Source organism: Lissotriton helveticus, chromosome 5_1, assembly GCF_964261635.1.
Source record: "Lissotriton helveticus chromosome 5_1, aLisHel1.1, whole genome shotgun sequence".
Lineage (NCBI taxonomy): Eukaryota > Metazoa > Chordata > Amphibia > Caudata > Salamandridae > Lissotriton > Lissotriton helveticus.
The window spans coordinates 170,659,841-170,731,929 of record NC_136065.1 but is presented as its reverse complement, the minus strand read 5'-3'; the positions used below and the strand labels follow the sequence as shown (position 1 = coordinate 170,731,929).

General features: G+C 45.3%; 1 pseudogene across 1 annotated transcript; it reads left to right on the top strand.

Annotated features, from left to right (window-relative positions):
- Window positions 1-22,049: 22,049 nt before the first annotated feature.
- On the top strand, window positions 22,050-56,885 carry LOC144753038 (keratin, type I cytoskeletal 18-like; annotated as a pseudogene). The gene is made up of 8 exons (XR_013594179.1): window positions 22,050-22,472; window positions 25,323-25,405; window positions 31,301-31,457; window positions 35,976-36,140; window positions 39,970-40,095; window positions 45,306-45,532; window positions 49,854-49,876; window positions 55,550-56,885. The product of XR_013594179.1 is annotated as a keratin, type I cytoskeletal 18-like (transcript).
- The last annotated feature ends 15,204 nt before the right edge of the window (window positions 56,886-72,089 follow it).

The window sequence follows — 72,089 nt, the reverse complement described above, 5'->3', positions numbered from 1 at the left end:
TCCAACCTTGGGGTGAGGTTTCCACACTTGGGGTAGAATCTCAGCACTCGGGGTGGAGTAGCCAAACTCGGGGCAGTATCTCCACACTCAGGGGGGAGATTCCACCCTGAGTGCGGACGTAAAGATATTACTCGTAACTTACCTTTGTGAATACCGAAAAGAAGTAAAGTTAGACTTTTGATCTAAACTTAGACCAAAAGTCTGACTTTACCTTTGTGGATCAGGCCCAGAGTCTTCATCATTTGACCGAAAAACTTGGGATTTCTTTTAAAACTGTAAGTCTGTGCCATGCAAAATTAACTGTTATGTGTAAATCTATGTGATGTAATAAGCAATTATCATGCCTTGTGCTGTCCTAATTATACATTTAAAACACCCCCACTTGCTGATTCCATTGCACCTGTTTCTCTAAGTTCAGCTGCTCATCACACATTAAGCGCCAAGAAACCGCATGGTGTACGCTGCACTATATAAATACTTTAAATTCATACACACAGTACTGTTCTGCCCACAGCACATCATGTCTGGAATTTCTGCTACACCTGCAATATACTTTGTAAAGCGCTCTGCAGCTTCTAGGAGCTAAGATTGTGCTGTATTAAATGTCTACAATGCACGCATGCCAAGCAGCTTATTTGAGGATACTTGTACAGGGCCAGCTGCTCATCCATTCCTGCAGTCTTGATGGCAAGGTTGCTCAGTGGGTTTAGCTCACTCCTTACCTCAATTTTCGGCCTACAGGTCTCAAGTTATTTTAATATTTGACTCATTTTCTGATGGAGCTCCAGACCTCTTTGTCTCTTTCTTAGGGAAGTTTCTGCTCTTAGTAATTGAATCTGCAGCAGGTGGTTTGCCTCTCCTGTCCTTACGCCTTCTGAATTAGGCATGAAGTGTGAAAGGCAGTGATGTGTGAACACCCACACCTTGCTCAGATAGACATCAATCTGCTTGTTTTTAATAATAATTGTTCTGACACTCTATTTACCAACTGGGAAATGTTCATATTATTATACGCGCCTGGGCGCGGTTTACTCGACTGTTTGGCGCTATAAAAGAATATTCACATACTCTTGAAAACATGGATATTCAGGTCTAACATCGAGGACAGAAGTAAGACACAACTCCTCATCCGGAAATCTTTGTGAACCAGACCTTTTGTCCACATGCAGCGATATTGAGGGAGAGTTGTGGCACAGCGGTCAGCGCGGCTGCCTCTGGAGTACGTTTGTTCTCATGGTTCGACCCCCGGCGCTGGTGGTCGCCATGTAACTTGAGAACCTTAGGGGTGATTAGTTCGCGCTTTACAAATACCGGGTTTTATATGATGGCTTTGTTAGACCTCTTAAAATGAAAAGCTGTCAGCTCTCTCCCCTACACACCTCTCCATCTATGTGCCTTGACTGTTCTCTTACCCCAATCACCCTCCCTTTCTTCTTGTGTTTGAACATTTTGGGATTGAAGCACAAAGGTTTCTAATTCTAAATTCCAAGCTTACACCATTAGCAAATTCTAAAACTGCATGCAAAACTGACAGGTGAATCACAACGACTGGCATTGTCATACGGGTAGGAGAAGCGCCCAGAAGACTTGTTGTGAGCATTCTAGTAAATGTCAACAGCTGACAGGGTGGCACAAAACACATACAGGATAGGGAACTGCAACGTGGCTTTATATTCATCGAATTCACTCACAAACAGTACAAATCCTTTCCCACACTGTTCTTCGGTTGTTAACTTACACCTCCTTGGTACATGCATCGGGGCTGCAGCATTATTCTCTCTTTGTGCCAGCAGTGTGAGTAATGAGACGATGTTTCATGGAAACACGTTCTCGGTCCCTATGCAGGTAGATACTCGGTACGTTGTCGATGCACCCATGTAAGGTTAGGAAATACTGGAATATGCTAGAAAGTTGCCGAAAAGCATGCATTTAGGTATGTAAGCTACAAACCCGATTACGCGGCAGACACATACTCCTGAGAGCTCTATTTCTCGGGTATGCAGTTGTAAGTATCGTCAATGGAGAGTCACACGCCATCTGGAGACTTACAGCGTCTTTGAGAGTAGGGCCTATATGCCCTCCCTCACCACCTTAACACCACTCCCGGTATCAGGGACAAAGTATCTGATTTACTAGTATTCCAAAATGTAAGATTATTTTAGCCAGAGAAGCAATTTAGTGGGCAGGTGCTCTGTACAATACTCACAGAAGCTGCTGGGTCTCCAGCCTTCAACACTTAATGGTTCCTTTGGTCGCCCTGATCTATTCATAACGTGTTTATTGTTTTTTCTCCACTAACTATGCTTCCCTGGTGTGCCCTATATTCACTCCTCTGTCTCTGGGCGTGGTTGATTCTTCCTTTATTAGGCACTACAACTTCGAGTCACTTCGGAACACCTGAGTTAGAGGATGTTATCCAATGTTTTCCCTGCGTCCGTCTTCTCTTTCAGTATCACCTAGCCCTGAGGGTGGTAACGGAGTAGTGTCCCAATTGAGGTGCATCTTGTACGTGCCTGAGTTCTACGTTCACAGATGTATTTTGTGTAGCACAAAACACAAGCAAAGGATTGGGTGCCCTACACACGGACGCACTATGGTTTGGCTGCACCCTCCAATGCAACAAGGGCATAGGCTTCAGCAGCAACTTTTTGCGGCCAGCTTGGCACACACATAAGATCTCTGGGCAGGTGTATTACTTTTTATCTCAATGCAGTGCAGCAAGTAAACTTGTGCTGTGTTACACCAGGGGGCGACAGTATTGCAGAGGCACATTTCTTAAGATGTGGCACTGTTGACCTGTTCTGGCACACAAACAGGCTACCTGCCTAGGTACCATTGCTTAGAATACCTTGAAATACTTTTCATGCATTAAATGTGTGCCATGCAGTGCAGCACAAAAGGTAGAAGAAATCGAAACACTGGAATTTTCGTACATAGGGATTAGTGTCACAATGATGGGTGGAGAGTGGAAATGCCCATATATTACCAATGGTGCATCCCCTTATCACAAAGTAGTACGAAGCACTATTCACATTACTTTTAGAGCAAACTTCCAGGGCAAAAAAAGATGTGCGATGGAAAGTAAGTACTTTATCAAGATCTGTGAACCGATTTGTGTCACTTTGAGTGACTTTGCACTGGTGCAAAATCCTCCTAAATCTGCCAACTGGGTTGAGATATGAGCCAAACTGCACCAGAAATGTGGTGCGGAGAGGGAGGATACTTGTTCATAGCAAACGTAAGGAAGGGGCTTTTTACCCCTCTCTGCATGCCATCAACTGGCTTTTACAATGGAAATATAACCCTCCTTGTGTTCCCCTCACTGGTTTATCTTTCATGTTTTATTTGACTCCTCTTTACTGCTCTCCCTCCTTCTTTTGTTTTGCCTGTACCCTGCTTGTTGTGGTTTAAAGTGTGACTACCACCCCTGTGTCTCCCAACCTACCCCTTTTCGTCCGTTTTGTAAGCTCTTGCAAACCCTGCCTTATCAGGGGCGGCTAGGTATATATATTGGTGAGGCGGGCAATTGGGTGGTGGGTGATAGTGTGCATGCAGTCAAGGTGAGCAGCTACAAATAAAATAAAAAAGCCACTTATCTTGCTTGCTTGACATCCGACGTCCTCCTCACTCCGGTCCCTCGGCTCCGAGTGCTCCAGTCAATTCCATTAACCAATCGTGATGCTACTCTCATGCGGGTAACCAGCATGAGAGAAGTACCAGGATTGGATGGAGCAGGCTGGCTGGACGCTCCTTTGGGCCCTGTAGGCCTGCGCTTGGTCTCCACCCAGCTGTCTGATACAGCTGAGTGGAGAGCTTCAAAGTGCACATGTCACTTTGGGCGGCCCACGACTGCTGGTCAAAGTGACATGCGCACTTTGGAGCATCCAGCCAGCCACTGCTGCTGTCTTCTGCTGCCAATCGGCAGCAAAGGAGGATACACCCCACTTCTCCCGGCTGGGGGTAGGCTGGCAGCTTCAGCGTGCTGTATGAATAATAAAATGGCAATGAAATACTTTCATTGGTATTTTATTTTCCACGTTTAGCCCAGCTGCAGTAGGCGGGGAGCGATGTTCCCCCGCCCTCAAGCAGAAACCGCCGGTTTCTGCAGTGCTACTGTTTAATTTGCCAGTGAATGTTTGTGATCAAACGAGTTGGTAAAAGAGAGTGAGTAGGGTGCACAATCAGGATTACACCCCCTTGCCCTGCCAATGAACGCAGCACCATCTGCCTGTGAATTCCATGGCACGAGTTCAAATCAGGTCCTGGCCAACCACGCATGTAACCTCTCTGACTTTCTTGAGTCCCATTACATTGGGAAATAGCAATGCTTGATATTTATAGTGCTTTGAAATTGCAGAACTGAAACAGTAAGCGCTAAAATATGAACATGCTGTTAAAATCTTGGACCAATAGTAGTAAGGCAGCAGCACACTTCAATGTAAATGACGTGGGGGGAGTGAGTCTAGAAAATAGAGTATCCCTTGTAAACTAAATATAAAAAGCGTCTATGGTATGTGTGTTTAGTAGTCTTAATTTTATTGACATTACCTAAATTAGCAATGACAGCGCTCAAGTGTTCAGAATCAGAGGTTCCGCAGCACCCATTTGCCCCTCGTTCTTACTCCACTGTGCAGAGGTCAGTAGCAAGCACTTAACTCACTGAGTCACCTTGCTAGAGGCATGGCCTTACATGATGGTCCTTGCAGTAGCAAACTCCATCTATAGCTCTATGCATGCTCTATCATGCTGTGCTTGAGCTGCTATGAATATTGTAAAGTCTCTGTACTTTCACCTCTGCTAAATCTTCTAGCGATGTATTCATGCTGAGAATTTGTTTATTCCTGTGTCGCTGTGTAGAGTCTCTTAAGGCAAAATGATGGGGGTCTCCTGCAGAATATAGATGAGCGGGCCCCGAAGTCTCCCATATGTGACAGATAATTATTGGCATTGGGCTAAATGGGGGTGCTCTGAATGGTTGGGGCTTCTAAAGGCTTTGGGAGCCTGTGTGCCTCAGAGGCTGCAGGAGCCTGTGTTATGCCCATGTGGTGTGTGGCCCTAGATGGCTTTATGGGATGTGTCCAGCCATTGACATCCCGCCAATAAGATATGCTGCCACAGAGGGCTTTGGGAAGGTATACTACCACAGGAGGAATTGTGGAAGCTGTGTAGACATAGAGTGCTTTGGGGAAGGTGTCCCATAGTAGTTATCCCTTGGCTAAGGTGTGCTAATTCAGAGAGCTTTGGGGAAGGTGTATTTTAAAAGTAGGCTTTGTGGAAGGTGAGTAGGCATAGAGGGGCATATTTATGAAAATAGTGGCGCAGGGAGAAAGGGCAGGAAAAATGTAAATGTCGGAATTTGTGAAGCGCACAGCTACCTCTACCGGAGGTGTCCCGGCGCTGTCCGTATACCGCTTAGGAACCCTTGCTGGCTTCCCTGGGAAATGTCCACTCCTGGGCACCCCCCAGGTGCAGCCAGGCATCCCAGCGCTTTTGGGGCCATTGTGGAGATTAAGCAAGCTATTGCCCAGAGTTGCAGAGTGGGACCCATGATTAGAATAGGCACCGAGGCGAGAAATCAGGTCAGAGGAAATTGAGCCGAAGACCTGCCGAGACGGGAATTGAACCCTGGTCCCGGGCCAGATCTCTGCATCAGGGTCTGCCGCTCTAACCATTGAGCCACACTTCTCCACAGGGAGAAAGGGCAGGAATGCACTTTATTTATCTAATACGGTGCATCCCTGTCCTTCCCCTTGCGCTGGCACCATTTTGGCAGCCTAGCACCAACGCAGGCACCCTGGCACCATAGAGCAAGGGTGCCTCCTCTGCATGCAGGATTGTTTTTATGCAGGAATGGGCAACTTCCTGCACCAAAACAATGCTGAGGATTTTTCCTTGTTCTATGTGTGCTGTAATAATAATAATAAAATAATCCACATTTGTAAAGCGCACAATCACCCGTAAGGGTCTCTAGGCGCTGGGGGCCGTCGGGAAGATTAAGCAAGCGATTGCCCAGAGTCACATGGTGCTGGGCTAATCTGCCGCCGGAGCCGGGGATCGAACCGTGATCCCCAGATTCTGGAGTCAGTCGCCCTGGCCGCGGCGCCACACCTCTTCCACCTCTGTAGAATGCAGCACATGTAGAAAGAAGTAAAACCGAGGAGAAATAAAGATATTTCTCCTCTTTACAGCTCACCTGGGGAGGCGTATGATTCTAGAGCAGTCCCAGGTTTACAAGTCCTTGTAAATCTGAGAATGCATCAAAAACCATAGGAGTTGCGTGGGCACACCCACCACAACACCCAAGGAACGCCTCCATTGAGCAGAAAGAGGCAATACAGCAATTTTCACTGCGCTGCCTTACTCCAGATTTATGAAGCCACATAATGTGGCTTTGTGTGGCTTCAGAAATCTGACTTAGATGCTTGTGTCACACATGTGCTACTTTGCATAGTGCAAACATGATGCAAGCCTCACATAAATATGCCCCAGAGGGCTTTAGGGAAGGTGTCCCTCCATAGACAAACTGTGGAGAAGGCGTGCTACCACAGTGGCTTTTGTGGACGGTGTGTAGAAATAGAGGGCTTTGAGGAAGTCGTCCCCCCATAAACATCCTGCGGAGAAGGTGTGATGCAGCCACAGAGAGCTTTGGGGAAGGTGTCCAGCAATAGTCGGCTTTGAGGAAGATGTAGTAACATAGAGGGCTTTGGCATAGGTGTCCAGCCATACAGGATTTTAGCTATGGTGCCTTCCATAGAGGGTGTTGGTGAAAGTGTGCTACCACATAAGTCGTTGAAGAAGATGTGCTACCATAGAGGGCTTTCAGAAGATATGTTGCCACAAAGGGCTTTGCGTAAGCTGTGGTACACAATAAGACTTTCTGGAAGGTGTGCTACTGGATAAGTCTTACGGGAAGGTGTGCTACAAGGAGGGCTTTGGGAAAGGTATACTATCACATAAGGATTTGATGAAGGTGTACCGCCATAGAGTACAAAAGACGCCTTTCTGGAAGTTGTCCTACCATCGATGCCTTGAGGAAGATGTGCTACGAGAGAGGGCTTTGCTGGAGATGCAAGGCCACAGAGAATTTTCAGGAAGGCTTGACACCAATAAGGGATTTAAGGGAGGTGTGCAACAATAGAGGGCTTTAGAGAATGTGTGGTTCCATAGATCTGTATGTAAGGTGAGCTTCCATATTACGTAGAGGGCCATGCAATAGGTGGGATACTATTGAGCACTTTTGGGGAGCATGTGTAAGGTCCTCAGTATATATTTAAAGGTCACCAGGGCAACCTTTCTAGGAGCCTTCATCTCCCCACAAGTTTAGTGATTTTAGCCATGCACCGAGCTTCCAATGAAGTGCATACTCTCGGAGTCACATCTGAGAGCAAGGACAATCTGAGCTGGCTTAACTCATCATCCATACCGGGCCGGACTGAGAACCAAAACCGGCCCTGGCAAAGTGCTCGGCGGGCCCCCTGGGGTGCCGCCGAGCTCTTTGCCGGGGCCGGTTTTCGGCCGATTTTGTTACAGGGCCGATTTTGCAGCTATGCTGCAAAAACGGCCCTGTAACAAAAACGGCCCCCAGGGCCCCAAACCGGCTCCCACCCGTGCGGCGCACCGGGGGATTGCCCGGTGCCCGCAACGGCCAGTCCGGATGATACCTTGGAGCCTTCAAGGAGGCGGCCATATTGTGAGTGTGGACTCCTGGAGAAACATCTAGATGTCTCAATGCTTTATATACCCTAAAGACAGATTTGGCAGCATTTTTTGATGTGTAACACCTTTTCCTCACGCAAAAAATAAATGAGCCATGCATTTACTGTAATAAATAACCTTTAGTTCTGTTCAACCTTTGTTAGTGTGTTTTAAAAAAAAAAACTTATTTAAATAACCATTACCTATAACATTATGCTCTTTTGTAAGATGTCTTTTTAAATTATTGTTTTAATGCAGTCAAACCTGTGTAGCTATTCTTTTGTAAACTGCTTGATGCAGTAGTATAAGTTATGCTATGTTATGCTAGGTTAAATGCTTTGGGTTTCCCGGCGCTTTTAGAAAAAGATACATTTTCTCCCAGCTCAGCCATGTCTTTAGTTGTCTGTGAAAAAGTGGGCAGCGAAGTGTAAGATCTCAGGGGCCTCATTTATGAGAAATGACGCATCGCTGCGTGAAAGCAGCGATGTGTCACTTCTCAGTGCGCACTCCTTGCGACATACCTGATGCGTCATATTTAATGTATGACGCATCATGTCGCAAGGAGTTACAGATACGTCAGTATTTCTGACGTACCTGTAAGCGCAAAAGTGACGCATTGCTGGACTGTGTCCCAAAAGTGACGCAACTCCAGCAATGCGTCCTTTCATAAGGGGCAAGCCCCATGTGAAAGAACCTGCGTCAGTCTTACGCCTGCTGTGCAGGCGTAAGATTTTGATGCAACGGCGTCCTAGAAGTGATGCAGTGACATCCCATAGATTTCACTGTGTCACTTCTACGAAGCTTTTTGCGGTGGAACGCCCCCCCTGCATACATTATACCTGACGCAGGTATAATGTAGCGCAGGGGTTTACAAAGTGACGTATCTGCTTAGATGCGTCACTTTGTAAATAGTGCGCAACAGGAGGCATGTTTTACGCCGCCAATGCGTCACAAAAAGTAACGCATCAGAAGCGCAAAACTGACGCAAGGTCTCATAAATAAGGCCCCAGGTGTTCTGGCAGAGCGTTCCAAAGCTTAGGACAGAGGAACGTAAAAGAGCGACCTCCCATGCGAGTACGTTTAATCTCAGGGATAGTGCACAGGGAGAGTTTACTGGAACGCAGATAGTGAGCGGGCTGATGTGGTTTTATCAGATGATTGATATTGTGGGGAACGATCCCTGCCCTTGCTTTGAAGACATAACACAAAGCCTTAAATTGGAGATATGTTTATACCCCTAGCCAGTGAAGCTTGTGGCAGAGAGATGTAACTGAGGCACCACCTGCATGCTTCTAATGGAGGCTTTGTCTGCCCCCAGATCGAGGATGTTACCATAGTCCTAGAGAGATAGAATGAGAGCCTGGATGACAGTTCTTTGGGAAGATATGCGGAGAATCCAGATGAATTTCCGTAACCATTTCAAAGTGGCAAAGCAGATTCCTGATACTTTTGCCACTTGCGGCTTCCTGGAGAGCTTATTGTCTTCCGAGAAACCTACTCAGGGCTGCTGGCCATTGCTGTGGTCCCCAAAGGCACAGTTCTTGCCAAGAATCAACACTTCCATTTTTTCACCATTCAGTTTCAGTGAGTTGTTATTCATCGATGAGACTAATCAAGCCAGACGGGAGTTTAAAGACACAGAGCTGTGGTGATGAGCATATGATAATGAAAAGATGATTTGCGTATTATCAGCATAGGAAAAAAGGGTGAGTCCAAAGCACTCTACCAGTTCGGCCAGGGGGCGCACATAGATATTAAAAAGTGTTGGGCATAGAGCTGGTCCCTGAGGGACCCCAGAAGTCAAAGCATGACACATGGTTGAAGCGCTACTTGAGGAAACCTGAAAGGTACGACCCTTCAGGAAGGAGAATAGCCAAGCCAAAGCCTTTTCCTGGGTCCCCAATTGTGTCAGTCTCCCTATGAGCATGTCATGGGACACAGTATCAAAAGCAGCGCTGAGATCGAGTAGAATCAGCGCTGCTGTCTCCCCCTCATTTAGGATCTGTCTTAGGTGTTCTATGACTCCCAAGAGGGCGGACTCGGTACTGTGTCCTGCTCTGAACCCTGCCTGGGAGTCATGTACAAAAGTGATACTCTACAAAAGCAGAGAGTTGTCTACAGACATGCTTTTCAAGACAGAATAGGTAGCAAGGAAATGGTTCTATAATTATACCAATAGGCAGGATTGAAGTTGGGTTTCTTCACAAAAGGAAGAACCGTGGTGTGCTTCTATGCCTGAGGAACGGAGCCCTCCTGCAATGAACAATTAAGGAGTTTTACCAGAGGCAGCATGATGTTCAGATCTAGAAGACAGGGCTTATCGGGAGGAAGGGGATCCCTGTGAGAACCAGGGGGAATATTATCAAGGGGGTTTATCTCCGCTTTTTTGGCTTTAAAAGCCAAGAAAGCGGAGATAAAATTATCTCCCTATTACCTAGCTGACGCTAACACCAGTTAGCGACAGCTAGTAGGAGATAGCGACCATCTTGGGCCCCACTTTGCATGTCAGTGATATTTATCACTAATGACATGCAAAGTGGGTGTGCCAAGATGTTAGCGACTGGAAACAGTCGCTAACATCGCTATCTCCTATTACCAACTTTTGGAGATATTCGCGCTAAGCGCGAATATCTCCAAAAGCTAACACCTGCCATGAGCAGTTCTTAGCCATGTTATCCAATGGGAGGTGGATAACATGGCTAAGAGCATTAGCTCGGTAATGCATGAATATCGCTGACTTCTCAGCGATATTCATGCATTGCGGCCGTTTTTTATCGCATTTGCGATAAACCTTGATAATACCAAGGTTTATCTGCGATAAAAATCGTCGCAGCTCAGCGGTAAAATATTGTCTCTAACCAAGCAATAGCGATAATTATCGCTTTTGCTTGGTAATATGCCCCCAGATCTTATAGATTGTACCAAAGACACAAATGAAGACAGGTCCAGAGTATCCCACAAGTCCAATGTCTGGTGGATAGGAGGAGAGTTAACCGAAATGGAAGGATCAAAATCAGTGCGCAATGGAGCGATATCAGTCTGAGAAAAATCTCCTCTTCCTCTCAGCAAATTGCGGAATATCCTGCACTTTACTCATGAAGAAAAGCGTCAATTCCTCGCATTGAACCTGAGATAGTAGAGCTGCAGGAGCTGCTGGGGTCAGAGAGCTCACTGACTATTCCAAAAAGTTTTACAGTTCTTATGTAAAGCTCTCAGATCCCCTCTTGGGGTTTGTTCATGCTATATAAAACTTCAATAAATAAAGAAGTCCATGCGGTGATTTTACATCAATATGAATGTAATAAATTAGTAGATGTAAAGCGCGACACATAGCATAACATTAATAACTAATACAACAAATGCATAAATGACGGATGGATGGCTGGTGAGTGGACAGGTGGTGGATGAAGTTGGAAATGTGAATCATTGGGTGGCCTTGCAGTGGGAGCTTGGTCCACGAGAAGAAGGAACAGACAGATGAATGTATCAATGGATGGGTGAAAATATTGATGAACCAGGGAAAGATTTAACTAACTAGATAAGTAAAGTCTGAATCCGAGAAAGATTTAAGTATATAGGTAAGTAAAGCCTGAAATATTTGAGGAGTTTGAAAGTAGGATGCTCTTTTTCTAGCTTTAAGTAATAATGTACTGAGTCAAGTAAAGTCAGCAAACAGCCAGAAGACACATAATTTAGCGACAAGTTAGAATGAGAACATTCCATGGGAGATGCACCATTTGTCAGCTTCCAAGGAGTAGAGTATGTTTGGTTAGGGGGGGTATTTAGGGTCAAAGGATGGGTTGTGGGTGATTGAAAGGCTAGGCAATGTACAAAACACTTCTTTGTTCTTTGTGCAATAGAATTCGGTTATCTTGAGTGTGTAAACTTCCGGGTAGCATCCTCAGACAATCTAAAAGAAACCCTTCTTTGTTTTGTGCATTCTTTCCAAAAGGTGCTGCATTTCCCATTCCCTTGGGGTATTTTCTAATTCACAAGCCAAACATTTGTTTATCACTTTCAACAAATATGTGCTTGGCATCGCCCAAAACCCCTACGAAGTCACGTGCAGGTAACATTGTTTCCGGAAATCCCAAGAGTTGCCTCACAGTGAAACTTCGGGCCTGACTGAAATGTGTGTGCCTGTCCAAGTGAAAGACAAAAGCGAAGTTCTGTTAGCCCAATTTTCAAAGAGCGCCTGAGTATGTGTCGCTTATGGTGGGGTGGGAAACACCGAAACTCTAAGCACTTGCACCCTTGTGCAATTGGAGCTAGATAGTGGGCGATTCAAGTGCTTCTTTGTGTGGATCCTTAAGTAATCGTTCGTTTCGACACAATTAATTCAAACACTGTCTTCGGAAGTGGGCATAGCATAAGAAGGCTGACCGGTGAGCACAAGTGCCAAGCTCACCCGCCCTCCAACAAAAGCTGCTAGGCACGCGCACAATATCTCGTCATTCATTTGCTGCCATCACCCATGGGTCCCACGTGGGTGGGTGAAGATATTGCGGCCTGTTTACTGTAGCAGTCTCCTCAAGTCCAAGTGGTGATGTAAGTGTAGGTGTAGGGCTGATACGGGTCCCTAAAGTGCGCATCTCAAGCAGAGTATTTAAACCATAATAAAATGGTCGGGGGGCGGGGGGGTGGTTGATGGGGTGGGCTAGTGTAATAAAAAAAAAATATCCCCCATGACATCCTTGCGTATACCTAAAATGAGCAGTGCAAGACAGTTTTGTGTTATCCAAGAACTTTTTCCACTTTGAGATCGTCTGGGAAAAGAAGTACAGAAGTACCTCTTTTCCTGCGTCTATGTGTGTCACTCTGTGGGATTATTCATTTCTATGGACGTTATGCTTTCTGCTAAATTATGGATTGGCCACATTTGCCACATAATCCATCATCTACCGCATAATTTGCAGACTTCACAAAAAAAGTTTCTAGTTCAAATGGATAAAAAGTTGCTAAGCAAAAGGTGACATGCGCAGTTCCACACTGTCATATCGTTTGTGAATGTTAACACACCACATTTATTTTTTTTATTTTTTATTATTTCAAATGTTTTTATTAAAATATAAGTTTCATATCAGAAGTTACATACAGTACATTATAATAGAGAAAGAAAAAGAGGGGGTGGGGGTCTGTCGTTAAGCCCTTCGTGACTCCAGGTATGTGTCGAGGAGCTCCCACATTCCATCTTTGGCATTGTGCTCCTTTGTGAACTTGCTGGTGATGTTGTCTGCGCCTCTGAGGAAAGTGACCCAGTTTATCCATGTTTTGAAGTTTGCTTTGGCTGTGTTCTTCCAGTTTGTTAGGATAATTTTTAGTGCTGCCGTTAGTAGGATGTCTACCAGGTCTCTCTCTTCTTTGCTGTCCAGGTAGTCCGTCATGAAGCCTGTGGCAAGGCTCACGAAGGTTAGCTTTATATTCTTGTTGGTGATGTCATTGATAAAGTTGTTTACTTTCGCCCAGAACTTCTTGACTTTGTGCCATTCGAAGGTTAGGTGTTCCAGGGCCCCTTCCTCTTTATCACAGTTCCAGCAGATACTCATGTCTTTTATGCCTACTTTGTGGAGTCTTGCCGGGGTCCAGTATGATCTGTGGAGGAGACAGAACTTAGTTTGTGCCAGTTGTGGCGTGACCTTGTTTGTTGTTGCCGACCGCCACAGTTTGCCCTTTTCTTCCTCGTTTAGCTGCCTTCCAAGGAGTGATTCCCATGTGTTCATTACTTTCTTGTTTAGCGAGGATGTTTGAGGGTTAAGATGCTTGTATATTTTTGCTGTGTGGTGGCCAGTCGCGTTGAGGGCTTCCATGTATTTGATGATGGTTGGCGGGATTTTGCTTAGGTTTGCCTTTGTAATGGCCGTTTTCATTTTCAGGAATGTGTATAGTTCCTTTGCCGGGAGGTCATGTAGTTGTTGCAGGTTTTGAAATGTGGATCCATGGAGACTTCAACACCCAAGCGCAAGGGAGTACACCTTTTACTCACACCCACACAACTCCTACAGCAGAATAGACTATATACTGATGTCCAGCACACACACACACACCTTATAGACCACACTGAAATAGCGCCGATAACCATATCAGACGACGCACACATCACACTGTCACTGAGCGGAAGACACAATGAGAAACCAACGAGCAGATGGAGATTGAACAGCGACATCCTGCAGAATCCCAGCAACGTGAAAGAGATCGAAGACACCATACGAGAGTACCTGGACCACAACGACAATGACGAGGTGGAGAAGAGCACTATCTGGGACGCCCTAAAAGCGACATTGAGAGGGAAACTGATAAACATCAAGGCCAGAATGAACCGCGGTAGAAACAAGAAAATCAAGGACCTAGAAGAAGAGATTACCCTTCTGGAAAAGGGGCACTGCGCGAACCTGACAGACAGGAACACCCTAACAGCCCTAACCAAGGATAAATGAACTTTTTTCACCTATTTTATCTACAAATAATGTCTCCGCGTGAGCATCTATTTATTTTCCATTTGTGCCCAGTAGGTAACTAGTTAAGTACCCCAGTGTTTTATTTTAGAAATGCGCTTGGCAATAAGTAATCAGCTTTGATAAAGGTAATGATATAGCATAATGGGTTGATGAAGGTCTATAACAATGCATTACATAAGACGATCGGCCTTATCTTCCTGTTACTACCACTAGTATCTTAGTTGGGTCATGTCAAGTGCTGTAAAATTGTAGTGTGGTATATATTTTGTATAATGGTTATGGACTCTTTTCTGTTTCCAAAGAATATAGTTTTATGCAGATGGCTAGAGTGTAGGTCAAACTAATTTCCAATATGGGCAGTTCAGTCTGCCTAGTCTTTAACGTATTGGCCCTTCGAACAATAGAGAAAATTACAATAGTTGAATTCTGGTGTCCGAGATACATCATCTCATCAATGTTTGTGTATTATGGGTTTACAAAGTCCATTCTTAAGTTTTAGTCGAGTTTCTTTACATGTGACTTGAATTCTTTAGTGTGATACTTAAGAGCTCTGGTTTACAGACAGTACCTGATATCTGAAGCAGTGTATGAAGAATCGCATGGGTGGTCTTGCGATCTTACATATCAATATTTGTATAAGAAATCACTAGACCTAAGCTTACCACTATACCATACACCAACATAAGAATATATGAACAAAAGGCACACTATCATAGCATATTAAATGAGAAATACATTGTTATTAGTATCTTGCACAAACATTATTCAGAACAATCATTACACATTCAGGGGCCTTAGGCCACTTGTGTATGGTGGGCAAACATTGTGTAAACACACATCATGCTGTCACCTTCAACCAAACCTGGGATTTAGCCAAGAGCAGTCTTTATCCTGGGATTTATAGGTCCATGGTCCCACTGTACATATGACCCTACGTCATGGCATGCGGATTGCTGCTGGATAAACACTGGGCTAGTCGTAGACGACTTGATGTGACTCTGTTGGTAACTAATGTAAGCCCATAATGACACTCCCCCATTTCCAACATTTGATTCATTTACTGACACACATGTTGCCATCCAAGCATTCGCAATTCATTGTCTAACATCTCAGCTGAGGCTACAGGGCCGTGGAGGGATTCCAACAAGGCTCAGTACGAATATCCAAGCGGCTCCGGAAACGTGGCCAACACCGGCAAAAGCCGACGGACTCGCAGACGGTGGGTGGAGCGCAAAGCAGCACTGCAAGCGGTGAAGGAGGTCTCGGGCGTGGAGCCGCCACAGCGGGGAGAAGACTCGATCTCGGAGGACAAAAGAACGGGGTCGGAAACTGAACTGTCGGAGGTGGACAGCACAAGGGGCCCGACGGTAACGCCGCAAACAGCGGAGGAAGTCTTCGGCAGCTAAATCTCGAACCTGGGGGGGCTGGCGGCGACAGCCGGGCTGGAATGGCGTACCCAACCGCTGGGGCAAGCGGACGTCAGACTGGACAATCGTGAGTTTGGATGCATATTGAGGGGCGGGGGGGGAAAAGGGGGGCGAATTCCATCGAGGAAGCTAGTTCACGTGCCCGGAGGCCCCTAAGGCCGCCGCAGTACAGACTGCGGAGTAGACAGTTTTGAGAGCACCTTGCTCAATTGTTTGGACGGGGGTAACTCTTTTGTGGTTAGGTCCTGTTCTAGGGGGGAGGATGTCTAGAGATGTTGGGGTAACTCAGGACAGGGGTGGGGGAAGGGGGAGAGGGACTGCGCAAGGCGGGGTCAGAGGGCGATGGGGGAGGGTGACGGAACAGTTGGGGATGGGGAACGATGGGGTCTTTACTGGTGTCTGGCCGCTGTTGGACAGGGCTTTCAGCCGACAATGTCGAGATAATGGATAGCATGGGATCATTAAAATGTGTGTCCTGGAACGTGCGGGGTCTGAACTCAATGACTAAAAGGCACAAAGTTCATTCTTACCTGGTCCGCAGGGGGGTTCACATTGCCTTCCTGCAGGAGACTCATCTAACTAAAAAAGAAGGGGCCGCACTACAGAGGAGGTGGAGGGGACAACTGTACTACACCACATACTCAGCGTTTGCCAGGGGGGTACTGGTCTGGATTCGGGCTGGGGTCCCCTTCCAAGTCACTAAACATACTGTAGACCCGGAGGGGCGATTTGTAGCTGTTGAGGGATTACTCAGGGGCCGTGATATAGCACTCTGCGGCGTTTATGCACCGAACACTGAGCAAGCGGCTTACTTCACTAAATTATCCAAGCTCTTGGCTACCTACTTCGCTGGCACTATATTGATGGGGGGGGACTTCAACTCAATTGAGGACACCTCATTAGATAGATCACACCCGCCACTACACGCTTCCCCAGTACATAGATTGGCGAGGCATAGATTGCAATGGCAGGAGCAGTGGGACTTAACTGATGTGTGGCGCATACAACACCCTGCTGAGAGGGACTATTCCTTCTATTCCAGCATGCACGACCTCCATGTCCGTATAGACGCATTCCTAGGCTCCCGACAAGTATTACCGATGGTTGCCCGTACGGAATATTTAACACGCACGATATCAGATCATAATCCCCTACTACTCACACTAGCCTGGATGACTGGGACTGCACCGATCCCGACGTGGCGGCTCCGGCCAGACACGTTGGATGACCCACCATTCAGAACGGACTTAGAACTCAGAATCACCCAATACTTTACAGAGAACGAGGAGACTACCTCCTCTAGAGCCGCCGAATGGAACGCATTCAAGGTAGTGGTAAGGGGACACTGTATAGGGAAATTTGCGGGTGCACGCCGAACGTTGGTAGAGGACTTGGACAGGGCTGAACGAGCACTGCGGGATGCTGAGAAATTGCGACCCGGCAACCCCGACTTACAGGGTAGGGTTTGTGCAGCACGAGAGGCGGTAGCCGTTGAAGTGGAGCGCCTACGCAGCTATGATTACAAATCTTACTTGACTAAGGCTCTCGCCGAAGGGGACAAGATGGGGACACTCCTAGCCTGGCTGGCCAACCCCAATAGGGGTTCTACCCCGATACTATCCCTAACAGGGGAGGGCGGGGAAGTATATAACACCCAACCGGACATAGCGAGGTGCTTCCAAAACTATTACGGCAACTTATACAGGAGGGGCTTGGAGGCCCGACCCGAGGCGACGGAAGCGTTGTTAGCGGAGATCCAGCTGCCTCGGCTGGACCCAGAACACGCTAAAACAATCGGAGGCCCGGTCGACCTCGCCGAAATTAGGGGAGCCATAAAGAAAATGGCGCGTAACAAAACGCCGGGGATGGACGGGCTGCCTATTGAGTTCTACGCAAAGTATGTGGATTTACTAGCCCCAAGACTTAGAACGGTATATAATGAAGCCAAAATGAAGGGAGAGTTGCCCCAATCGATGCGCGAGGCGATCATGATCCCGCTGCTAAAACCACGTAGAGATAGCGCTGACCCAGCATCATACCGGCCGTTGTCAATGCTGACGACGGATTACAAAGTCTTAAGCACGATCCTAGCCGAGAGACTAGTAGCCCATATGAAGGGTGTGATTCATGGAGACCAATCGGGCTTCATCCCTACTAGAAACACATCCCACAACATTCGGCGATTGCTCAGACTAGTAGCGGACCCTCCACAGACCGCAAGGGCCCCTATGGTGTTATCAGTCGACATTGAAAAGGCGTTCGATAGCCTGGAATGGGACTACCTCTATGCGGTGATGCGGGGTTTCGGTCTAGAGGACGATTATATACAATGGACCAAAGTGCTTTATGCTCTGGCAGGCGCAAGGGTGAGAGTAGGAGCTTTAATATCGGATCGCTACGAGGTGAACAGGGGAACGAGACAGGGATGTGCGCTTTCTCCTCTGTTATTTGCTTTGGCCATGGAGCCGTTTGCAATGCTGGCTAGAAGAGGTGATGCGTACCGCGGTCTTGAAGCACGAGGGACCTACCACCATATATCGCTGTATGCAGGCGATCTCCTGCTATTCTTAGATAATGCCGAGGAGGCGGTTGAGGGTGCGGAGGATCTACTGCTGAGATTCGGGGCACTCTCAGGCCTGAAAGTGAATTGGGCGAAAACGTGCCTCTTTCCGCTCCAGAGGGAGGAGCAGTGTCCGACAACCAACATTACCATGCGCTGGGAGCCGGATTGCCTGCATTATCTCGGGGTTTACATCTACCACGATCCCGCCAACTTGTTGGACGGGAACGTCGGACGATGTATTCGAGCGTTGAAGGGCAACATGTCCTTCTGGGCTACCCTCCCCCTATCCATGACGGGACGAGTGTCCCTCCTTAAAATGATCGCCCTGCCACGATTGTTGTACTTTTTCAGGACCCTCCCTGTGTGGATACCGGGAGAAGTGTTCAGGCGCCTGAAATCTAGCATAGTATCCTTCTTATGGGGTGAAGGCAGGCGGCGAATCGCATTGGCGACTCTCATGCGCCCGAAGGATCAGGGCGGGCTAGCGGTCCCTGACTTCGAGCTCTATTACCTGGCTGCGCAACTGCAATTCTTTACACAGGAGGTGTCAAGAGTGCACGGGGTTCCTGACCAAGAGAGTGAAGCGGGCACCCCCCGCCATGTGCTAGCATATATAGCCCTACAGCAGAAATTAATACTCAGTGGGCTGACCCAAGAGGAAAGGACGCTGCGGCTGTGTTGGAATCGCATGCAAAAGCGTGCCGGTCCTGGTCACCCGTATGCGCCAGAGATACCATTGGGGATGATGACGGCGCTTCCACATGGAGGGGATTGGTCGAACCTCCAATTATGGGAAGAGGCGGGACTTCAGATGGTGGGTGACCTATATACCGACGGGGTGCTGTCGGCATTCCAGACTCTGCAGGAACAATACGATCTCCCACGAGGAGACTATTTACTGCATGCGGCAGTAGTGAGGGCTATTCAGACGCATTGGGGGGAGGGACTGATTGAACCTAAAACATCTCTGGCGTGCCAATACACGATGATGACAGCAGGAACGATCAAAGCGGTTACGTGTCTCTACTCCAGAATGAGCTCGGAAAACATACCACCGCTAACGCGCCTCAAAACACAATGGGAGACTGATCTACAAAAGGAAATCCCTGACACAACATGGTCCCAGCTCCTTCAGCGTACTAGGAACAGCACCAGACATGCCCGTTTCCAATTAATACATCTTTACATCCTTCACAGGGCCTACCTCACTCCGAATAAAATAGCACAATACTTTGGCGCAGTAGATGCAGCATGCCCCAGATGCGCGCTAGTAGGTGCTGATTTACTACACATGCTCAGGGACTGTCCACAATTACATGAGTACTGGATGGGGGTTGGGGACACCCTGAATGAGGTCACAGATAGAGTCCTGCACTATGACAGCGCGGTCGTCCTTCTACATTGGTTCCCTCACACGAGCAAAACCAAACTGTCGAGTAAATTTATAGACATGGGCCTCCTTATCGCAAAGAGGGAGCTCACCGGGGGTTGGAAATCTAAGACAGCACCGACACGTCAAAAATGGTTGAACGAATTTCTGAAATGGGCAGCGGCGGAGAGCACACTTAGGTACCAGCTGGCCAGGCGTAAAGCAGATGAGAGGGCGCAGGAAGCGGCGCTAGCGTGGGAGACCCTAGTCCAGGCGCTCAGGGACAGGGCAGAAACGAGAGATGAAGAGGAGGAAATAGAACACATGGAGGCCCCGGGGGAGGAGGTGTTAGACCCCACACTAATGCCGGACACACACACCTAATCATTGTTTTCACAATCCTAACACCACCGACTCACCCAAGTTTGCAACCATAACACGTAGGCTCAGACACCAGGGAGACGGGGAGGGAGGGGGGGAGAAAAAGTTAAACTAACTCAGACATTGAAGAGGGTTCATACACCACCACTGAATGAGGGGGTACAGAAGGCATTGAACAGTTAAAAGTGGAGAGTGATGACTCAATGAGTGTAATTGTACATGTGGACTGAAGCCACACGATACATGATTATACGCCACCCAACCTCCGGGATGTGGGTTATAAGGCTGTGTATATAATGACTGGATGTACAGTGACTGCTTACGACCCCGAGAACACATTGGCATGTATATTGTATAACTCGCATTACCTCTGCAATAAAAATTGTTTTACAAAAAAAAAAAAAAAAACATTCTCAGCTGAAAACATTTACTACCATTAAACTGCTGTTAGCTACCTGCATAACCTTTAAAATGGACATGGCTGCCTATGAAATGGAATCAGTATGCCATGTTTACATCCAGAAGGCATGCGTGGACAGCAGGGCAGCACTATTCTGCAGGGGGACAGGAAGTGACGACGAAAGACTGAGGGGATGTTGTGTGTCACTTCCGTGCCTCCCACTCCTTCTTGAAACTCTACTGCAACCCACTACCCTTTGGTAGCGCTACGCTGCCTCTCCTTGGTCCCCCAGTCACTCAGTGCCACTTCCCAGTAACTTTCCCTTGCAGCGAGTGTTTGATCCGAGCTGCGACTCAGACGCTACCCGCGGGGTTCCAGACCTCTTGGCTGGCTGCTCACACGTATTCATTACGTGATCAGCTCCCTCGATTATTCCGGTAGGCCTGTACCACATCACGCCTCGTTTCACCATGTCCCATGTCCCACATAATTATACTACGGACCCTGACCGTCTCTTTCGGTTTCAGGTCCCTCAGTCTACTGAATGTAATGGTCCACAAATTTTACCCGTCTTGACCGGTGTAGACGAAGAAGATTAAGGTACTTTTGTAAATACCCGCAGTATGGTTTGTTTAAATTCATAGCGGGATTTGTTTCTACATAAACCTTTTCTCTCTCGCTGTATTACATAGAAGCAAAGAATTCTCCTTGCCAGATCCTCGGATGAGGATTCCGAATTTTCCTGTCTACAGGTATCTCCGGTCTCCGGTATTCCATGTCCGTATATCACACGTGCATGGGTGGACACTTTTTTCGCCCCCTTGATGATTAATTGCCAGACCCATCAATTAGCTGGTTACTTGGCTTACAATTAAGGACGTAATCTATTCTACACCTGCCCTATTCTACACCGGTCCTCAATCATCATCACACCCCACTATAATTATGGCCTGACGTGCTGGATTCTCACTGGGGTCCCTCCTTGCCACCACTGCTCCCTTCCCTCTCCCCTCACCACTAGTAATGTAATTTGATTACCCATTACCCATTACCCTAGGACTATAATCCATGTCCTGTTTTCCCCACAGCACTCCAATTGTGACAACCCAGTCCTGATGATGGTCCGCATTTAACAAGGACCGAAACGTCGTCGACTTCACAGCGCAAATTATAGGCGCATTCTGTTGTGACTAAAAAATTGCGATGTGTATTATATAAAGTCGTTTTGAATACTTGTCACTTGTTGAGCTAGTCACTATATATATCACCCTGCTCACCTGCGCCGTTTACCGCTGTTCACTCACCTTCACTTGCGTTGCCACCTTTCACTTGTCCATATTGAGCACCAAGTTTTATTGGTTGTCATCTGATTTATCCATTTACGTGCTGTACATAATTCCTGTGGCATGAATTTATTTTCATAACTTTTGATTATAAAGAAACTAAAGATCATTTTTGGATTTAAAAACTTGTGAATAAGTGTCTCCTTTTTCTGACCTTTGTAATGCCCTGTGCATGCAATATAAATTGTCTTTTTTATTTATACCTGTTGGGATAATGTTTTTGCTTTGAATCTCCTTGGTAAAAGGCATAGCAAAAATTGTAGAAATCATTTTCTTCTGAAATAGCCCGCCTTTTAGAAATGCCAAAAGTAAAAAGTTATTTTTTTATATTCATCTATTTTAAAATGTTGTGTATGTTGTGCTGCATTAGACTGTGCGAATGTAAAAAAGATTAATATTGTACTCCAGCAGATATCATGGCAGCCACCCTATCCGTCAGAAGCCAGTCCTTTGGCCAGAGGCCAGTCTTTAGCAGTTACTCAGTTGGTGGTAGAGCCCTCCCGAAGTCCAGAGCCTCAGCGTCTACCATGAAACTGACTGCTACCTCCCCCCTCCCAAAGTCCAGAGCCTCAGTGTCTACCATGAAAATGACTACTACATCTCCCATCAAAAATGGCTTCAGCTCCGACCAGGTGATAAACGCGGCCATGCAGATGAACGACAAGGAGACAATGCAATGCCTGAATGACCGGCTGGCAAAGTACTTGGAGAAAGTGCGCTACCTGGAGAAGACAAACCAAGAGCTGGAGATAAAAATTCAAGAAAAGGTGATAGCAAACGCCCCAGTAGTCAGGGACCATGGACCGATGTTTGCCCAGGCAAACACTCTTGTGCAAGAGGTGAGACAAGTTCTGCTTACCCAGCTAATGGGTCATTTGTTCATATGGATTATAATCTTATTTTTGAAAGTTGTGTTAAATTGTGTTAACAATCTTTATGGGTTGTTTGTAACTCCAAGGGCATGCTGCAAAATTTTGTAGTTGCCCAAAAAGGGGCAAATTAGTTTACACCACTTTTGCTGCTTGCTCGAAGCCCCCCCCTCTTTTTTTTTTTTTTTACAAAGTAAAACAAAGCGAAAACTTTTGTCACACAAGTTTAGCTATGTTTACATAAAAAGAAAACACAATGCCTCTTCTTTTAAAGGGAAAGATAGGACCATATATTAGCCAAACTCGGTGGTCTCCGTTTTAATAAATAAATAGTAAAAATTAGTAACAACATCTGTTTGCATAATTTAAATTAAAACCGGTTTTTTATGTGCTAAGATTTATTTGTTAATTTCTCTACTCCATAAAAAAGTGTTCTGCAACCACACAAATGTTCCACAATCCAGTTCCAACTAGCATGACCATGGTGCTAGTATCCTTCTGTAAGATAAACTGATGCAAATGTGTTAGATTCACTTCCCTTTGCACAAGCAGAAAAGCGGTGAAAAATAGCGAGCCCTTATTCTTACACCGGTGTAATTTTTCTGTAATAAGGTGCTGAATCAAAATCTCATCGTTGGGGAATCTGTTAAAATAAAAACAAAATATATGTTTCATCATTATTTGCAAATCGGTATGATAGTCATGCAATGCATGCAATGTGCAAAGAAAGGCTGTAAATCAACTTAAATTTGAGAAACAAATCTGAAAGATTTTATAGAAATTAAAAATAAACAGACACATTGAAATGCAATCGAGTCTGCTCACAGACTGTATTTCGTATTACCAGAGTCTGTATGGTAAGCTTAAGTTTTAGTAGTAAACATGGGGGAGGGTCTGAAAGAGTGGCTGGAAGATGGGAAATAACATCTACTAAATGTGAGGTATGAACTACATTTCTAAAGTTACTACAGCTCTAAAGGTATTAGAACAGTAATAAATGTATTTCTGCCCAAATATGGAGTATGTCAAGCACCACAGATGACTACTCACAGGTTTTACAATACACTTCCCAGAAAATAATGTAGGTGGGGACTTTACACCTCATAGGAAATAATGATATTAAATAAATATAATGAATACATGATTTAGACTTCAAACATACATATATATATATATATATATATATATATATATATATATATATATATATGCAACAACCATTCCCGGCTGCTCCCAGTCTCTGGTTACGGCGAGTCTGTGCGGGTGCCGGCCACCCTATATAAACAAACAACTTTTCCTCCCAGTTTGAAGAAATTGCACAGACTACTCACGATGCTTCAGTGATTTATTAACACGAAGTCAGCAGCTCCCTACCGACGCGTTTCGCCACTAAGGCTTGGTCACGGTGACCAAGCCTTAGTGGCGAAACGCGTCGGTAGGGAGCTGCTGACTTCGTGTTAATAAATCACTGAAGCATCGTGAGTAGTCTGTGCAATTTCTTCAAACTGGGAGGAAAAGTTGTTTGTTTATATATATATATATATATATATATATATATATGTGTGTGTGTTACAAATGTATATATAATAATTAAATAATTATGTTATTCTTTTATTTAAGACTTAAATGAAAAATTAAATGAAATTACAAAACATTTCAATGCTGTTACAAAATTAAGATAAGTACATGAATTCCACATATAACTTTTAACAAAATGTCATACATATTAAATAAAAATGTTACTGGGATGAGAACGTAAAAAAATATGCTTTACGAAATATTATTTATAAAATTAAAAATACATATTTTAATGGAATAATTAATTAATACACCTTGAATTTAATTAGCTAAGGCACCGTAACATGGTATTGTATCAGTTCTAGGTTTCTAATAACTATTTTCAATTATTTTACTTTTATAGTTTATATTAAACTATTGTTTTTTAATGATTAAGAAACTTTAATTATCTGCCCTATACTTTTCCATAGGGAGACAACCCACTCCTCTCCACCTATGTGTGAAAAGCTACGAATAGTAACTTTACACTCATAAATCTTGTTGTTGGAGGCTCCATTAGCAGGGAAGACATGTCGGTTTACACTTAGGCGTACATCTACATTCGTAAATGTTCAATAGCAAAAAATTCAATATTTAAACCTAGTTGCTGTAGTAGATATACTTGTGAGTAAATATAAACATGTCCATTTAGTTCTGTGAATAGGCCCCAAGAGATTACCAATATTAGATATTTCTCTTTAGAAGAAACATATCTTTCAAACTGGGTCTATATTCATAGAATGATGAACTATATTGGGCTTTAGCCAAGAGGTCTGTGACTGAGCAACTTTAGTTCTCAACACTAATCATTTTTGTGACTGCATTCTATTACCTCAGTTACTTACTGTTAGTTTTCATTACCAGGAGCCCAGTTCTTCCTTATCACAGTCCTACACCCTGCCCCACGCGTCACCCTCAGTGTTGCCTTAGTATTGATTACCGTTGCATTGCGCATTTAGAGGAAGGGTTGTGGTGCTCTTTTGCAGCCAAGGGGTAAATGAAACTTTATTTTTCTTAATGCAATAAAGGAGTTGTTTATCTCTAGAGGGAGAATGAGCCTAATAGATTAAGGGGTGTGATGAGAAAGATGGATGAGGTGATAATTCAAAAATCAAACTCTTGCACTGAACTGAACAATCTCTGAAAAGCAAAGGAATGGAAATACTTTATTTTTTTCCAAAACAGGTAGAGAATTATAATTTAAATTTTCCTCAATAAATATCCAGTGTGTGTGTAAAATTAAAATATTTGTCTCTATTTTAGATTGCTAATATCACCCAGGAAAATTCCAGGCTGTTGCTTGCCATTGATAATGCCAAACTGGCTGCGGGCGACTTCAGAATGAAGTGAGTAAATCTAACACACTTTCTACTATGCAGGTCTTTTAAGTGTTGTGTAACAATTCACAAACTTCAGCGACATTCAGCAGCTCTAAATTGAAAACCATTCAGCGTAAATGCATCTAAGGGGCATATTTACAATAAAGTAGAGAAGCGTGTCGTTAAGCCAAGAATGCTAACGACACGCTTCGTCCCTTTAGAAACACAGGGCTGAACCATATTTACTAGACCATGGTGCATCTCTGCATTACCCCCTGCGCTGGTGCTAATTTTAGTTGCCTAGCACCAACGCAGGCACCATAGTGCAAGGGTGCCAGTGTTGAGGTGAAGATTGTTTATGTGCAGGAAGGTCTCCCTTCCTGCACATAAACAATATTTAAATTCCGGTTTGTAACTCCTATGTGTGCTGCTTATTGCAGCACACACAGAAGTTGCAAAACTGAATTTTTTTAAATGATTGTTTATGTGCAGAAAGGAAGAGCTTCCTGCACATAAACAATCATAGGCAATTTGCTGTTTCTATGTGGGCTGCAGCACACATGGAAACAGCAAAAACGAGGAGAAATAAAGCATTTCTCCTAATTTCTCCTGTTTAAGACCAGGTTTTCCTTGGTCTTAATTTCGGTGCTGCCTCCTATTTATGCTGCCCTTGTAAATAGGAGGCAGTGTCAAAATCAATGGGTGTTGCGGTGGACCACCCACAGCAACGCCCATTGCCCGCCCCTTTCACGTTGTGGTAGCGATAGAGGCTTGTAAATATGTTCTTAAGTGTGGCAAAGACACACACCAAAACCACAAAAATGCATCTTTAAACCTCATCATTTTGGACACACCAACCTCTGACCCATGTTGTATTTCATTATGCTCAGGCAGTAATTCCAGGTGGAGAAGGATCACATAAGTTGTATGTCAGACTATAGTTGGCAATAATTTCGCCAGACATAAATATTGTGTCCTAAATATCAGCCCACTGGATGCAGAGTTTCTATTAACTCCAATCGGCAATATTTTTAAACAATATTTAGGACGCTATATTCATGTCATCCAATATTGTGGTACCATCCCAGGGGTGGCACACCATTTCCTCCCATAAAAATGGCAAAACAGGTTGCTTGCCCTGTTCCGTACTCATGGTTGACATTTGAGTCCGGTGGAGCTCTAGATGGAAGTGTAAACACAGGGTGAAGGTGAGTGGGGCAGTGTCCTACCTTGCTTGTCGAGGCATCCTCTTGAACCCTTTTCCCAGACCTGGGTAGAGGTGTTTGGGAATCCCCACACCCTTTGGCTCTCTGGGAACCCTAAAGATTGGTTTTATTCTGTAGGTGTGCAGGCAGTTAAATATGAGTTCCAAGTCAGGGTCTGCACAATAATGTTCTGTGTATCCTAACCCTAGTCACTGTGTTGAATAAAAGTGCATATGACCGGCTTAGAATGTACTGCACAAGGTGTGGCTCCCCCACTTTACATCCAGGATGTTGCTTATCACAGCATGCACAGAAAATGAGAGCTTCATTGAGATAAGAGCAGTGAAAAGTCATATGTTGATCAAAGCAAAGCATGTGTCTGCTGAGTTTTTTGTACACCGAGCCCTGTAAATCTGATGGCAAAACTATTTGGATTCAAAACGTGCAATGCAGGTTTAATGACCTAATGAAAAAAAACTATACATGGATGTGCATTGACTAGATATTGCCTGACAGATATCTGAACACTGTTGCAGTAAATTCGGAATTAAACAAACTTTGCTAATTGATACAGCATGTGGCTCACTATTTAAGTTTGGATAATAATCCCCGTGAACTTTCTTATTCTAATAAAAATAAAATCCCTTTAGAGATACTCTTCCAGCAAATTCACTTATTCTTGTGATAGGCGGTCATAAATACTACCACAAACCTTCTATTGGCAAGGATTTCACCTTATCCAACATGCTTTCCATGCGGCTCCTGACTCCTTTTGGCCCACCGTGGTCTCTACACACTGGTTCTCTAGGTTTCTGCTGACTGTATTTCCTGTCCTCCTCGGTCGATCAGTGATGTTTCTGTGCCCTAGCTTCCGAAGAGGTTCTTGCTCCACTTTGGCTGATCTGGGACTCCAAAATTAAGCACCATGTGCCCAATCTTGTCTTCAGTGGTTTCTGATCTCTCCAGCTATTGCTCCAAGTGGGCCAAACATCTCCTTGGCTCAACGTTTTCACCTCTCAATCAGAAATCTTTACACTCTACCACCATCTTCTGCCACCATGGATTTGGGGTTATCAAACGTTCCTTGAATAAAATGAAATAATGGAAAATTAATTGAATCCCCAGCAGCCTGTAGGTGCAGTGAAACTGTAGATTCAGTTTCTCTCTTGGTCCCACCAAGTTCTGCAACCTTAGCTTTTCTAAGGCTATGGGCCATATTATCAAGAACGTCGATAACATTATCGCCGCTTTAGCAGCAGGAAACAGCAGCTAAAGCAGCGGTAAGGGGCTCAATAATATGCCCTCGTGAATTCCTATAGAAGCCCAGTTCTGGTGTGCAGGACATCAAACCTGGGCTTCTATGGAAATTTACAAGGGCATATTATCAAGCCCCTTATTGCCGCTTTAGCGGCAGTTTCCCACCGCTAAAGCGACGATAATGTTATCGCAGTTCTTGATAATATGGCCCTATGTCTTGTTTGGGAGGGTTCAACATGCATCCAGCTTCCCAGTACATTGCAGTCACCTTCCACTCTAAGATAAGCATCAGTGATTTCATGTAGATTTAACTGGACATTCTACAGCCAATGGTATTGAAGTATACTAAAAACTGCTCATTCTGACCTCTAGCGCTTGGACAAACGTTGAAAGGTGCATTTAGGTACCTGGACCAATTTCCTAAGCTTTCTCATTCCAATACTTAAATTAAGTCTTTATTCTACACACTGCACATCACAATACAGAGTATTTGTCTATGCTGAGACTTTTATTGTCAAATACAAAAAGCAATGCAAATCTGAAGACTGCACACTGCAGTCCCAAAATCCACATTCCAAACACTCAATGCATGTGCCTCTTCTGAAAACTGCACATTCCAAAAACAAGCATGTGGCTGCCAAGCCCTATACATTTCAATAGAAGCCTTGTGTTACTGCTCATTTTTAAATGTGTACCTGCCATGACCATCACAAATGAGAACACCCAAAGTATGTGCCTGTTTGTATACTGTGTATCCAAGTGCTAATCATGAGCTAGTTCTTAAATCTGAAATTTGAAAAATTAGCACACATGTGGTCAATATAAATTCCCAAACTAGGCATTTGTTTATGATTATATCTGCAAATTGTTAAAAGTATGCCTGTAAGCTAGACTCTGCCTTTTCATTGGCTAAACCTGTACTGATGCAGGACAACACTCACTCCATTATCAATTATGCCACTAGGCTGAACTGTTCAACAATGCACGTGTGTGGTTTGCCCAGACTCATTCTAACACTAAGGACCTTATTCTGAGTCTGGCGGTCCTCCGGCAAGCCGGCACGCAAGGGCTCTGCCAGAGGACCGCCCATCCCAGAGTGAGACTGCCAGTCGAATAACAATAGTAATCTTTGGTGGGCGGGCGAAACTGCGTTGGTGTCACAGCGGTGCCTGTTTAAGGCTCATAGGAGAGTGTTAGAAAGGCATTGCTGTGGCACCGCCGCAGCACGTTCCTGCACGGTGAGGCAAGCACCATGTGGTGCATACTGCACCATGTAGGAAATTGCGTTCAAATCTACAGGGGGGTACAATATGTGTCCCTCTGTATGCACCCTTAGGTCCAGACGCCCAATGGGTTGCTTCACTACCACCATTTTCAAGGCAGTCTCACTGCAATGAAAAGGGTGCTGTGAGGCAACTTAAAATATGCTTGTCAGTGCCGCTGCAACACCTACAGCATATTTGCCCTCATACCGCTGCGAGACTGCCGCAGGATCCTTGACCTACACTGGACGCGGCGGTCCTGTGGCAGTCCGACCTCCACACTCATAATGCGGGGCACAGTGCTGCAGTGATAGCGGTGATCGGACTACAGCAGTCCTACGGACCGCCGTAGTTGTAATAAGGCCCTAAATGTGTTTTTATTCTTAGCTCTGAGAATGTCAACAATAGGCATGTACCTTTGCTGAAGAATTTAGAACAAAGGGGGAGGTAGAGGAAAATACCAGAGGGACTCCCCCTCCTGTCAATATTTATCAAATAACCCAAAAGAGCCTGTCCCTTGATCATGGACTAGATCGCCACATCTATTTGGAAAACAGAATGTTTTCTTTAGATAACGCTCACCTACCAGAGTTTCCCCTTGGTGGCATGCTTCATCATTTGGGTCTATACCGTTCTGCTATGGAACGTGGCATGCTGCGACATACAGAATACATGGGAGCATTTATAGGTGTAAAATAAATTGAAGAATACTGGGTGAACACACAAATTGAATTCCTGAAATTCACACACACCTTGAGCAAGGAAGAATTGGTTTTCCTCAATCTCCACATCATACCTGACGAAGGGACACACAACCACCACTCAAGAAAAACCTACAGCAAAAAACGGTTGACTACTATATATGTAGTTTCCACCCCCCCCCCCCCCCGCAAACTCAAAGAAAACCTACTGTTAGGACAATTTGTAAGACTCTTTAGAAACTGCTCCAGACTCAGCGATTATAAAACACAAGCAGACGTTTTGGCAACCAAATTAGAGGCAAGGAACTAACCACCAAGAATCATATCATGTGTCATGAAACGGGCCAGAAACAAAAACAGGGATGCCCTGTTAGAGACCCTACCTCCAAAAGAAAAAGAGGAAAGACCTATCTGTATGGCGACCTTCAATAAACCCTGGGGGGTGAGGTTTATCTAAAGAAAACATTCTGTTTTCCCTTTGCTGAACACAGCATAAAAAAATATTTTGCATGTACCTATACTGATCACAGCACACTCCAACACTAAACCTAGGACTATGCTGAAGTCTGCACTGTCCAATACAAAGCATGAATACATTACAAAGCATGCACTTATTCTGTATACGTTCTGTTAGTAAGTATGTGCGAACCCTGAATGCTGCACATTTCAAAACTACAAATGTGTCTAGGTTAATCTCTGATTAGCTCAGAAGAATGGATATAACTATGCTGAGTACAACAAGAACCAAATCTCTGCCTTATAAAAAAATATGCGCTCACCAATCCAAATTTGAAATGATTTCTCAAACAAAATTTGGGAATCACAGATTTAGTCAACCAAAGGGTCTCCTAGCAAACATATCAGAGCCAGCTCAATAAGCAAAAGCAAAGGACACATTTATAGAGTTTCTTACAATAGGCAGTAGCGGTTGCTACCGGGCGGGGGTGGTGAGGCGGCAGAGGTGACGAAGGGTTAATTAATAAAAAAAACACTTCCCTTAGAACGGACGGCCTCTGTTCATGTGAATCATGTGGGCTCTTGAATCATATTGAGTCCAGTCAAGAACGTGAATATCTTTTTCATACCCCTTTCCTGTTTACAAATACTGCAACTCTTGAGTTTTTGCCAAAAATAGGATTGCCTTACACCATGCACACTTGTGGTGGCCCATCTCAAGGCTATCCTTTCTGGAGACGAGGGCCCCCAAAACGAGACACAGCGCACAAGATGAAGTCTTACTAGAGATGCATTCAGTGTTAACACCTATAACTCACATCTGTCACCAGCCAATACTGCACAAACCAACAAATAATGCATACTTGTTGTCACTAAATTAGTTTTTAACCTTATGAAAGCGACCCTTCGAAATGATACGGATTATTGTATTTGTTCTCTTTTTTGTTGTTGTAAATGTGAATATATTTTATTTAGTCAAGTTGTTGAGCGTCATTTTCAAATGACAGTAACGCTTTACTAAATACTTTGACATTTTTCTAGATGGGAAACAGAAATGGCCATCTGCCAGTCTGTGGAAAGAGATATCGCCTCCCTCAGGAGTGTAAAGGGGCAGCACGAAGGCCTTCTTGGGAGCCTGAGGGCCCAGCTGGAAAGTCTAGAGGATGAACTACACTTCTTAAACCAAAACCACAAAGAGGTATTGAAATAACTCTGCAAACTTCTTCTGTTAAAAAGGAAATTGTGTTGCCATTAGAAAGACATGTGTGGCCCCCTGTCTGTTAGTGGCGATGGAGAAAAATGATGCAGTTGAACAGATGCATTATATTTTAATTGTGGAAGGGCTCAGGGACAGGGATGTCCACTACCTTGTACCATTTTCAACATTTTAAATCAACTTTCTTGTGTCACTGATGGTGCAAAGGTGGAATTCTCTGAAGTCTGGCCATGATTTCCTGGTCTTTCCCTGGGGCTCTATGTACAGGAATTGCAACTGAAGTTTTTGCAAAAGATATCAGAGAAATTGAAGAATGGATGAATATATTATCCAAACACAAAATCAGTGCATGGGAGTTAAAGACCATCAAGTATTTTTGGATACAAAGTACTGATTGTGCACTGCCATGTGTAGGAAGACAATATTAGACACATGGCAATAAGCATGATACTTGCCTGTATTTGGAACACATTTTCTAAACATCATACATATAAAGGAATTAAATAAATCCAGACTATAGTGCTCAAATCCTTGATGGTTGACTGCTTTGTCAAATATCCTAGCTGCAAGACACCAAGAGTTCCTTAAAGCCAAATGGGGTATTTTGAATTACATCTAGAACTTTACTAGCTGTGAGTGTACATTATGGATAACGGGAGAATAAGATCACACTGGAAAAGCCTTGAGCATTTGAGTATCTGATTTCCCACTGATCTGAAATTCCCTTAACAGATCTAGTTAATGCACTTTTAAAGGTCATTGTCTAATCCAAATGTGTTAATACAAAGAGAGGTCCACGGGGTCCATATCATGAGTGCAGTGAGCGTGTTGATGGATCAAAGGTAAAGGATCTGTTATTGAATTTTGTCCAAACACAGGAAATTTTCCCTGAAGCAGTGATTTATTGAGTCTTATTCAAAGGGGTCCACAACATCCGGCAGAACAAAACAGCTTATCCTAACCAACAACAATGACTTCAGTATAGCCTGGGTCCAAATGTAGGCAAATTTGGTATTACGAGATTAACTCCTTATGAGCAAGAGGAGCCTCCCAAGGGATAGAATATTTGGTCCATGTTGGTGTGAGTTTGTCTAAAGGTGTGAAGGTGAGTCTGATTCTCTCCACGTGTGAGAGCTCTCAGTCCACTCTTTCCTTCCATCTGATACTAAACTACATCTGAGAGCAGCATTTTCTCTATTCCCTCTCGTGCATTGCTGCTTTCTAACTAGCCGCATCTTTTGATTGCTGTTTAAATGATGATCTAAGATGCTTCTAATATATTTTAAGGTCTTGACGATGACCCTCGATACACAGAGGTCAACACATTGAAATCTAATTAGTTGCCATTGAGTGACTTTTGGACCTTTAATCACAACATAGTTTGAAGCCACTGGCCTGATTGACCTTGGGCCAAATTACTTTTTTTGATGTCTCATGGCCTGAACATTCTTGATTTTTTGTTATCCTAGCTGGTTGTACAGCACATTTTCACTGCACTGAGCACTGTGTCACTCGTACCTTTCATTTAATATAATTTTATACAAGAGCAAAGAACTGCCTTATGGTGGTATGTATGTCTTCTCTATGACTATTACAATTGTAGAACGGTGTAGTCTTTTATGAAAGTTACTGTGGCGGAATCATGGCTGCAACTTAACATTGTTTTCTTGCAACAATCGAAATGGCTCTACTTTTACCCACATATTAGGACATTTTTAAAAGTGTAGATGTCAAAGACAGTTTGTCTGTTTTCCTTTATTGGTGCCCCGGAAAATATGTAGAAAATCCTGCCCTTACCATATTTCTACCACTCTAATGGAATCTCCCCTTTTACACCCACCTCTCTGGTGAGTCCTTTCTAGCCTCAACCTATCCCCCAAGTGGTATTTTGTATTCAATGCACAAGGAGTTCTGTACATGTTCATCTGTGCATGCTGTAACCTTACTTACTTGGTTGGTTCTCCTGTTGCTCAAGGGACTCTGCTGCAGCCAAGTGACACGTTTTATGTTATATATATTACTACAACCAGCGAGGTAGGTCTAGTCCATGCTATATTAGGGTGTCCCAGACAGTTAAGTGCATTCTGATGGAATCGTTGAATGAGAGGCTGGATTTCTGGAATGGTCAACTCGGTTATTTATCCTTCTGTGGGCCGTACATGGAGTTACGCAGATTTTTTACCATGGACTAGGTTAGCAAGAGCTGTACAAAATCAAACTATATAATTTCTTAAGGCAGCCCTGTCTGCCTTCAGCTGCGAGAGGCTAGTATATTCGCCTGAAGGTGTTGTAGCTACCGGATGAAGCATGGGAAATTGACAGAAAGAGTGACTGAAGCATATGAAGCTTGAGTTAGGAACCCTTCTACCTCAAGCCCTTATCCTAATCTTCTATTGATGGCACATAGGCACTCATTTATAGAATGTACATGTGTGGGGGGCTTTATCTTTGTATACTTTTGTGGTTTTCGATATGAACCGAATAAAGTATTTTTGACTGACTGTGTGGGGGGCTTTAGGAGCGAACCTTGCTGAGGAGCAACAAAACATTGATCAGATGGACAAGAACCTATGCTACATGTTGAGAGGCAATGGGGAGGATACCTATAGGGCTTGATAATAATGTACTGTGAAGAGACGGGTTTACATTTTTGCTTGAATTGCAGAATGGTAGGGTCACTTCTAATGTCAGTGGGGATTTTAATGCAGATTTTGGGTGGCTAATCTGAGAAGACTGAATTTCTGGCCTTTTCATAGAGTGTTATACAAAGTCTGGAGAAAATACCACAAAGTGTTAGTGCTCAGAGATTACGATATACATCAGTTGGTGCAAATACATGTGGAATAGCCGTCATTACTACATTCATTTGTGTTTGCTTTATTGCAGCCTTTTTCTGAGGGTCAACTGTTCACGTTAACTCCTGAAGTAATGCAGTTTCTGCAAATCCTCAAATTGTGGGGTAATACCAGTGGAGTAATGCAAAAATACAGGGACACCTTGCAGAATATGTTGTGGGCCTACTGAGACTGTCATATGTCACAGATATTCATAGTCCTAAGAATGAATGTCCGTACTGAAGAGCGCAGGGGGTGTAGGGGCGGCATTATGTTCCAACTGGACTTGTCTTGCAGATTTTGATGCTACGGCAGCACTCGTGATAGGCCCGATAGTACACAGTAAGGTCCACATATCGAAAGAATAGTCCACATAGGCATAGCTTACATCTACTTCTCCTTCTTTTCTCCATCACTTTGGTTCTAATCGTACAATTTTACCATTCGTCTCCAGTCCATCCCTATTTTGCTAAGGTGGCTGCCTCCTGTAATCAGGAGCAGTAACAACACTTCACAGAGGAGCAGCAAGAATCAATGAGGTGACTTTGTCTCCACACCAAGGCCAGGGCAAGCACAAGCAGCATTTTAACTTGCTTCAGAGTCGCCCACTGATCTTCTTCTGCTGGGACATCAGCAAAATCCATCTGACACGTACCACTTACTGACATGAGGACCTACATTTGATCCCATTTGCACAGGTGCAGCACATGCCACCACTCTGAAAATGCCATAGTCTCCCACTCTTATTTTCCTTTTTCAATTTGATCACATTCATTCTTCCCATCCACGTTTTTTTGCATAAATAGACAGCTGCTGGAGGCATGGCCTTACCAAAAGAAAAGTGACAAAACAGCTGTTTAAGAAACGTCCCATAGCTGTATTAAGGTCAGTGGATATGTGTATGCCTCAGGATAGAAATCTATGAAACCATAGGTTAATGTTCTAGGATTGCATGACTAGGTGGCCCTCTGGACTATCCTAGCCGAAAATAAAAATTGCTGCTCATGTCAGACACGCATCATCCCTACTTCTTGGTTTAGTGGTGTCCTTCTGGCCATATGTGTCTCCTAGGTGTGCTGTAGATGATACATATGTCAAGCAGGTAATTGAAATGCAGGTATCTAACCACTGACATGACACTCTGGAGGTCGGTTTCCATTAGAGAAGCCACTATTGGCAAGCGCCCTCTCTGCCGCCCTCTCTGTCAGCCGAAGCTTCAACTCTGCAAGGACAGCCCGTAAAGAGGAGATACCGTTTTACAGAAATGAACGCAATCTGCTACCGTCCCTGAAACTTGAGAGCCATATACAGATTCTTGGATACTGCTAAACTGATATCAATAAATAGGATTTAAACAGCCTATGGCCGTGGCACTGCGTCAGTATTTACTGATAGAAACTGATGTATATGCGGTGCACAGACCCTTACGGTATGCCTGGTTGGGTATTTGTATAGTGCTTTATGCCATCCTTAGGATGCTTCAAAGCACTGACAGGCAGGCACAATGGAAAACACGTGCTCTCTTAACTGGCCGTACCAATTTGTACACTATTGTACAAGATAATAATGTCTTGAAACATTCTGATAAATGTCTTGCCTCCTGTTCCATGGTATACAGACACCTTCGAATACATATATTGTTTAACAAGAAACTGTCATTCTGCAGGAAATGGATGCAATCCAAGCATCTATTGCGAGTTCAAAGGTAGACGTGGAAGTAGACGCCGTGCAGGGCCCCGACCTCGCCAGCATCCTGGCCGATGTCCGCTCTCAGTACGAAGCCATTATGCAGAAGAATAAGGAAGAGGCGGACGCTCTTTTCAAGACTAAGGTAAGCCCAAACAATGCAAAAATCTGTGTTTGAACTTTTTATGGTGCAAATATTTTAAGCCTAGATTCCAAACTTTGTGCACACCTGTGCACGAGGCTCAAAGTTTGGGGAGACTTGAAAATCAAACCCTCCAATTTCTGAAGTAAACTACAATTCACCAGGTGAATTTCCTCTACCATAATGCTATTACTATTGAAGAAAAAATCAATGGGTTGAGTTTTCTCCATACTTAGGGTTTCCTCCCGAATTTGGAGCATTTTCAGTTCCCCTTAAATCTAAATGAGACTTCAGTGTTTTATGAAAATGGTGGAGGCGAACATCTCATTAATCCATGTGGATATCTGTCCTAAGATTCAGCCGTCGAACAGTCCAGTGGTGTCAACTATAAGTCTAAGCTATCCATATCAATGCCAGATTTTCAGAATGACCATGTTCCTGCGCTTATTTACACACATTGAATTTGATGTTCTCTTTAGTTGATATTCAGAAAATCTGCCAATTAAATGGTCTTCACAGACCTGTTCTACACAAGTCCGCATTAGCTGCTATTTGTGTCCAATAATTAGATCACTTGTCAACAGGAGCAGGCCAACAAACTGTCTTTTGTTAAAATGCATATGGCAAATATGTTAATGACCAATGTGAATTTCAACTCTGAGATACTTCCTGAATATTCAATATTTTGCATCTGTTAACCATGGTACAGTAGTGTCTTACTTTAATCTTTAAAAGACTAAATCAATAAAACATTCCGTACATACTCATGACACAAAGCTTTTTAATGACATGGGGAGGTTTATGCCAGGTGGTAAATACAGCTGGTGAAAGTCTTCTCCCACCACCACTCGAACTGGAGTCATTCTTGCATTGGACACCACATTCAAGAGAGATTCCCATTTTCTCTCATCATCCGCTACCGAAGACAAATATGTGTTATGGGACAACCCACAGAGGGATGCATAGAAGGCACCTTTGTGGTGGGACGCCACATAGACCCATCGCTCGAAATAGTAATTTCTGCTTGTTGGTCAACCAGGCCACCATGTTGAAATGACCAGGTGGGCATGAAAATGATGTGGACAGGTCTTATTTTCACCCTTTCAACCTGAGAGAAATTAATTTACCACCTCAGTGAATATAATTTACAGCCTGCCTGGGTGGTTGGCTAATGTTTTATGAAGTCATTATGTTGTGTCAAATGTATTTTTTTTAAAGGTCATCAATCCAGAGAGTAAAAATGGTTTGGGAGGTATGTCGTTTCAACGCATGCTTTTACCACGCATGCCTTTACAACGCGGGGATTACAACGCAAGTCGTTACAACGACTTGCGTTGGGGGGCGCTGGATAGAGAATAGTTTAATTTTCTATTCCAACTCCAGTCCCCGTGGATAGTAGGGAAGGTGTTGGATAGAAAATTAAACTATTTCCTATCCAACAGTGCCCTCCACCGAAAGTCGTTGTAACGACTTTCATTGTAATTCCTGCGTTGTAATGGTAGTGCGGGGTAAAAGTTTTGTTGTAAACGATGTTCCCCAATGACAGTGGTCCAATACCTGCCTATCTGACTTTCGCAGTCAAAAGAAGCAGTACCCTTGTCGAAGGTGGCTGAATATAGATGACATAAAAAAAATTACAGGGGATGAAGTATCTGAAATCACTGATGGACGAGTAGTGTAAAAGGCTTGTCGTAGAATCCCAGTACGTTAAACATTGGTATATTTCCTGGTTTGTTCTTTAAATCGGCAAACCCATGTAAAAGCCACTGGAAATCCTATTTCAGTTTCAGTAGTTTTCTATGCACTATCCAGATTCAGTCGAGTGCAGTTCAGTATTAGTCCTCCTACTACTTTCATGCCATTAATGCTTTTATTGAAGTAGAACTCACAGCACTCGCGGAAAAGGCTGGGAGGGAAGGTCTCTACCACTTCTCCACAGAGGGTAGCACAGGGGAACCTGGAAACACTGGATGGAGGTTGTCTGCAACCTGACAAATGGTAGTGTAGATTGGGGCATGGTCACCATAGGGGTCCTGCTCCTCTTCCTGATCCTTTTAACAGCAAATCATATGCCTGGGGCATCCTTCCTGGCAGCCTCTTATCACCTCAATCTAAAATAATGTTGACTGGGGTACTGTGATATGATAACTCCTTGCTACTCTTTCCCTTCCAGCCTGTTCAGCGTATACCTGTGGAGCTCAGTCACAGTAGTCCCAGGTAGCGTCAGCTATGAGGCGTGGTAGCATTTGTGTATATGTGGTATGGAGCTATGTCTGGAAGAGGCAGGGTGGCAGGACACCAACATGTGGCACAGCATCAGGCACAAGGCTTTGTTTTGAGGGTGTCTGTATGGACAGCTGGTACGACATCGTTTATGAGTGAGGGAGTGGATGAGTGCCAGGTGTAGAACTTTATCTTAAAGGTGGGAGACTGATATTTCGCCAGATATACTGATTTGTTTGATGGGCGGGGACATGGATGGAAGGACACCAGGTAGAGTGCTGTGTGTGGAAGTTGTGGAGTGGCATGTTGCCAAGAATGGATCTTTGCTTTGGAATTTGGTTTTTTAAAACAGCAAGTCTGTGACTAGTCGTATGTATAAGGGAGAAGGGAAGACATCAGATGTTGGTGCTTCAGGATTCTGTACTTTTCTGCCTACTATTTGTGTTATTTGGGGGGAAATTGCACACAGAGAAAACAACTCTACAACCTAATTTATTTGCTTACAATTGTGTATGCACAGACTAAAACATAATTTCATGATATGAGAAGATTATTGTAAAAACAGCAGAATCCACAAAAAAAGTCAATGTTGAAAATATGAAACCCTACTCAATAGGTTTTTCTTGACTGGCAGCCAGTGAAGTGCTTCCAGCACAGGGTAGATGTGATCTTGGTTGGTCGCTCTTGTTAGAAACATACCTACAGTGTTCTGAAGGTGCTGAGCAGAATTTATTAAATAGGATACAAGTCAGCGATATATGTCATTGGCGTACCAGAGCTAGGTAAAGTCAGATGATTGTCTTGGCTCCATTGACATGAGCGAGAACCAGTAAAAAGCCCTTTCTGTAGTTATTCACACACAGTTTTTTAAACATGTACAACATCAGATGTTATTCACTTTATTTTGGACCTGGTGCTGCGATGAAAAACCTTCTCGGCTTCTGTTGTTACTCAAGTGTCTCACTCTGTCGGTAGTTTCTGTCTTTTCTATATGTTTTTTGTGACTATTGTATTTATTCAAAAGTTGCATGCCTTGTTTTATGTTAATGTTAATGTATTCATTCAGCATTCAATAGGCTGTGATCAAAATGATCATAATTGGTGTCTGTAAACTGCTGCAGTGTTAGAATTATTTGGTCATAGGATGGCGAGTCTTTGAAGTAAGGAAAGTTGAGGAACCTTGCGAATAATCAACAACTTGATAATTCATGTTGTACCTAATTTTAACAGGACCGTTTATCCTGACTACTAGGTAAGATTGGCATAATGTGCTTCAGAGTGAAGCTCTTATGCCTGTTATACATGCTGGGAGTAAGATTAGAGCTAGAAGCAGTGATTGTCGGCTGCTCCCCTCATCATATAAAGGTCTGATGGATGTTATGTTACAGCCTCACAGCTGCAGTATTGATCACCTGGCATCCTATCAAATTTGATGCTGGGTCAACTCAAAGCTGTACCAACTTATACTGAACCAACATGTGCTTTAATTAGGCATTAACTAAGCTATGCAACCAAATAGCAATATAATATATAATGAAAATAAATAGCAAAACTGTACGCACTGGCAAGAAAAACAATAAAACCTCTCTTTCTTTTACATGCCTCGTAGGTGAATTCTCTTATGCAGCAAGTGGAGCATGACACCAAGACTTTAGAGAATGGCAAAGAAGAGATGACTCAGAAACGACGCGTTCTGCAAGGACTGGAAATTGAGCTTGAATCCATAAAGAATCAGGTGCTCTGGATTTTCTAGTCATTACTACTGTTTGGTTATTTTCTATGCTTCCCTACCCTTGCTTATGTAGGTTTCCGCCTCTTCTTTTCACTGCACCACCCAAGTCTCTGCCACTATCATTATCTCAAATTCCACTTCTGGCATCCCAAGCTTACTTCTATATTTATCTCTCCTCCTACTTTCTTACTCCAGTGGTCTAGTCATTTCCCATCAAACCTTCCTTTCCTTATAACTACACTGATGCTAAGTCACTATTTGACCTTCTGTCTGCTCTATTTACTTTGGTGCCAAGCTCCTCAATCTTGAGATATTCCAGTGATTAAATACTTAAACATATCCCTGCTAATCCCCCCGCAGTGGTAGCTATTGTCCGATTTGCATTTTGCTGCAGATCCTGTTGTTATTTCTAGAATCCTCTATTATTTAATATAGGAATAGTCTTGGGGCTCCATTGTTGTTACTGCAAAGTGCACCAGTACCCACTTTATTGTACAGAGGTGCTGTAATTTGACATTAAATAAAATAAGAAATATGCAATATATGTATACTCTTCTTAACGGTATTTAAAAATAATTCCGTACCAAAGCTCTCTAGTCTGGATCATGCTTAATTTGAATATGCAGGTAAGGGAGAACTGTTCAGTAATTTTCTAAATTTAGGATATATATCCTTGTCACCTGTGGGTTTGTTTATTTATCTTTAGTGGTAATTACCCGGGAACCAGGCCTGTGTCACAACACTTGGTAGCTAAAATAGAAATTCTGCTATTGCAGACAATGTCAAGAGAAACAATGTAACTAATATAATTGGAATACCCAACTGTTTTGTTGAAGCGTTCAAAGATCCTGACTTTAAAAGCATACTTGAAAATTAGGGAAAAACCAAAGGAAATGATGGACGGAGCGTTGACAATACAAGCACTCACCCCCAGTCAACTGATCTGGGTTTAATCCATCACCATTCTTTAGCCCACTCTGCCACCCCAGTTCAGACATGGCCATATGCAAATCAGTCTGACCCTGTGCCTCATGGGAACAGTCCAGCCCGAACTGCCAAGCCATGCCTTCCCTGGACCGGAAACAAGCTAACGAGGACCGGTTTCTGGCATTTCAGCCTTCTTCAGCCCGGCTTGCTTGAATCCAGTGGCAAAGTGAGCAAGGGACTCACGTCTGAGCATACCCTGCCAACTTATGGCGAACAAAGAAAAACCAAAGGAAATGATGGACGGAGCGTTGACAATACAAGCACTCACCCCCAGTCAACTGATCTGGGTTTAATCCATCACCATTCTGTAGCCCACTCTGCCACCCCAGTTCAGACATGGCCATATGCAAATCAGTCTGACCCTGTGCCTCATGGGAACAGTCCAGCCCGAACTGCCAAGCCATGCCTTCCCTTCCATTTGCATATTCCCATGTCTGAACTGGGGTGGCGGAGTGAGCTAAAGAACGGTGATGGATTAAACCCAGATCAGTTGACTGGGGGTGAGTGTTTGTATTGTAATTCATAGAACGCCATTTTTAGAAATTACCTTTAACTTGCAGTTTTTGGGGTGGAAATGGCAATGATATGGAACATGTGTTGCCCTCTTAATTTTTCTACATGCTTTGACCCTTTTTTGCCTTCACTGCTTTTCCTCCCGATGATCTGTTTCTGTTACTGAGAGATGTTTTGGAACTTTTTAAATTGCAGATGCGGGAACTACTCCACCCCCCCCCCCCGAACGATCCTTCCCTCTTTCCTCTTTTCCATTCCACATTCTTTTTTGCTTTCAACTCCTCCTCCCCACTTTGTATATTTAACACCACTCCTTCAACCATCTTCAATAATTTGGTTATTTCCTACCTTCCCCATTTTTCTCTTTTTTTCACACTTTTTGTGGGGGTACCTTTCAGTACCCTAATAATTATTCTTAACCCTTTCTCTCCCCTGTCTTCCTGACCCTTTGAATCCTTAACTTTTCTTACTGAGGTTTTCTATGAACCCAGAGGGTATTTTGGATGTTTGGTAAGTTTTTCAAATGCTCTTCTTTTTTGCAAATAATATTGACAAATCTGTATTTTTATAAATTTTGTTTTCAATCAATTGGCTACTCGGAAATGTGTTTCAATTACTTTGCGTTTCGATTAAATTACATACTTCTTTAAAAGGTTAACTGTTAGACCTGACAGCCTTAGGATGGTCTTCCCAAGTTTTTTTTGCCTGCTTACCTTCTCTTTTTGCTGTATTCTTTTTGTTGGCCTCAGGACTCTGAGCACTTTACCACTGCTGACCAGTCCAATAGTGCATGTGCTTCTCCCCTAAACATGGGTACATTGACTTATCCACAATTGGTATATTTAATTTACCTATAAGTCCCTAGTAGAGTGTACTACCTGTGCCCAGGGTATGTACATTGAATGCTAATAGTGGGACTGCAGCATTGATTGCGCCACCTACACAAGTAGCCCTTTAAACATCTCAGGCCTGCCACTGCAGAGCCTGTGTGTACAGTTTTACTGCCACTTCGACTTGGTAATCCCTAAACTCCCCTTTTACTACATATAAGTCACCCCTAAGGTAGGCCTTAGGTAGCGCATAGGGCAATGAGTTGTTTAAGTAAAAGATAGAACATGTACTTTTGCATTTTACTTGTCCTGGTAGTGAGAAACACCTACATTTGTTTTTCCCTACTGTGAGGCCTACTTCTCTCATAGGTTATCATTGGGAATTCCTTTTTACACTTTTAAGATGTAATTCCTGGTTGAGAAGGAGTAGCTCTGTGATGTTTAATTTTATTGGACTGATAATGATAAATCCTCTTTGCTGGAAAAGTTGGATTTAACATTACTATTTTAGAAGCATCACTTTTAGAAATATGGCATTTCTCTGCTCTTTAAGCTCTGTGTGCAGCCTGTCTCCAATACACATCTGGGGTGGGTGAGAGCTGGACTTTGGGCATTCCATTTAGAAAGCCACACACAAAGGAAGGCTATGTGTGACTGAGTGTCCATTTGCATCCTGTGCACCGATATGGCTTATCCTAGGCAGGATGAGAGGGAGGAGCTGACACACCTGCATGGGCAGTGTCCTGTCCCCACACAAAGCGTTTATTGCCCCCTGTAGTGAGTCTGAAGCCAGGAATGGGAATGAAGGTCCTCTGTGCACTTCAAAGCTCCTATTTGAAGTCACTTCCACTTCACACAACTGAGTATAAGTACTGGGTCGGTGACCCCTCCAAGTCAGGCTCTTTCTGGGCCTGTAGAGAACCTCTGCCAGGAAGAAGGACTGCAGTGCTGCTACAAGGACTACCACTCTGCTGGATGCTGCTCTGGAAGAACTGCTTTTTTGCTGTGCGGCCCTGCTGCCTGCTACCCTCTGCCATTGTTGAGGGAGATCTGGACGCTTGCATGACTCCAGAGTAATCACCAAGGGCATGCTGGCTTGCCTCCTGTCTGAAAGACTTAGGGATTTCAAACTCTCACCTCCTGCCCTGTGCCTGGTCCATTGGAAGGGGATCCAGGTGCTTGGTCCAGTGGAACCGACGCATCCTCTGCTGATTGAAGCATAATCAATGCATCGCCACTGTTGGGTGAACGGAACCAGTGCATTTCCTTCAGAACTGATGCATCGGAACTGCCAAATCGCCACCTCTGCAGTGTGAGAAGATCGACGCATCTCCTTGAATGATAGGGGAAAACCCGGCGCATCAGCTTCGGAACAAACGCATCTCAGTTTCAGCGTTTCGTCTTCGGAACCGATGCATCACCATTGTTGTGTGGAGAAAATTGAGGCATCATATCAACTGTGGGATCTACATCGACACATCGCTCAGGTGTGCTCCACATCTTGCTGTTGCGACCAGGATCAAGTTACTTTGTTCAGCGGGCCTTGCGTGGCTCCTGTATACGGAACGCACTCCATTGCATTCTGCCTGCACTCTTGACTTTGCCCCGGTCCAGTCCGACCAGATAACCCCCATAGGACCGTATTGCTTTTAAGCGCTATTCTTACATGTAATCTTTAAAAATTCATATCTCAAATTCTACTTATTGGATGTTTGTAGTGTTTGTCATGTCTTAATCGATTTTTCTAAAGAGAAGGGGAGTCTTTTTGTGGTTTTTCCACTGTGTTACTGTTTGAAGTGTTACACAAATACTTTACACATTGCCTCTAAAGTTAAGCATGACTGCTCTGTGCCAAGCTACCAGAGGGTGAGCACAGGTTAATTTAGGGTGTGTATCTGAACAAGGATTGTGGTCCCTACATGGACAGGGTGCATACCTCTGCCAACTAGAGGCCCAATTTCTAACAGTTACAGTGATATAATATACAGCTAGAAATACAACAAATCAATTGCAGGAAATATGATTCTGCAGTATCTACCATTTTATATCCCATGGCAAATGTTGCCATTCTTAAACAGCATTGAGCAGGTTCCTCGCAATAGCAATGTGTGATGTTTTTACCTGTGGCAATCACACAATAGGGAACATTTGGTGATTTTTCTTCCTTCATTAATGAGATGTATAATCCCTCTGGTGGTGATTTCTAAATAGTGGCTTTGGTGCAATATTCAGACCTCTCTTTCTGTAATAAAGCCAGGAGTATTTTTTATTGCTATAAAACCATTTGTTATGCCCTTTGAAAGTAAAACACTACAGAAATTGAGAAAAAAGTATGTTAAGATGTGGACAATTGATTGTACATTGGAACACAATTTCAATGCGCTGAATATTTGTACAAGTTAGTGTTTAAATTTTAGTTGGTTTAAAACAAATAGGCGACTTTTCTATTCTTCTCCTTCCCTATCACCTTCTGTTTTTGCTGCTTCCTCACTGATATTTGTTCAGACCCAAGGCTACCAATGATGTGAAGATAGTTCACTGCTATGAGAGAGAAAATAGGTTGCCCAGATACTAAAGGTCGTTGTTCTGACGTTGGCACAGTTTAAGAGACAATTAAATGTATGATCAGGCATACAAACTACAAATCTATAAGGGATTTTGCTTTCTTCTTTGCACTGTGGTGTCTTTAATTTTGCTTTTTCCATTATAAATGCATCGAACAGGTACTAAATTGCAATATAATTCAATTGTCTACTCACGACCAACACGTGGCAATGACAGACCTAAGGAAATTCTTCAGTGGTGGGGTATCATGAATCATTCCAAGTTGTATATCCCTTCTGTAATGGTCACAACTTCTTATCTCATCCATTATCCCAACAGGTCAATGCCCTGAAGGGTGACCTAGAGGAAACTGACCTGAGGTACAGAGATGAAATGGACAGACTCCAGGAATCCATATCAAGAATGGAAGCCGAGCTCATGGAGATTCAGAAGAGCATGCAGAATGAAAAGCTGGAGTACGAAGCCCTACTGAGGGTCAAGGAGACACTGGAGAATGAGATTGCTGTCTACAGACACCTCCTGGGTGGAGAGGAGTAAGTACCCAAGTCTATTGATGATGCAGATAGGCAGAGAGTCACTGACATTACATTTCAGTCTTCGCGTGAACTTATCAAACAGTGAAGGATATTTCTGAAATGTGATTATTAAAAATGCTTGAGTCAACGTTTCATTACTGCTGGGAATTCTTCAGATTAAATGTAATTCTATTGGTATTTAGCTTGTCTGGGTCGCAACCGGACACCCACCAATATACAAATTATCTCTGAGCCACACCCATTAGAGTAATCCAGTCCAGTCCAAACTGCCTAGCTATGTTACCTTTTCACTGGAAATCAAGGAACCCATTGACCTTATTACACCTTGTAGATAAGGCACAGTTTAAGTTCTTAGGCACAGCGACATAGCTTCCACAACACAAAGTCACAGAGACAACAAAATACCAATGGGCGAAAATGCTTGGACCACTGATTCACTCAATGAGAATTCTCTATGTCATTCTATTCCATTGTTTTAGCTCTTCAAAGCCATTACTGAATGCAACGCGTCATATGCAGATCAGTGTTGACTGCGGCCATACCAGCAGTTCAGCCAAACCTACTAGGTCACATCCGCACTGCACAGGAACAAAAGCAACCTCTGAGATATTTAGGCTTCATTGCAATTCATCAGTAGGGTGCAGCTTGAGTAGTTAAGTCCACCCACTTGAGGAGATTCATTGAATAAACAAAATACTGATGGATGAAACTACTTGAACCACTGTGTCTTACTAACTGGAAATGTCTGTGGGTGGCACTCCATGTTATTGTTTTTAACCTGTGTGTCTTTGCAGCAAGGGAAAAACCATGTCTTAGCCCACATGAAGGAAATTACGATGATAAACAATGAGAAAATAACCATCTAATGTAATCAGTTGCAGCAAATAAATCTCTTGCTGTGCAGCCCTTCATCAAGGGATTTCGCCCCACAATCAAGGCACAATAACAAACTTTGTGATTGCTAATTCGCACTAGTCAAAGGATGATTATATATCCCTGGAGATACAAAGGAGATGCGTAGAAAAAAGCGCAGTATATGAGCGCTTGCAACATACCATTGTCAACTCAATAAAGGTACTTCTCAAAAATTCTGAACAATCACAGCCATGTTTCGCTTTACTTGCTTGATAAGCAGTAAACGCTTGCAAACTTTCGCATTGGCTCATTTGTAGCTCTGCCTTGAATCTGTGAATCGAAAACTTGGCATTCCCCAGTCTTTTCCTTCTGTAGTGGCATTCATGTATTTTCCCAATGAGCCTTCTTTTATAAGAAACATATTCTGAAAATGAAAGGTAACCCCTTTAGAAAATAGCTTTTTGTTTATGACTTCATTTAGAGATTGGCATGTGCTGGGCAGTCGCCTAAAACGGGCAAATGCCCCACCTGCCACCCTGCTGTCTTCCTGCCCATTTAGAGGTGGAAGACCTTCAGGGTTTCTGACATAGGAGCCTCAGCTGGCAGCACTGTTAGAAATTCAAGATCTGGTGGCACATTTGACTTTGGGCCACCTGTCCAAAGTGACAGTCACCTTGCCCAGTTTTGGTCTGGGCAATCACCACTGGATTTCCCTTGTCTGGGCAGGCATGAACGGCATGGTGACGCCAGGCAAATTAATAAATCAATGGCCCTGACACTCAAGGTCCTTTTGTTTTTCTTTTTTCAGAAACAAATCACAGCATTGGGTGGAAGTGGGTTGTTTCCGAAAAACAAAAACAAAGGAGTGAGCCACAAAAACACATGGTGGCCCGCCCAGTATTATCAGTGACAGAAGTGCACTTGGGACATGGGTGGATGTACTTTTGTCACAGAGATAACCACCAGGTTGAAAACCACAGACCAGACACGAGACTGACCTTGAAGCCACCTCCCACACCCTGTAAGGATCTCACCATTAGACCAGAATAGCCTCAACCAGATTGTGGACTCCTTGAGGCACATTACGATGTCGGTCGTAAGGACTCCGACGTCATGTCGCAGGCCTTCGCCGACATCGTCCCTTTCAATTCCGACTGGCTATTCTGATTCAGCCAGTCGGAATTGAAACCTGACGGTCATTTCGTCTGGCTTCCGATGAGCTCAAGGAGTCCGTTGGCCAGTTGGAACTGCCCAGTAATCCAAATGGACGGCGGCTTCTGTCATCCGGATTACGATGCACGGTTTCCGGCAGGGTTTCTATGCAAGCCCTTCCGACATGGAAACCTTGTCGGAAAGCATGTTTGGGGGCCCCTATATTGTCCCTCTTTCCTTTGCGGCCTCCAGTTGGCTTGCACTTTTCCCGACTATGAATATCCTGTGCAACTACACATGCCTTTCCTACTAATTACCCTGTGAAATGGGTTTCCAAAGGTATCTGCTATCTCAGTATCCCCAATTTTACAATACAAACTGGAAGGTTACAAGAGGTTATGTTGAGAATATATGGTATGCTGATAGATCAGGTTTACTCTACCACGTCCATGTTAGTGTCCAAGACCACATGGCAAACTGTGGTCCAAACCAAAGACCCAGAAGATGAATGGAAATCTCTTTTAGAATTGCATGGAAGATTGTTAACAGAATGAAGACTTGCATTCTACTATCTAAAAATATTTCATAATTGGTTCTTGACCAGTTATTATTTGCACAAGGCTGGCTTACTCCAACTTTCTGAATGCTAACACTGTAGTCAGACCGTGACTTCGTCCATGTGTTGTGGGGCTTCATAGCGCTCCAAAGAATCTGATCAACGGTCTTGACCACACTCTCCACCACTCCTGACCCTGTAAATGTAACCATCTGGGTGAACCAGTCTTCTTACATGATTAGCATGAATGTACACTTCCCACAAATGATAAATGTAGATGGACAGCCATCTCTATAGCTAGTGTTAAAGCATGCACTCTGCGACATTGGAGATTCCCTTCTGTGATGTCACATGAAGAGTGACTAACACAACTTGTGAGGGTGATTGAATGTGAACACTGGTCTATAAACTTGACATGGGGCCGTATTACCGAACTGCCCGGGGGTGCACCCGCTTTGAACGGCCCCGGGGTACTTTGGTATTACGGAAAGGGCCGCAGACACTTGTGCATACCCTTCTGTAACACCGATAGCGCTGGCGCACAGCACTCTCATCTGAGGTTGTTCCCTCATTTGCACAGGTGCATGGGCCCATGCAATTGAGGAAATGCCTTTTCCTCTGCGCCTGCCCCCCTTAAGGATGTGGGCGCAGAGGGAAAGAAGCTGTCAGGAGGTGCACTGACAGTGTGTCACCTACAAGGTGCAAGCTGCCAGTACGCACCCTGATGGCAGCCCTCTGGAGGGGGGAAGGGGGTCTCATGGACTCCCCAGACATTCCCTTACAGGCAAGTGCAATCCCTCACAGCACCAGCCTGCAAGGGGACCTCTAATCCCCCTTAAAAGTGATGACGGGTTGCCACCTGCACTGTGAAATACAGAGCGGCTTCAAACCATTTTTCACATGAATGCTCTGCCATCAGTGCAGCACAAGTCCGCGGCTGCCCGGGGGGCAGCACGTTCATCCTGACATGGCACAAGGAAAATGCTCCTGTCTGTATGATACGGCCCCTGGTACCATTTCTCAGACCTAAGTAGAACCTGAATAATTTACTTTGTACAAATACATTTGTCCTGGGATTATACACTACAGCAGAGGCGGGGGCGAACCTCAGGGGAGCGAAGATATGATTGATAGACTGGGACATGTCAAGTTGGTCAAAATTTTGGGTGCATCCTTTCTTACAACGGTATTGGGAAAGTTCTGATAGACCTAACTCTCAGACTCTCAGTGGATCCTGTTGGGAGTGGGATCTATCTGTGATGTTAACAATGCAAATAGATCTACTTTGTGACAGTGATAACGGGTATATGCACTGTCTGTCATTAACAGGTATCTGTCATTAACAGGTATTGTACTTTTGAACAGTAAGGTGACGACATACCAGTTTTTTCAGTTTTATAACAAAAGCTACTAAAAAGGTATTTAAAAACATAGAGATACCTGGCAGGCAAAGGTATCATAAATAGGGCAGGAGTCCGGTGCCAGGGAAGTGGAGGTCAGGGCCTCCGCTGACCTGGCAGGCTGACGGGAGTCCCAGCAATGTCTACCGTTAGGCTCTTAGTCACGAATAAAAATCTGGATGATTCATATTTGTTAGATAATACCATCTGGGCACCTAAAAAACAAAAATTAAAATTTCTCTGCGCAGGTGGCCAAGAGAAGTGCACATTTTTATAAACAGGTGTTATTAAAGTGATCTGTACAATAATCAAACAATCTGCATACGTTTTCCTGCTGCTAACTCTTATTTTCATTTTGATTTTACAGGGAAATCAAACCACCACCCAAAGGTAGATATCTCAAGCATGTTTGTAATTCTATAATTATTTACAAAACACTGTACAACGAAAGACAAGCGGTGTTATATTCATTATACAGTCTACTCTATCATCATACATGAAAATACCATTTAATGTCAGCAACCGTTTCATTCAGTACACAATACAGTGTGTTAACTAGTGGGCAGAAGCACAGTAACTCTGTTTGCAGAACCTATATACAGAGGACAAAATCAAACATTTTCTACATGTGCTGAGTAATATTGGCTAGCACAAGTTTCTGAGTTTGCTCTATGAATTATGAATATTGCAGGTAATTAGGGTTGTAACACAGATCCCACAGGGCAGAAGGTCCCACCTGTTTTAGGCAAAACCCAATAGAATAAGCTGAAGCCAAATGCTACTTAGTTTATGTCCCATTCAGGAGTGGATTTGCCATTTTATGGGTGATTTGGACCCCCAATCAATCAATGACACTTATAGAGCGCGCTACATACCCGTAGGGTCTCAAGGCGCTTAGGGGAGGGGGGGGTGCCGCTACTGCTCGAACAGCCAGGTCTTCAGCTTCTTCCTGAAGGAGAGGTGGTCTTGGGTCAGGCGCAGGTCGGTCGGGAGGGAGTTCCAGGTCTTGGCGGCCAGGTAGGAGAAGGACATTCCTCCCGTAGTTGCTCTTCGGATGCGGGGGACGGCGGCGAGGGCGTGGTTGGCTGAACGGAGGTGGCGTTTGGGAGCGTAGAAGTTGATCCGGCTGTTGAGGTAGCTCGGGCCTTGGTCGTGTAGGGCTTTGTGTGCGTGGGTGAGGAGGCGGAAGGTGATTCTTTTGTTGACGGGGAGCCAGTGAAGGTCTCTCAGATGTCCGGAGATGTGGCTGTGTCGTGGGATGTCGAGGATGAGTCTGGCTGAGGCGTTCTGGATCCGCTGGAGTCTCTTCTGGAGCTTGGCGGTGGTACCGGCGTAGAGGGCGTTGCCGTAGTCCAGTCGGCTAGTGACGAGGGCCTGGGTGACGGTCTTCCTGGTCTCGGTGGGGATCCACCAGAAGATCTTCCGTAGCATGCGTAGGATGTTGAAGCACGCCGAGGAGACGTTGTTGACTTGCCTGGTCATGGAGAGGGAGGAGTCCAGGATGAAGCCCAGGTTGCGTGCATGGTCTGTCGGTTTGGGTGCGGTGCCCAGGGCGGGAGGCCACCAGGAGTCGTCCCAGGCGGAGGGTGAAGAGCCCAGGATGAGGACCTCCGTCTTGTCCGAGTTCAGTTTCAGGCGGCTGGTCGTCATCCACTCGGCTACCTCTTTCATCCCTTCGTGTAGGTTGGCTCTGGCGGTGGCGGGGTCGTTGGTCAGGGAGAGGATCAGCTGGGTGTCGTCGGCGTAGGAGATTATGCTGAGGTTGTGTTGGCGTGCGATGGCCGCGAGGGGGCTCATGTAGACGTTGAAGAGGGTGGGGCTCAGAGAGGATCCTTGAGGGACGCCGCAGATGACTTCGGAGGCCTCTGACTTGTACGGTGGTAGGCGGACTCTCTGTGTTCGTCCGTCGAGGAAGGAGATGATCCATTCCAGCGCCTTGTCCTGGATTCCGACGTTGCTGAGGCGCTGTACTAGGGTGCGGTGGCAGACAGTGTCGAATGCCGCGGAGAGGTCTAGGAGGATGAGGGCCGCTGTTTCTCCGTTGTCCATCAGGGCTCGGATGTCATCGGTGGCGGCGATGAGGGCGGTCTCGGTGCTGTGATTGGCTCGGAAGCCGGACTGTGAGGGGTCGAGGGATCCATTCGTCTCGAGGAAGGCGGCCATCTGCTTGTTGACGGTCTTCTCGATGACTTTGGCTGGAAACGGGAGGAGCGAGATGGGGCGGTAGTTCTTGAGTTCGGTGGGGTCCGCTGTTGGTTTCTTGAGTAGAGCGCTGAGTTCGGCGTGCTTCCAGCTCTCAGGGAAGGTGGCGGTGTCGAAGGATGTGTTGATGATGTCTCGCAGGTGGGGTGCGATGACAGCGTCGGCCTTGTTGAAGACGTGGTGAGGGCAGGGGTCGGTCGGTGATCCGGAGTGGATGGAGTTCATCGTGCGGATGGTGTCTTCGGTGCTGATCGGGGGCCAGGCGTTGAGGGTGGTGGTGGGGGGTGGTTGTTCGGTCACGGTGTGCGTTGGTTGTTTGTTGAAGCTGTTGTGTATGTCCGCGATCTTGTTGTGGAAGTAAGAAGCGAGGGAGTCGCAGAGGTCTTGCGATGGGGTGATGTCGTTGTTTCCTGCGCTGGGGTTGGATAGCTCTTTCACGATGTTGAAGAGTTCCTTGCTGTTGTGCGCGTTGTTGTCCAGCCGGTCCTTGAATGCAGTTTTCTTGGCGGCGCGGATCAGCTGGTGGTGCTTCCGAGTGGCCAGTTTGAGGGTGGTCCTGTTGTCCGGTGTAGGTTCCCTTCTCCAGACTTTCTCGAGGGCTCGGCAGTTCTTCTTGGAGCTCTTGAGTTCGTCGGAGAACCACGGGGCTTTCTTGCTGCCGGGTCTGCTGGGCGGGGTCCTCAGCGGGGCGAGCTCGTCCGCGCAGATGCTGATCCACTTCGTGAGGTTGTCGGCGGCCTGGCTGGGGTTCGCTGAGCTGGCAGGAGGGTGCTGGCTCAGGGAGGTAGCGAGCTGGTCTGCTGTGATCTTGTTCCAGCTTCTGCGGGCGGCCTGTTGCTGGTGGTGGTGGGTCGTCGTTCTCTTGAAGGTGAAGTGGACGCAGCTGTGGTCCATCCAGTGGAGTTCTGTGGCGTGGCTGAAGGCGACGTCTTTGCTGGATGAGAAGACGGCGTTGAGTGTGTGTCCGGCGAGGTGGGTGGGGGTGGACACCAGCTGCTTGAGTCCAAGATTGGCGAGGTTGTCGAGCAGGGTGCTGGTGTTGCGGTCGTTGTTGTTCTCCAGATGGAAGTTGAGGTCCCCCAGGAGGATGTAGTCAGCGGAGGGGAGGGCATGCGGGCTGACGAAGTCGGCGATGTCCTCGCTGAATTGTGTGCGTGGTCCCGGAGGTCGGTAGATCAGGGTGCCTCTAAGGGTGGTGTTCGGGTTGGTGTGGATCTGGAAATGCAGGTGTTCGGCGCTGGTCAGGGTGTTGTCGGTGCTGGTCGTGAGACGGATGGTGTTCCTGTGGATGATGGCGATGCCTCCTCCCATCTGGTTGGCGTTGCGGTCCCTCCGGACGATCTTGTAGCCCTCTGGGATGGCGATGGCGATGTCGGGGGCTGAAGAGGCATTCATCCAGGTCTCCGTGAGGAAGGCAACGTCAGGGGCTGTGGCGTCTAGGAGGCTCCAGAGTTCGATGGCGTGTCTGTGGACGGAGCGGGTGTTGAGCAGGATGCACTTGAGGTGGGTGCTGCTGGTGTTCGACTTGGCGGGTGCTGGTGCGAGGCAGGTCCGGATGCAGGTGAACTTGCAGGCGTGGCAGCTGAAAGGTCCGTGGGTGCGTCGTGGGGTGGCTTGGAGGCATTCTGGGAGTCGGCCGGTGTTGAGTGCGATGAGGGTGGCGGCGGAGTACATCAGGCGGGTCGGTCGGGGTCCTCGTGGGCCAGGGGTCCTGGCGCTGGTCGGGATCCGGTCGCGGACGGGCGCAGACGGGCTTACCTTTGGCGCGCCTTCGGCGCACAATCGGCGCGCCCGCTGCGCGTGAACGCTGCGCGTTCGCACGGTCGCCATATAAGGCGAAGTGCGCGGGTGGGCGGAGCAGCTGGGAGGCGGGAGCGGGGAGGGAACAGAAGGAAAAAAGGGGCGGGGTCTGCGGTGGTGGCGGGAAGCGGGGAGGGAAGACGGAGGGCGGCGAGGTAGGCGGGCAAACAGGAAGGAGAAACGCTGACACGGCAACAAAATAATAATAACAATACAAATGGGGTTTAAGACGCTAACACGGGTACAAAAAAGAACAAGAAAAACAGGCACAAATGAAGGTCAAAACAAGGCCAAAACAACCAACCAACAGCGGAGTCAGCCGTCAGCCGGCAGCGAGGCAGAGGGCAAGGAAGTGGGCACACGCAGCAGCTGGTGGTCGTGCGGCGCGGGGGTGTCCCACAAGTGGGTCACACTCACCTACGTCGCACGGTCGCCATATAAGGCCAAGTGATTGGTGGCAATCTCAGGCTTCCTCACTCCGTTTTGCATGAGGCCAAGTAATTTTCTATTATACCCCAGCTGGTGGTTTCGCATGTAATAACATGACAGTGAAAGGGTGCTAGAAATTGGCCTCTCGTAGCTTCGCTCTGTCACTGGCTTTTTTTATTCTGAGAACTAGCAGTCAACACATGGCATACATCACCCCCTCCATAAATTCTACATTCTAGTGTTCAAATCTATTTATGGAATTATACTCACACTTGCCTTGCCCTGCATGTACTACAGCAAGGCCACTGGGGGCAGCTGACTTACCATACTACCATAAGTGGCCAGAGGAGGGCATCAGATTACAACAAATGGTCTCAATACAGCCTTGTTGCTGGAGGAGAGTTGAAATGACAAACTTTCATTTAGTATGGCACTCCAAAACACCGTGCACTGGCCCTGGACTTCCTCTCTGTTCTTGCAGACCCTCTCTTCTGGCAAACCCGGCCTAGCACAGCTTTACTACCCTGATGTCAGCAGGAGTGGATGCGGTCTGGTGACTGAACGGCAAACTTTCTAAATAGGAAACCTAGGTGCTAAGCATGGGTCTGTCACTTGACTGGACATTGTGTGTCTCTGATCAAATAGCCCATCTAACTAGGGCTAAGAAGTGGGACTATTTGTGAAATCTGCTGCAAATGTAAATTTGTGTCATGAAAATGGCAAATCCCCAGTAGAACCATGATGCTTGGTTATTAGCTATCTGGGCTGGTGGTATGTGGATTCTACCTTAAGCTTCCGGAATAGGTGGTTGATGGTTCTTTCAATGAGTTTGGTGGAATCGGATTGAGTGACCGTAAAACAAAGTTTCACATTTTCTCTTATTTCTCGTCCATTTTAGACTAATAAGAAGGCATCATGATTTTTTCCTTGTAAGATTCATGAACTCAAGAGGGGATGACCTATTCATTTCAGTTACTCAGACAGAAGAGATATCAGCATTTAGTTCGATGAATGCAGAAAAGTAAACAACAAAAAAAATCTATACCCAAGTATGCAAGATGGCTCAGTGAGCTGACTGCTTACCACTCAGCAATCCAGTTATCTAAAGGTCAGGAGTTTGAATCCTCGCATGGTTGACTCTGGCCTCAATCCTTCCAAGGTTGATGAAATAAATATTCCCAGAATAATAATGGTAGTAAGAATTCTCATATATCCTTGTCAAGCCTGCTACTATGTAAATAGGCATACTGATCGTTGCTTGCAATGGATTGCATTGCCTCTCACTTACCACTAGCAGTAATACCACCATCTTTGTGTTATCTATCAAACTGCATACGTTTAAGCTGCGTACGACAAAGCCGCTTCCTATGTACATCCAATGAAGCCTAAATAAATAGCAAAAAGTTGGATGATAGTAAGACCTGTTGCTCCAGGGGCTTAAAAAGCATCAAGCGTTCAATGACACGTTATAAAAAAAACAATGAATTACTCAAATTTCCGAAGGAAGTTTGTCCCCGACTAAGATTGTGTATGTAAATATTTCATAAAGTGCTTAAAATGGCATATGTAATTAAGATGATGCACCCATGTAAATTCGACTTGTGTATGTTTTGCTTTTTCCTTCCCTTTTAGAACCTGAATCCAAAACCAAGAAGATTGTAAAAGTTGTTACTCAAACTCTGGTTGATGGAAAGGTCGTCGAAGAATCCAGCGAGGTTGAAGAATTCGACGTCAAGAAAAAATAAAGCTAAGAAGTAGATGGTGTCACCACGACTGCGCCTGCGCTGTTACTTCCATATGCATTGTAAACTTTTCTGTCATCTTTAACTGTGTTATGTTCGACATACCTGACGTAATCACGGGAAGAAATGCCGCCACTTATGTATAACATTGTACCAACCACTTAAAAAGAGTTTAATCATTTTGTGACGCAGTTTGAGAGATAAATATGCAATATAAAATATGACAAAGGCAGTAAGAATTGACTGCTCAGAAAATGAATACATCTGCTGGAGACAGTCCCAATGTACAATGTTGAACCTGAGAAAGGAAAAGGGTCTCTCTAGTTAATTGTATACATACTCTTGTCTAGAAACCATAAGCATATTTCTTGCACAAGAACAACACTTCCCTGGTGGTAGTTCTCCATTCGCTATCATCCAGCTTCGATCTTATATTGCAAACGGGGGTATTAAAAGCCAGAAAAGCTTACCTTGCTTCCTTTATTTCCCTAGTATCAGTTTGCATCTTACTTTTCAGGTGCATATATTTTTTCTGACTGCCTTTTTAGCAGTTTCACCAGCAGCATAGTTTGGAAGCTGTGTGTATGTTCACTCGTCTTAGTTCTTGTGAGGAAGTTATATGTTTGAAATTATCTTTTTATTAAATTGTCCCCGCCCTTTCTTAGGAATGACCTCACGCACCACCCCGCTCTGCGGATATCTGTTTTGTGGCTGATGATATCTTGATTTCTGTGCCACTTAGGTGAAGCGGCAGGAAGGTAAAACTAGGGCTTCCTGTCCACAATGTATACCCGAGATTCATGACAACTGACCAGTAATCAATCCATGTGGCTACCAAAGCTAAACATTCCACTACTGAATTCAGTGACGCTTTTATGCTCCCTTGGATAATCTATATTTGATTTAAAACGTTACATCCTCACTAAATTACAACCCACTTTCAAGTCAGTCTATAACAGAAAACATAAACCCCATTGCAAAGCAGATATTCCATTTAAAGGGGCAATTCTGAGAAAATAAAAAACTGTTCTTTTTCCCTGGCCCGGCATCTCAAACAATCACCAACAACATATATTCTAGAATGTTGCTTTGTTGTTTGATGTCTGCTTATGTTTTGAGATGTATTGTGACATAATTCTCTGGTTAGTCAATTTAACTGAATTTTAAAAGTAGATACATAATATGGGCCTAAATTATTTTGCCTTTCTGTCAGTCTGTACTTTATGGCCAGATCACAGATATCTCTTCTTCAGCGCTCCATCATCAGCACTAATGCCCCAGCATTCTAATGCTATGAGGTTTGGTTTGGTCTTTGACTAGCAGCTCACATCCTGGAAGCTATAAACAATACCAGGCACTTCCTGTCCCTGTTCTGCTTTTTAGATTGGACCCTGGGCATTTGATCTCCTAGTATGCACAATAGCTTTAAATAAATGACCTATATATTAGGTTAAATGCGATTAAATATGATACCTCTAAATATGATCAAGATATTGAAAGCCAGATGGAGTTTTGTAAGATAAGGCCATATTATTTTGAAAAACATCAAAAGATATAATTGTAGGATTGAGGGTAATGTATTTCTTGGCCCGGTTCCTCTTTATTCTGGATGTGAAGTTTTAAATAGACTAATGGCAATTGTAAGGGTGCGGGGTATTACTGCTGATTATAAGATATTTTAGAAAGGCCTTCAGGAATCCGCTTTCGGGGTTGATTCCCATATGTTTTATGCCATTGGCATGTAGGTTTTCAACCAGACATCTCGACTATGCCCAGCTCTGAATTGTATAGGCAAAAAACTACCAGGCCCATCAGATTGACAGACCTTGTACAGTAAAGGCCTAAGTATGATGAGCACTTCAACTCTCTTTCTGTTCCCCTCTACATTAGAAATACACACCAATGTAGAAGTTAATTTACTTTCCAAGTTGGAGTTCAATGGTGCAACATTTATCCTACACCACTAGATCAGCTGGCGGACGTTTTGGGGGCAAAAGTAATCTCTTATGCAGACAACACACAGCTACTTTTCTCCTGTGAGAAGTGAGAAGAGATTGCAGGTGAATCTATTAAGTGTTGTCCAGCGGTTGTATTTCCCTGGATGACCATCAATCAATTAAAGTGCAATGCTAATAAAACAGAGGTTCTGATTTTTGGTCAAAATTCCCATGCAACATAGCAGATCTTTTGGCCAGATATAACCCACCCCCCCAACCAGGCCCTCGGGGAGGAGTAGCAAAGAATCTCAGTGTCAAATTTGACAGTCGTCTATCTTTTCAACCACAAATCAATTTTGTGGTAGGCTCCTGCTTTGACCTGCTTCACACTCCTGCCAGAAAATCTGTCAGCCAAGCACTCCTCACATGGAGGCTGGGCTATGCGAACACTCTATATCTGGGACTACCTGACTACTTGGTCAATAGACTTCAGGTGGTCCAGGATATGGCAGCCTGCATTCTTCTCAATCTACCTTCGAGAGCACATGTGTCACTCATCTTCATGCCCTCCACTGACTCCCAGTGAGGAACAGATTCTTGTTTAAAGCACTGGTCTTAGTCCACAAAGCGCTTCATCACACAGGGGCAGGTTACCCGAGGGCCAGACTTAGCTTATATCTCCCTAACAGCACCCTGCAATCTGCTAACAGCCTAAGGGCTATGTTTACCAAGATTTGCTGCATCTTGGGGTGGGCCTTTTCCTGTCTGGAGCCATCAGCATATACTCCGCTCTGTGGAATCAACTTCCCTGTTCAGAAAAAGACTGAAAACATGGCTATTCACACAAGAATAGAGGTCTTGCCAAAACATGTGACTCTACCTGTCATCTGAGCGTCGGGACCCTACTAGGAGTAGCTGCACGCTTATACATCCTGTATCATTCATTCATAATTCATACATTCAGATCTTTTATCAGTGAGCTTTAGAGTCATGGATGGCTGGTGCTGGGTAGAAGGGGCTCTCTATAGTACAGCATGTCTCAACAGAACTGTCCACACGTAGTACATTGCTAGTTAGGACTTTAATGTACTTTTTTTAGATTCAGTAGGAATGGAAGCTGTGAAGCTTTAGGGGTGCCCAAGCTGGTCCATCAGGGCTGGACACATGCTTTATTTTCAGAGTTTCCACCGACAATGCCAACGAGTTTCATCTAAAATCATTGCATTGAATTGAATTTCTTGAAATTTGAATACGTTGTAAAATAGCTAGACTTTATGCAGAATATTATTCATTTCATAATGAGAATGATTCTGATTTTAATTGATTTGTACAACTATCATGCTTGGAATATCTCCATTGTGGTGGGTGAACATTTTAAACTGAGACATTGTGGTTCCAAATATCAGTAGAACCTCTGTTATTGCATGTAAATCCTGAAATTCTTTTTTTACAGAGCAGTTTATAAATATTATGCTTACGCTGTGACATTAGGGCATGCTACAAAAGCTTTGTATACTGCCTCAAGACCGCAAGCTATTATTGTTCCAGTGCAATGTTTCTGTGTTCGGAGTTTATTAATATATTAAACATCTATTAAAGAAAATAAACAACAGCCTCAGTCTTTAAAGTCATTATGCAATTACACACAATGAACCATCTATGTAGGTAATTGAATTTAAGCCACAATGCACATATCTACACACAGAGTGATTGTTTCTGCAGTCATTTAATGTAATTATAAGGGGGCCGGACAACACGAGGCAAAAAACAGAATGTGCCTAGTCAAATTACCCAGACAAATCAATTGAAGTAAACTTGACTATAAGGTGTGTTCAAATAGCATAATTAGCATGTATTTTAGGGAGGGTAAACATACGTGAATGTTAGTTAAAGATTTAAACTGTGTTAATAATAATATTATTGATCAGAATTCTTAAAAGCATTTATTTACAAGACTGACTTGAGCAAAAAGGATGTAAACAAACTCTGCTTTCTAAATCCCATTCCTGTTTCACTAGTTCAGAATCAGAAGGTGTTTCTATGCAGAGGTGAAATGTACAACGGAGTAGTTCTGCCAGGGGTGGTATTTTCTGTACCATGACACTGAGGGGTATATTCACAAGAACGTGTGCTAAACATCACCAAAAAATGCTAACGCACCTTTACACATCGCAACCTATCGCAGTAAAATAACCTTGTGTCAACGTGGAATTCACAACAAGGCGGTAGCATGCGATAGTCTGCCGAAGCCGTGGCTAATGTCCGCGATACAACCACCTCGACAGAGATAAAAACACAAGCCAAACACAAAAAAACATGCGAAGAGTCCAAACGCGATGAGGAAAGCAGGGATAAGCACTGGCAGGCCCGCGACACACACGGCAGGCGGGAATAAGCACAACAAAAGCCTTAAAAAAGTGACAATCCAAACAGAAAACAACAGCCAAGCACAAGGAAGGCAACCGGAGCCAGCATACAACCCCACAAGCCCCCTTGGCAACAAAACATAGTAGGCCATCTCGGATAAGGTGAATGCAGCCTGAGAGCAGAGGTGGACAATGGAGGAAAACCATAACATCCGGATTGATGCGAAATGCAAAAACAATCAGAAACACACCAACAACAAGAAGGCAGCAATGCACACCGGAGGTGGGAGGCCAGCGACACACCAGGAGTTGGATGACATTGTGTCGACCACATCAGTCTGGAGACGTTGGCAGGATCGTTGACCGGAAACTGACCAAAACAGACCCAACAGCAACAGGGAGAGGACACAGCAGGGACCTGGGGGAGATGGGCACAATGGCACACATGCACAAATAAGCTCAGAAACACTGCAGACAGACCACGCCCAAGAGGGACAACACCAACCAAGAGCGCAAATCACACAACCCGGCAGTATCACACCACAGAACAAGCACAGAAGTGGAAACCAAACTGCCTGAAGGGGAGAAGGGTGAGCCAAATCAGAGCTGAAGGGACATCTCACACCCAATGCAGCATACACACATAGGAAGCAGAGCACCACAACCTCAAATACAAAGTGGCACAAACACCAACATTTGCACAACCGAACACAGGACCCAAATGCACCCGCCTGGTGCCGGAAAAAGGCCACATGCATCTGGCGAAGCACGACACATGGACATGACAATGCACAAGTGCAAACCCACAGTCCTGATGGGGTAGCAATGCACACATGGCAGGGAGCCAGAGAGTCTGTGACACACACATTGGCATACAAATCAAGACACAACACAGTTGGAGACACATTAAAGTGCGGAAAGTTTATCAACAAATGCATGCCGGTACGGCCAAGAGAAGTGCCACGATATACAGACCAATGAAGCAGCATGTCTGAATGAGAAACGTAGGACAGCGCCCATGTCCACCTTGGGGGGATTCCATCACCAACACCAGTTCGTGCCAACCTGAGTCAGTTGTCCATGCATGGATCATGAGTCCAGGCAAAAGCAGCCATCTCCACTGTCATCTTGGGACATGTAACCAGATTCCCAACATGCAACCAGGCGTCACGTGCAATGGGTCACATCCAGTTGTGGCTGCGGGTACCTTGTCACTCATCCATGAACGCAACTGCAGCTGAGTAAACCAACATCTCAAATGAGCGATCGTCGTCTACCACATCGGACAGGTCGATGACGTAATCCATCAGCTGACCCGGACAGATCTGCTGAGTTCAACCACTGGCCCAATGTGCACCAAAGCCCAATCGGGTAGTGGCACAATGTGCTCGCTGCACACGAGGACTCATGCAATCTCCCAGGTCCAGTGTCCAGCCTGCATGCCAAACATCCATGCATGCCATAAACGGGCTTCCGGTGACACTCCTGGTTGTGAACCAACAGGGGGTGCACACACATGTCGTAATCCAGGTCAGCTACTGTTACATTGGAAAGGCAGACATCCATGGACCACTCGAATATGCACGAGCGACAATGCAACACAGGCTGAACGCAGGTGACGTCCACTAGGCGGAAGCTCAGCCGGTAACTGATCCACAAGACGGCCAACTGGAGTGCCCCCAGTACATGCAGCAGACGTGCACAGTACAGGTCCACGTGACTGGATCCAGGCATGTGTTCAGGATGGTCTGCCATGGCGTCAGTGGCTCTGGTTTAAGCAGCACTGGCTTGCCCTGCGCCAGTCCTGTGGATGAAATGGCACAGCCCGGTGCAATGAGCAGCGTCTGTGTGCAACGGATGCAGGCCTGGGGTGGGGTGGGAGTGCGTGTGAAGGCCATTTCATGCACGCCAACTACGACCAAGTACTACTTTGTGTGGGATGTGTACATGTTGGTCTCGCTGTGTGTAGTGTGGGAGAGGCAAGCAAATCCCACTGTATCTGTCAGGGGGTGCTGGCCACATGCCAGTTCCTGCTCAGAGCTGCAGATGTGCTACCGCCTGATAGTTCACATGAAGGACCTTTCATCCGTACAGTTACTACACCATCTGCATGCATACAGGAGATGCACAGGGCCTGGCGTGGTTGTGGTGGGATGCCCCGACCCTGGGAACAATGTGATGCTGGCCATTGAAGGTGTGGGACCACGTGAGAGTAAGCTAATGGACTGGACAGGGCGGACACAGGTGTACAGCCCATGGTTGGCTGGGATCGCGCTGCAACTGAGCCCAGGCAAATGACACATTCATCTGCTGGGCTGACACATCAGACACGTGGCATGCGTGTGCCAAGATCCCGTGAGATTTAGCCCTCCTACATGTCACTGTATGTGTGGACCCACCCTCCTGGTGCATGCTACATTGCAACATCAACTACTGTGGCCCTGGTGGTGACTACACCCTAACACAGAGAGACACTTACTGCACTTCCTGCCCACGGCCAGGTCTGAGCCACGCCCTGCTCCCTCTGCAGATTCTGCACACCCCTGCACTGACATGACGTACGCCGGACCAGCACACGCCGCTTGTGCATGCAGGGGGATGCGGGCGAAGCTACATGTCCATGGTCACTGCCAACGCTGAGGAGACAATGTAACATCCGCTGAAGACAGCACACTGTGATGTTGCAGGGCCCGTGCCCATCATGCTGACACAATGACCACACAGACACACTTGCTCAGATGGTGTGAATGGCTATGTGCATATGCGCACAGCCACATTTATTAGCGGGCACACATATTGAGTGACACCTGTGTTGGATGTGTGTGGGGTGTGTGCACACCAGCAGGCAAGGACTGCATGCTGCAGTCAGAAATCAACAACAGTGTACATCGCAAATACATAACCATTCAACCATAAAGGCCCCATGACTTCTGCTCCACAGAGTTAGTGGCCCCGGATGCACAGTGGGCTGCAGTGGGCTACCGCCACTGACTTGCGGGGCACTGGGGCAGGGTCACGAGTGCAGAGCAGGTTCTCGTAGATGTAAAAGGAGCTTGCCAAGGAGTGTCTCGGTGGACAGTGGAAGGAGTACCCACAGGGCATAATGCAGAGCCCAGGACCACGCTGCAACAGTCACAATGGTGGAGACGTATGGAACAGACACGTCAGACACCAAGTCCCATCCAGCATGTGGAAGATGCATGTAACCACCACGTCATGGACTCAGATGCCCCCAAGGTACAACCAGAAAGTCATTGCGCACAGTTAGTGGCACCAGTGCTGTTGGGGATGCTGGCTGTGATGAGGCGTGTCCAATGGTGTGGACTCCTCCACATCTTACCCAAGACACAGTTCCACATGTGTGTTCTACAGGACCACAGTGTAGGCCTAAGGCAGCGGTCAGCGCAGGGCCACAGACACATGGCGTTGATGAGCCCAAGACCACTGTCACAGAGGTCATCATATATATCTGAAGAAGGGTACCAGGTGCGACCAGCACAGAGTCAGTGGCCCCGTATGCACTGCAGCCAGAACAGGCACACCGCCACAGGACGGTGACTTGTGGTGAACAGGGCTGGTAGCATCAGGTCAGTAGTTGTAAGTGTTCAAACACCTCCGTGACTCGCATCCGGCTTTCATCCGGACTGAGCCGCATCTTCCTCTTACTCCTCTCCGTGTATTCACTGGACTCTGCCATTCATGAGTCGTGACTAGTGCTAGATGTGGGACCGACTTGTCCGCAGGGTAGGACAGGGCCCTCATCCACGTGTGGCCGGCTGGCATTGCACAGGGTTAGTGGCACCTCGTGTGGAGGCTGGTGTTGAACAGAGTAAGTGGCACCACATGTGGCTGGCTGGCGCTGAACAGTGTTAGTGGCACCTCATGTGGCCGGCTGGCGTTGAACAGGGTTAGTGGCACCTCGTGTGGCTGGCTAGCATTGAAGAGGGTTAGTGGCACCTCTTGTGGCTGGCAGGCGTTGCACAGGGTTAGTGGCACCTTGTGTGGCCTTCTAGCATTGAACAGGGTTAGTGGCACCTCGTGTGGCCGGCCTGCCATATGGAATTATTTCTCACTGATCGAAGGGGGTCTGGTGCTGTGGCCGCTGCCACTGACTTGGGGGTCACTAACATTCAGGATTCAGGACACAGTTCCACATGTGGGACCTACTGGGCCACAGCAGAGTTGGCGGGACTGGTGCTTGGAGCTTGCACTGGCACATGGTGGGCCCTGTTTGCCACATGCCAGTGTGGGCAGGTGAGAGGAGCCTCCTTGGTGCGCTGGGGCAGGCATGGCGAGTCTGGGGACCGGCGGCATGGGGTGCGACAGGTGGTCAGAGCCGCAGGCCCCGCCGCGCTCACCGCAGGACTCATGGCGGGCTGAGAGGCGCCGCCCTGGCTGACGCGTGGTCCATTCTGGAGGAGAACCAAGTCCAGGATGACTGGCTTTTTGTTCACACCCCTACACAGGCCTGGCGTAAGCAGGTACAACCCACTACGCACGCACATGCAGGGGGGACGTAATGTGTGACAGTTCTGTGTTCTGCCCCACAGCCTGTGGGGACATGGTAGCGTCCACTGGCCACTGCACTCCATGCACCAGCAGTTGATCTCCATATGGCCATTTCCGTGGTTTGCATTCTGTGGCCTGTCCAGCACCTCCACGCCACACCTGGCATTGACATTCCTTTGTCACTCGCCGCTCCCGCACATGCCTGCTCCATGCCCCTACTCACATCCTGCTATTGTGTGTCTGTGGTGCCATACCGTGGCTGGGTTGTTGGCATGGCAAGGCCGGATTCACTATAGAGTCGTGTTGTCATGTCCGGTCAGTTGGCATGTTGTGTGTCATGTTGGATGTAGTTGTGCTGCGTGCCCATTGGCAGTGTCGTGAGTTGCATGACTGTGGGCGGCAGGTGCGTTTCAGGTGGGCCAGCTGTCTCTGTGTACGCTGCCTCTGTGGTGTTCTGGGTGGGCGGGGGGATGGGTCCTGGGGGTGGTGGCAGGCCTGGGGTGGGTGTTGTGGACCTCAGGGTTATCGGAGCTGCATGGTCATTTGTCTCCATGGCATCTGTGGGTCTTCCGGTGTGGCTCTTGGCTGGGCTCTCTTTCATGAAGCAGGTAGTCGTCCTGCTTTAAACCAGCAATGAGCAGGTGTTAACTCCCTGTTGCTACCGCGGCTTATCGCCTGTTTTTGTTTAGATTAGCGGATCTTGCATTTCGTTGTGAAAGTGGTGTTGTGGATTTTTCGTGTGTTTTTGCACGGGATTGCCTAGTCTGCATCTTGTTAGGGTTAGTTGATGGTGTCCACCGTGGGGATATATTTTGGGGCAGTTATCGTGGGAATACGGGCGATGTCTGCATTTTGCACCAGCTTGTGAATGGGGTGTTAATTCTATCTCCACATTTGTTGCGTTAGGGTGGGGATAAATCAGAGTTGTGTCCTTGTGAATATCCCCCTTAGTCTTAGGGAAAGAGAAGTGGGTGCTGATATGTGAGTGTCAGTGACAATACTATCAAAGTCCTACATCTGCTGGTATCACCAGCATTCGATGTGTCTGTCCCATAATTCTATGCTACTTTGGGCCTGCCTGTCCCAGCTGTAAGTAAACTTAATGCAGAAAGCCTTCAGTAATGTAAACTGAGGGTTCTTTTACCACCTCAAAGTATGCAGCTCCCTCATCCCACTTTGAGTGTGGGATATTCGTTGACTGAGCCACCAGTTGGCAGCCAATATAAAGATTTACAGCCCGCCAAAGGGTTTACTTCTATCATGAATTGGAGATTCAATCTATGCATATTTTTCCTTCTCAACATTGATTGTTTAGCTTAGCTGCAATCTTATGCATGAAATGTGGCTGATTCCTTATTGAATGCACTGATTACTTATTGGTTGAATAGATTGGTACTGATGCATTTTTAGGTGGTTTATCTGCTTTATTTTCATTTTACATTTTGCCGTTGGGGTTTTCTAATTGAATTCGCTCCTGTTGTTTCTTGTTTGTATTGCTTTTCTTTACTTAATTTGGGCTGAATTGGGGAAGGGTTGCTTCATAGCTGCGACCGTTGCTGTTATGGATACATGTACCACGTAACCCTTGCGTGCCCCATCTTGTATTGGTGCAAGATCCCATTTCAGGGGAAGAAATGGCTCAATGATGTGGCAGGGTTAGGAGTGCTAGTAAGCAGAGAATCCTATCCAGTTCCTGCCATTGTAACTGTAAATTTCCTTCACTCACCACTTGTAGTTCACGTCTTCTAAAACATCATGCTCTGCCGCCAGGCCAAAAAAGGTGATGATGATTGCCTTGTTTGGAGGTTTCTAGGCCAGAACCTTGACCCATGTGCCATTTCCACATAAGGGGGTTCTAAGCCTCAACACTGGAAGGCTTTAGGCTGCACACTTATCCTTGAAAAAATTAATGTCTTTCCCAATCTGAATTTTCTGATCTCACCAGTCCACCATGCCTACAGGAAGAAGTTAGGTGCATATTATCAACGGGCAGCGATAATTATCGCTGGCTGTGCTTAGCGATAATTTTTTTATCTCTGGAATGTATCGCCCTGGTAGCACGTTATTAACAACGTGTTCCTCCAGGGCGATAAAAAATCCAAAGATAGAGAGGTTATCGCCGTTTTGCAGGGAACATCGCTGGTTTTCCAGCGATGTTCCCTGCAAAACGGTGATAACCTTGCTGATACGACCCAGTGGTCGTATCAGCATAATCTATTCTACCCCCTATGTAAAGCATAGGTAAGTCTGGATTTTAGCAGACCTTAGTTTTTGGCAAAAACCGCATTTTTTGCCAAAATCTAACGTGTGCTAAAATCCTGTGGGCGGCCTTGAAAATATCGCGATGTGAACATCAGCGATATTTGCAAGGTAGTCCATCCGGGGAACGCCCAGTGACGCCCACTTTGCATCTCATTAGAGATGCATAGGGAGGCGTTGGGAAAAAGGGTGCTAACATGCGATTATGCATGTTAGCACCCTCTTGTAAATAGGGCGATATTTTTATCTACGCTTTTTTGGCTTTTTAAGCCAAAAAAGCGGAGATAAAGCCCTTGTAAATATGCCCCTAAGTCCCTTTGAAGGAGATAGCAAGAGAGGGGTTTGAGTCTCTGCTTCCTTCCTCTGTGGTAGAGAAGGTGTGTCTATCACCACCAGGAGTTATGTATCCAACGGAAAGCCTAAGTGAACACTCTGCCAATATCTGAAGCCTGTAGAGAGATGCCATAGTGATTAATACCCTACCATGACTTGCATGTCCAGGACAGGTGGCTTTCTCATGCCTTCCTACTAATAGAACGATATATTATTAATTGCTAAGAAACAGTACAGTCAAACATACCACAACAATTCACTACATTGACTTATTTCAGCAACGCAGATAGAGCAGCCCAAAGTGAAGACATTTTTAAAGGTTATAAGAGTAAAGTCATAAACATAGCAAATAAGAGAAAAGTTTCAGACATGATGATCAGAGGCCATCTATATGAGGCTGGGGAAAAAATTATTTTATTTTTTTGATCTGAAATATTGGACCCTGATAATTGATGGCCAATGCAAAATGATGTGAACCTGTCGTGTTGCTCCCATAGTAGCCAATGTAGCGTCCAGAGAGGTGGCATGAGAATGGTATGTTTTGGGCTCAGTAGAAGTCACCTAGATGTGTTATGTGGCATTGCAAGTGAAACACTGATCCTTGCAGGAGCCCTAAGTATGTTTGTTTAGCATACTCAATCCTTTAGGAGACTATTGAAATTACTGCCTGTGACTTGATGTTATAAGAGGCCAGTTCAGCACAAACTCTGTGGATGAAAGAAAACAACTTTCACCACACTCGTTCTGTCAGGTCATAGTAGGGGCAGAAAAGGGGCACCACAGACAAATATTCAGATTTGGTAGGAAAGTGAGGTGAATCTTTGAACTCTATTTCCATCAACGGCTCCCCCAATAGCTTAATTTTAGTCTATCTTTTTACACTCGTGTGCATATTTATCAAAAGTTCACAAAGTTGCTGCGTTACGTGAATGGGAGACCGTTGAAAAGCCACATATCTTCTAATATGGCACTCTTCAGCTCTCTTCCTGCGCTGGAGTACATGTGGGTGCCTAGCGCCAATGCAAGCACCCTTGCACCATAGTGCAAATATACCTGCATTACAGACACAATTGTTTTTGCGCTTGTACAAATACCTTTACGGCACAAAAACAATCCAAAGAGGCATTTTACTCTTTCTAAGTGTGATGCCTTGCAATGCAAGGTTGACACAAAGTCTTAGTAAATCTAGGCCTTGGAGATCATGTAGTTGCTGTGTTTCTGGTTTTAGAACAGTGATCATCAGCTGTTGATCAGTAACCATGAAGTCATCCAGCCGCCAAGAGCTTCTCCCAGGTAACAACTCTCAGAGTTGTTTCCCTTAGGGGGTCTGAGTTTTTCCCTTGGATCTCGCTGCCTCGCCCTTCGCTGCATGTAACAGTCTTTGACAGAAGTTGTGCATGAGTGCTCGAAGGTGTTTTTGTGTCTGTATGGAGGCCGTTACGTCTCCTGGTGTGTGTGCGTATCAATCAATCAATCAATCAGCGAATTTGTATAGCGCGCTACTCACCCGTTAGGGACTCAAGGCGCTAGGGGGAGGGGGAGTCGCTACTGCTCGAACAGCCAGGTCTTGAGGTTTTTCCTGAAGGAGAGATGGTCCTGGGTCGGCCGTAGGTGGGTGGGGAGGGAGTTCCATGTCTTGGTCACCAGGTAGGAGAAGGATCTTCCTCCGGCGGTAGTTCTGCGAATTCGTGGGACGGTGCCGAGGGCGAGGCTGGTGGAACGGAGCTGACGGGTGGGTGTGTGGAATGTGAGGCGGCTGTTGAGGTATTTGGGGCCCATGTCGTGGAGAGCCTTGTGTGCGTGGGTGAGGAGTCTGAACGTGATCCTCTTGCTGACAGAGAGCCACTGCAGGTCTCTCAGATGGGCAGAGATGTGGCCGTGACGGGGGATGTCCAGGATGAGTCGTGCAGAAGCGTTCTGTAGCCGTTGGAGTCTTTTCTGGAGTTTGGCTGTGGTACCAGCGTAGAGGGTGTTCCCGTAGTCCAGTTGGCTGGTGACGAGGGCCTGGGTGACCGTCTTCCTGGTTTCGGTGGGGATCCACCGGAAGATCTTCCGGAGCATGCGCAGGCTGTTGAAACAGGATGACGAGAGGGCGTTGACTTGCTTGGTAATCGTGAGGGAGGAGTCCAGGATGAAGCCCAGGTTGCGTGCCTGGTCCGTTGGCTTGGGGTGGTGTGTGCGTATGGATGCCTTCACGTCTCCTGATTTTTGTGCATTTCTTTGGCAATGTACGTTTATGTGTGCATGTTTATGGATACTTTTGCCAATGCTTGTTTTTTTGCAGGGAATTTGGAACCAAGCCACTCCCTCAGATGATTAAGATGTAAAAGGTGAAATGTTTGAGGATAGCCACATGGAGCACACGCATCTAGCAAACGTTAAAGTTAATTCTATTCAAACTAAAGAAAACAGGTTTCTTCTCAGGCCCGCATTGTCCTTCATCTAGGTATGTCCTACATGAAGAAGTTTAGCTATTTTATTTGAAAGATGCCCTGAATATCTATCCGGACAAAACTATAGGCTTCTTCAACATACCTGATAGTGATGACATACTCCAACTAGAATAGCAGGACACGTTGTTTAGCTAACTTATGTTAAATATTAGTACATCTGGATGGGCCCTGTCTCACTGAATAAAGTAGATGGTATAATAATGGTGCCAAATAATCGATGGTTCTATTTCTGTCATTTATTTCTGTACCATTGGACTTCAAAACATAAAACAACTGAGCAATCATATATAAGAGCTTATATTCCCATGAAAACAATCATAGATTCTGAAATGTATTTGCTCTGGGCGACAAGTTTATAGGAAAGAAAACAGTTCAGTAGGTTCGGATTGGACTTTTCTATACAGATTATTAGATTTCTCTTTGGAGTGTCAAATCTAAAACTGAGAAAACGTTGTCGATGTAAAGAAGATCTTTGCAAACTAGTGTTCTTATTTGTTTTCCAACAAAATGTAGTAATTAGCTGGGCATACATATTTAAGAACCCTACTGAATAGAATAGGTTTCAGACAATGTAGGCCAACATTGCTTTACCCAATGATGATGGAATCCCAGCTGCACTGTATGGACAGAAGCAGTTAAGAAGAGACAAGCTCTGGAGACTCCTGCATTGTCATGAACTACTGATAAACTCTTGCCAAATGAAAATAAGTTTGAGTACGTACATAAAGTACTCTATTAGTATTATTTTACGTACTCACAAATGTAATTCACCAATCTGTGGCGAGAGATCTCCACATATACCTGCCGTATCCTTTGTGCACAGTGTACTCTGCCACGAGTGTGGATAATTCCACATGTGGAGGTAAACATTTTAGGTGCAAATGTGGGAGGGGCATTGGAGAATGGTAGAAAAATGGGTGGATATCTATTACATTGGGTATTTAGGCACTGAAAAAGCAAAGGTTAAAGTGATGTTATAGTTAGGTGTTCTTTGCACCCACACATGTATACACTGTAACTTTATGCTGTGTATGACTATACGCCGTTTACCAAGGACTTTCTATTTAAAAAAGATATAAGGATTTATGGAGTAATGTGTAAAGCAGCATCATGGCTGATGGAACATAATCTTTTCACCACAACATAAACAAGTACAAACAATAGAGTGCACACATTGCTACAACGATTCACTAATATTCAACACTATTGCTATTGCAAGGGGTTAATGAACAGTTAGGATTCCACCACACCCATCAACATGTGAAAGTCATCTCAACATCAAGCAATTACACAGATTGTCCACATACGAAAGCAAGGCACACACCTTCACCTTTTTTCACCATCTACAGGGCCTGACTAGCCGTAGAGGGCATCAGGCATTTGCCCAGGAGGCTGAGAGGGCGGGGGACGGTTGTGTAGCAGTGGGGGCCGGTTTTGATACTGGGGGATGGTTTTGCTGTGGTGCAGCAATATTGGCCCTCACTAACAAAAGCAGTAGTGCTAGGGGCCAGGTTTGTCAAGCAGCAGTGCTTCACACTTGCATCCCACCCCCCCCCCCTCTTGGGGTGGGGGCCGGTCTGACAAAATTGCCTGGGGTGTTTGAGTTCCCAGTGAGACCCTGACCATGTAAGTGAGTATCTTTGTTATCTTTATCTTGTCCCTTATTTTTATGAACAATTATTTGAGGAGGAGACAGAAGGTTTACAGATAGGACAATCAACATGTTGCATTTCTAGGGAAGTAGATCTCTCTTCTCATCTGATGTAATTCTTGGAATATTTGCAGGCTGCGAGAAGGAGCTCAATTAAGCTACAGCCCGGACCCAAGAGATGCCTGCACATGTCAAAATACTGGCTAAACTCAATTTCTTGCCCACTGGATTTTTCCAGAGGGTCAGATGGAATATGATTGGCAACTCCCAAGCAAGCCAGTCATCTTCTTTGCATCAGGTACTGAAATATATCACTAGCCGAGTGCACCAGTTTATCACAATGCTACAGTTACTGGTGGAAATGCAATAGGTGCCAAGGGAATTTGATGCCAATGCACCAGTATGCCTCGGGCATAAGGTGCCCTTGATTGCACACTTAGCACTTCAGCCACCTAGCCACAGGGAACAGTATTTTCCCCATCATACACTGCTGACACCACATCAACATGGAAGCTGTGTGCAATGCCATGGATTGCTTTGCTGATGTGTATGCTGCCTTTCTTTGGTGCATGCATGGCAGCTACATTTTCGAACAGTCAATTCTTGCAAGTCAGTTGGTTGTTGTTTATTAATGTGATAAGTGTCTAATAGGTACGTTATACTTACTTACAGTAGGATACGATCTATACCTAGGAAATAGCTTCAAAAACAAGGTCACTTATTAATTCACAACATTATAGTACACACCCATACTAATTGTATTCAATGCTTGCATGTGTAGATCGTGTATTTTAACCTGTAAGGTATCACATTTTAAGAAATATTACATATCTTGGTGCAGATGATACTTCTCTCCCTATCACCTCATCCCTTTCGGACATCCAACCACACACCTTCAACAGAGGTACAAAAAGGCACACAT